The 66,364-nt window shown below is 38.3% G+C and overlaps 2 protein-coding genes and 1 non-coding gene across 3 annotated transcripts in view; 2 read left to right on the top strand and 1 right to left on the bottom strand.

Moving 5' to 3' along the window:
* The first annotated feature begins 18,454 nt into the window (after positions 1 to 18,454).
* On the top strand, positions 18,455 to 18,561 carry LOC117280085 (small nucleolar RNA R71). The gene has a single exon (XR_004510545.1). It is a non-coding gene; the product is annotated as a small nucleolar RNA R71 (small nucleolar RNA).
* Positions 18,562 to 41,962: 23,401 nt separating this feature from the next.
* LOC138891962 (esterase FUS5-like) lies at positions 41,963 to 60,744 on the top strand. Its single transcript, XM_070175651.1, has 3 exons — positions 41,963 to 42,270; positions 60,514 to 60,612; positions 60,688 to 60,744. The coding sequence occupies exons 1-3, from the start codon at positions 42,052 to 42,054 to the stop codon at positions 60,742 to 60,744; spliced, it is 375 nt and encodes a 124-aa protein (XP_070031752.1). The 5' UTR covers positions 41,963 to 42,051.
* A 5,276-nt stretch (positions 60,745 to 66,020) lies between these two features.
* Positions 66,021 to 66,364, bottom strand: part of LOC138891963 (uncharacterized) — a 7,758-nt gene continuing 7,414 nt past the window's right edge. The window contains exon 2 of the mRNA XM_070175652.1: positions 66,021 to 66,325. Coding sequence (XP_070031753.1) covers positions 66,021 to 66,325 — 305 coding nt within the window. The remainder of the gene's footprint in view (positions 66,326 to 66,364) is intronic.

Here is a 66,364-nt window from a genome sequence, read left to right on the forward strand (position 1 = left end):
TTGGCACGGGCTAAAAGTAAAAAAAAACCAAAAATATAATCTTAACATAGTATGATATTTTTTATTTTGGGCCTAGCCCGCAAGGTTTTACCCTAAAGGTCTTACATCGTTAAGAGTATCAATTTTTTATAAGCAACTTATTTTTCTTTTCACTTTTTATATTGAATTTGGTTCACACACATCCAACAATCTCAATCTCTCCCTTGAACCGAGCTACACAAGACATATCACTATTCATGGGCTAATTTGGAGTAACTATGTGCAACCCAAATGATTTGAGAATTTATGGTTACTGAAGCCTAGAAGAGAGGTTGTGTCTTTGAAGCTACAGGTAAAGATAGTAAACCGGCCAAGAGATGGGCAAAGGCACTAATTCGGGCCCTATGTCATCACTCCGCCATTCTTCATACTCGTCTCGCCAAACCATTGGCTTCTGATACTAGTTATTAGGCTAAGAACGACCGAAATATACTCTTAACATGGTGTGATATTATTCGCTTTGGGTCAAGCCCACACGATTTTCCCCAAAAGACCATTAAGAGTATCTAAATTCTTATAAGTAGCTTATTTTTCTTTTCTACTTTCCATTTGAGACTTTATTCAGACACACCCAACACTATGCACACATAATATTAATATCTACACAATCATATTACTTAAAATATAATTGCATTTTAACTCTAATTAATAGTATTGGTTAGTTACTTTTAATACACTACTAGAAATTCGGCAAAAATCGATCGCGGTCTACCGACCAATTTTGGTCGGTCAAAAAACCGACCAAAGTCGATCGATTTTTCAAAATATATATTTTTTAATTTATTTTTATGAAACCGACCAACTTTGGTCGGTTTTCTTTGGCGCAAAAATGCAGGAAACTATTTTTGAGTCCCGCGAAATTTATTTTTCAAGAAACCGACCAACTTTGGTCTGTTTTTCATTTAAAATAATTTAAAATTAATATTAAAAAATCGACTGCAATGGGTCGGTTAATTCGGCAGGTCATTTTAAAAAACCGACCGAATTCGATCAGTCATTTTATTTTTTAATAAAATCGACCGACATTGGTCGGTTATTTTCGTGCGAAAATACAATTAAAGAGTATAAATGAAATAAAAGGCAATCTTAAAATAAAATGCACCAATAGTCTAGTGGTAGAATAGTATCCTGCCACAGCACAGACCCCGGTTCAATTCCCAAATGATGCTTTTTTTAATTACATAATTAAAATACCGATCGACTTTGGTCGGAAAAAACCAACTAATTTCGGCAATTTATTTTTGAATTTAATTGACCGACCAAAGCTGGTTGGTAATTTTCGACCAACTTTGGTCGGTATGCCCTTCCGACCTTCAAAATACCGACCACACATTAATGGTCGCGTTTTGGACGGTTATTGGTCATTACCGATCTACTTTGGTGGATTTTTTTGGACGGTTTTTGCCGATTTTCTAGTAGTGATAAATGGTCAGTAATATCTTATAACAGATAAAATTACATCGGTAATATAAAAAGATCATCATATATTAATAATGTATATAACTTAAATTCAAGCAAGAAGTCACGAAACACTTGAAATAATGTTTTTCATGAAGAGAAATTTATAAAAAAACAAATTAAGAAATGTTGAGCAGGGACAATGGAATCTAAGGATTATAATGTGACCATTATTATTCTTACCTTTTTCCCTTTGGCTGAAGGAAAATACAGGTGATGAATTGCAACTGTTCTTGTCCTTTTCTGTCATCTTATGAAAACGTCCAAAACCAAATAACCTCCAAAAACCAAATAACCTCCAAAAACCAAATAATTTCCCAAGCATGTTTTGATCTCCTGTATTGAAGGTCTGTGGTGTTATATCCCCTCTGAAAATGATATTTGGACACATGAAAAAGGAGACGTCTTTTCTTGGCCACCTCAAGAAAATAAAGGAATTAATCTCTTTTTGGAAATTAATGTGGTGACTTATATTTCTAGTGACGTCTATATCACACTCTTGAGGGTGCGATTCTTCTCTGGATCGTGAATGCGAGATGTTTGTTCATATCTCTTTTTGGAAAGAAGAAATAACACTCTAGAAGCTTCAGTGAGCTAGCATTTCACCGCTCTAATTAAAGTAAAAGAAATTGTTTTCTCTTTACCATATGCTTGCTTGGCCTTATGTCTAATTAGAGTTGTATAATAACCCTTCAAAATCTAGGCGATTATGTAAAATTGGCTACCTGGATTAAACCTGTATATCGTGTTCAATAAAGTTTCGTACTGCAGCTAGCTCGGACTATACATATATTTGTGTGTACGAAAGTAGGAAAAGAATTGGTATATATTTAAATGGCTAATTCACCGTTTCACTTTCTAGAGGCATATGTAGTCACTACTAAATAAAATATCAAATTTGCTACCGTTAAATCAGTCGGAAATCGTATTTTTCTGACTCTAAAGAGTCAGTCGGAAAACACGTGGTCGCAATATATTTGTGACAGAATCAGTCGAAAATTTACGATGGATTCAGTCGCAAACTGAAAAATATGGGGACATTTGAATTTAAGCCATTTGCGACCGAATCAGTCGCTAAATTTGAGACTGATTCAGTCGCTGATCAGAATTTAAAAAATAAATACAAATTAAAAGTTTCGATTGATTCCGTCGGAAAATTAAAAAGTATAATTAATTTTTAATTAATTATTCCGATTGAAACAGTCGTAAATATTGAGTATTAATTAATTAAATTTTTCAGAAATTCTCCATTTGCGACTGAATCAGTCGCAAATCTTAATTAAAATTTTGTTTGAAATTCTCGATTTGCGACTGAATCGGTCGCAAATATGGGTAATTTCTTGTGAAATTTGCGATTGATTCAGTCACAAATCTGGGCATTTTTAGCATAATTCTGCTATATTTTAAATTATACCACCTGCCAAATAAAACAGCTAACCAAATACCTAACAACCAACCAAACACCTAACAACCAACCAAAAACCTAATATAACAATCCAAATCCAATATTTACTACAAAACGAACAGTAATATTTATAACAATTCAACCAACTAATCAAACAACCTAAATTACACATGTCTCTAACTTCAACTCTAAAACATCCAAATATCCTATTCAGAATCAGCCTCCTCCTTAGACTCAGACTCACACTCCATTGCAGCTCCTTTCTTGCTTTTCCTTTTTAACAATTTTTGGATCAAAGCCTGAGTTGCTTGAAATTATTGCGACATGTGATCCACTTTTTGACGCATAGCTTCCATGTCTTCTTGGAAAACTGATGCCCCAGTAAATAATGCTGCTGGTGGACAACTGGAGGATGGTTGTACTCCAATCCTGTAGACTCGACCTTTATTTATTATTTTTATAAAAAATAAAGAAAAGAAAATAAAACAAAACAAAAACGCAACTTTCAAACTAATATCAAAATAGATAATTACATAATATTTATACCTTTATTCATGCCACCAGCCGCCTGTGTCCAAATTGCAGTCATATCCTCCGAGGCCGGCTGCGTTCCTTCAGACTGAGTTTGTCGCCATGCATCAAGAACAATATGATACTTGTCCTGAAATAAAAATAATATACGTTTTATAAATAAAATAAACCAAGAGGGAAACAAATATGGACTTGTCATACATAACTCAGGTGAAAGATTATACGACGTAACAAACACCGGCCAACATGAATATGGTGCAACATAGGCTGCAAATGGAGTGAATCCATTAGCGCATAATCCCAACCTAATATTTATTGGTTCACTAGCAAAGTCTGGGAACACCCTATCAAAATGCTTCCATGCTTCTCTATCTGAAGGATGACATAGAACACCATCTGGCCTTCTATGCTCATATTGCCATCTCATATAAGGAGCAGAGCTTATTGATGCATACAACCTCTTTAACTTTTGTATAAGTGGTACGTAGTGCATCGCCTTCTTCAGGATCTTCTTCTTTTCATCATTTGTGGCATCCTTGTAACGAGGCTTGTTACAAAATTTGCAGTTCTCTAGAGATGCAACATCCTTATAGAACAATATGCAACCATTCTCACACCAATGGATCCTCTTTGATGAAAGACCAACTTGAAAACTTATTTTTTTGCCATGTAGAAATCTTTGGGTAAGTCAATGTTACTCTGATTAAGTTCATTCATAAGCCCAATGATAGAATTCATGCTCGATTTAGAAATAAAACTATCCGACTTAATCTGAAGTAATCAAACAGTAACAGACAACTTGGAATGCATTGAACCTTCATACAACGGACAACTAGCTTCCTCTAACTCTTTGAAGAACTTCTTAGCCTCACCATTTGGCTCAGATTGAGCCCCCGTGAACATCTCAAAAGCATCCCTCATCATGTTATTGAATGAAGAATTTTCAATATTATTCTCCACTACGGGACTACCCTCCTCACCACCAAAATAATTATGAAAATCAACATTATTTACGCTATAAAGATTCTCCCCATGAGCAGTCCATATATAATAATTTTCCATAAATCCCTTTTTACAAAGATGACAAGTAACAACATCTTCTCTCAATAACTTAACACACTTGCATTTCACATAAGGGCACCTAATCGTTCCTTCAATATAAAAATCATCAAGTGTCCTTGCCTTAGCAATAAATCCAGCAACCCCTTCTTTAAATTTATCCCTTAACCCCTCACGATTAGGATGATTCCTATTATACATATACCTATGATGCACAAATGTCATCTACACACAAAAAAAACTTGAAATTTATAAGATATTTAAATTATTTAGTTTATTTAAAGTAATTAATAGGTTACGCCAATTCAAAGGTTCAGTTTTTAAAGTATTATATTCTTTTAAATTAAAATTCATTAACACTGAAAATCTTACGTTTATCCCTATTCTATGTTATATAAATCTCTCAAAATATAAATTAAATTTAAATAGCTTCTTATATGTTCATAAAGTCCACACATGGCCAATAATTTGTCAAATCTACAAATGCCTTTTAATGTAGCAATTATTAAGTTTTAAATTTAATATTAGTCTATTTAATAAATTAGGAAGCGATAATAAGATTAACTTCTTAAACTTAAAACTAAGGCTTTAAATTATAACTACTTAATACAATTCCAAATAATTCTTCTCTAAAGTTAACAATTTCACATATACATAAACTTCGAAATTTTTAAATCCACATATAGATACTAACCTCAATTTCAAAAGTGAATTTAGTTTCAAGCTTAAATATTAATACATCTATGGCAATTCTAAATAAACATCTATGAAAATTATAAAATAGTTTCAAATTTAATTCAATTAGAGAACTAAAAAGTATCTAAAACCTAGAGGCAAGATTTTTAATGTAAATAGATTCCTAATGTAATTTTCAAATGTGGAGCAGAGATATAAAAATGAAAGAAATTTTGATTCCTTAGACTGCTATAATAAGAAGTGAATGGGGGAGTTGGGTATTGGGGGGGGGGGGGGGGGCGATCTGGGGGTCTCAATGGAGGAAGAAAAGATAAGAAAGAAAGAAAAGAGAAGAAGAAAGAAATGGGGGCGGGGCTGGGGTTTCAAAAGAGGTATGCGACTGATTCCATCGCAAAAATAGTGACTGTTTCAGTCGCAAATTTAAAAAAATAAGTTGACCAAAATTTAAATAAGTTTGTGTCCGTTTCCGTCGCAAATGGTCAAACAAAATAGTTTGACTTTTAGTTTCCGACCGAATTTGTCGTAATTGTTTATCCCGGATTTTTGCATCAAACATTGCGACCAATGTTGTCGGAAACATAGTCGAAAGAATTTAAAAAATATAACAAATATTACTTTTGAAATTTCCAATCGAATCAATTGGAAATTTTCGACTAATTTTTTCGGTCGAAAATTTTCAGTCGCAAATCTGCTATTTTTTAGTAGTGAGTGTAATTGTACGGGGTTCATCTAATGAATCCAGTACTTTCGTTGCGGGAGTATAAATTTAGTGTAAGCATTTATTAAAATTACAACATATAATGGATCTGAACCCATAAAAAATATAATAAGTTCAATATGAAACGTATAGAGTTTAAATCCTAAATCCGCCTCTATCCCTCTCCCTCTGGCCTCCGGTGAGCTCCTAGGAAAGAGATCCTACTCCCAAAGAAAGGAAGCTTAAGAATAGTCATTAAGAGAGGTGATAGTGACCCTCTTTTGCTTTTTCAAGCTACGAATATAGAGATCACGTTGGAGAGTGAAAGGGACGAAGTGGTATGAAGTTGTTTGAACCTAGCGCTCAGTCCCAAATTTGACGAGCGCAAAACACATACTTAAGATATATAAGATGTCTAACTAAAATTAACTAAGAATCTAAATCTATTGACTAATGACAATCAAAACAAGGAATAAGAAAAGAAGGTTATCAATGGGAGAAGATAGGGTTTTGATAGGATAATTGCAAGATAACTGTTTGGGATCTAACTCTAGACAATTCACTTCTAATGTTCAAGCGAGTCTCTCGAATTTACTCAATTATTAGTTCAAACATTCAATAAAAACTTCTCTCTCGATTAAATTTTAACCTCACAAGCTGAACCAATTTAAGCACGTGAAGATATGCAAGAATGTGTAGTGGATTGGTCTTTAGGAAAACCTCTTTCGATTATTCTCCTAACTAGGTTTAATCAATGATTCAACTAACCTCTTTCGATTACTTAGAAGAATCTATGAACTTAACCAATAATATAATGCAAAGATATCAGAAGTTATACCTCTCGCGATTACATGAACAATTGAATATAAATGCAACAATTAAATCATCCAAAAACGCTTCAATACATAAAACTAGAGTTATAATCCAAAAACAATCATCAATACATCAAATCCATCAAACTCTAAAGAGAAATACTCCATAGATATGGAGCAATTCATCACAAATAAAATTAAAGTATAGAAAAACATAAATTCGATCCAAAATCAGGTCTTGAGTGAGGAAGGAATGATGAAATCCTTGTGCTTGTATTCTTCCAACTCCTCCTTAGTCCACTTAGGTGTAAAGTATGTCAAAAAGTCCAGAAAATAACGTTTTTCCATGTATTTATACCAAGTAGGGTCGAGCCTAGACGAAACCACCTTCTCCTAGCCAAAATAGGATTTTCACTCAGTAAAAATTATACAGGCGCGCCGCATGGGGTGACGCGCCATGCAGGGCAATAGTGGGAAAATTCAGAGAGCTAATTTTTTCGCTTTGCATGAATTTTTCACTAGCGCCCCGCTACGCATGGGGCGGGGTTGTAGTGCAAATTTCTGAGAGTAATTTTGTTTTCTCATTTTCTGATATCTAGACTTGGTCCTCGACCCCCGAACACGATCCTGGCTTAATCCCTTGGGCTTTTACTCAGACTTCAAAGCTCCAATTAGCTCGAATTAGCCCCACAAAATCTACATAGCTCAAAATCACTCCTACAAGGCATAAAACACACAATAAGTGCAAAACACTACAAATTAAAGTTCAAACACGAATAAAGTGCAGTGGATTAGAGTGCAATAAGCGACTAAAATACACAATTCTAGCCTACCATCAATACCCCACACTTAAACTATTGCTCATCCTCACGCAATCAAACTACTTCACATAGAACACAGCCTTTTTTAAACAACTTTCATAACTCATCACACCAAGAATATTTAAAACAGAGTAAGCACACTACCGTAACATCCTAGCCTCAAGATTTGACTCAAAAGCACCACGCATTTTTTTATAACCTGCTCACTTACTCTAGCACAGAGGTCAACGACATTACCTTTCCTTCATGAATCAAGTGCCCTCACACAATAATAGAGAGTAGCTCCACATACAATGAAATTTAAGAAAAATTAGGAACTCAAGATAGAAAGAACTCACTCACTATAAGAAACAACATTCATATGCCACAAAAGACGTACCATAGGCTTGCCCGTAGTGTACTATTCTACTAATTGAGGTCATTCAGTAAAGGATCAAGTATGACTTTAACTAGTTATAATATAGGTTGCGGGATGGGTAGGATATATTTAGATATAAGAGTGACTACACCTCCCTAAGCACTTTTGTCACGACCCAAAATCAACCGTCATGATGGCGCCTATCATAGAACTAGGCCAGCCTCAACTCAACAGCCCAACACCAGCAACACTAAGTATGAAAACATTAACGGAAGCATTCAACATTTAAGAAAATTGTTTAAAACATATGAAAATCCCAAAACGATACAATCCAGCCCAAAACCAGGGTATCACTAAGTACATGAGTATCTAGATCAGAAATACATTCCAATACAGTGTCTAGAGATATAACTGAAAGTACAACAAAGATAAAGAAGGAGAGTCAAGGCCCGCGAATGCCATGAAACTACCTTGATAGTCCCCCAAAACTCTAGGATCCTCAATCAGTAACCGCCGCTACGACCGATATCATCTGGATTTGCACACGAGGTATAGAGGGTAATGTGAGTACACTGACACAGTAAGTAACAAGTCCAAACTTTGGACTGAAAGGTAGTGATGAACTCAACCGGTACAGATAAAATAGAAATAATTGAACAAAAATGTAGACATGCTTTCAATTAAATAGGCAACTCAAACAGTAAAATGAAGCATAACCGAACAATGTAAAGAATATAACTCTGTTATCCCTACATGCCAATGCACATACTATATGTGATGCACCATGCTGTCAGCCTCATATGCTCACACTCTCAAATGCTCAACCACTCGGTACTGTATATGGCCCATACGGCTTAGGGAAGATCCATCCAAGAACATATACATCACTGACTATAAGTCAAGCAGTACCGAGGAAGGCCAATCCAGCCTTGTGAAGAAGATCCATCTCCAGGTATCAAGTACTTTGGACAAGATCCATGTCCAGGGAAGATCCATCCCTCAATAATATCAATCGCGCTCACTGAGGGCGTGTTACAAACTCTAGAGGGGCTCCTACAGCCCAAGCACTATCATAATCATCAATATAACCACTACGGTGTGCAGCCCGATCCCATAACTGTCACTCATAACCAGGCACTCGGCCTCACTCAGTCATTAACCTCTCCAATCTCACCACAGACTCACAATGTCATGGAAACAACCCGGAACAATGATATGATGAATAAATAATTAACTGAGACCGAGGTATGAAATAAAAATGCATGATCATGACTGAGTATGAAATAGTAAAAGTAAACAAGTGAGATGACAGCATGAAACGACCGCTACGGGTCTAAACAATACCGGCACAAAGCCTAAACATGATATCTAGCATGATTTACAGTTCAACTACTTTATCACATGATGAAAACATGGATATCAACAGGATGGAGTCACTAAACAGTGCCATGGAATCACCCAGGTCACAATTCTCACGGTGCTCGCCCGCACGGCCCTCACTTGGCATATGCGTCACCTCAATACCAATCACATACCACATAGCTTGGGGTTTCGAACCCTCAGAAGCAAGTTTGAAAGCGTTACTTATCTCAACTCAAGCAAGTCCTACTCCGAAATGCCCTTGCCTCTCAAATCGGCCTCCAAACGTCCTGAATCTAGCCACAAGCAATACAATACGATCAATATATGCTAATGGCATGAATTCCACAAGAAAAACTACCAATTCGGACCAAAAACTCGAAATTGGCTCAACCTCCCCCTAACCCGGCCCTCGGGCCCACGACTCGGAATCGGGTAAAAATCATAAATTACGAACACCCATTCACTCACGAGTCCAACCATACTAGTTTCACTCAAATCCGGCTTCGAATCGACATTCAAATCCCAAAAAATCATTTTATGAAGTTTCTACAATTTTTCCCAAATTTTCACCTCAAAGTACTAATCAGATGATGAAATCATTGATATATTCATGTATATTAACCAAATTCTATATCTTGTGCCGAAACATATCAAATCAATCCGGAATGACTTCAAATTTTGCACACAAATCATAAATGACATAACGAAACTATTTTAATTTCCAGAATCAGATTCCGACCTCGATATCAAAAAAGTCAACTCCCCAGTCAAACTTCCAAACTTAACTTTCTATTTTAGTCATTTCAAGCCAAATTCTACTACGGACTTCCAAATAATTTTTCAGACATACTCCGAAGTCCAAAATCACCATACGGAGCTTTGGGAATCATCAAAATTCTATTCCGGGGTCTTTTGTACATAAGCCAATATCCGGTCAACTATTTCAACTTAAGCTTCCAACATGAAATTCATTCTTCTAAGTTAACTCTGAAATACCTTAAAACCAAAACCGATAATTCACACAAGTCATAATACCTCGTAGGAAGTTATTCAAGACTTAAAATAGTTTAAAGGAGCGTAGATGCTCAAAACGACCGGTCGAGTCGTTATAATCTCCCCCACTTAAACTTACGTTTGTCCTCGAACGTGCCAAGAGTTGTTTCCAAGCCATCACATCACTATTCCATCTACCACGCATATATCCGGGGGTGATCCCACGTCACCCTATTCTATATAGGCCTGACAACGTAACACAACTGAAAATCATTAATTTAACCTTAGCCCAAAACATGGAAACCAATTTCTAACACCCAGAATTCTTTCCAAGATCTAAATCTTACACACCATATAAGTCTGAACAAGCTCTATCAAGACATAGCCATAAACCCAAATATAATCACATTACATACTTCACAACTCACATGCTCGTAACACCATTCCCGATCACAATCACAGTAATTACTCCAAACCAACCAAGTACAAGTATTAAAACCCCGCATTCAACAGAACTTCATTCCAAAACCTTCGTACATTGCCAATGATGAAAGAAACAATCAAAAACTCATAACCACTCATCAGATTAACTAACCATGGAGCTCTCTCGCCCTAACCAGAACCATAATCACTTTCTAAGCCGTTTCAATATTATACTACTGAATGTGCTGTAATCAAACCTGATAGTACCCATTCTAGGTCCAATGACCTTATATTATTAAACACAACTATCCTATTGACATGCCACACCAATACAACTCAATCCACAACTGCGCAACCTCGTACCCAAAATGGAAGATGTCTCAAAGTAGAGAACCATATTGTAAGTCCAACAAGCATCGCCACAACTATAATGCTATAAGCTCATTATATATAGTAGAACCAAGACACACAAATTTAATAACAGTAACCAGCTCTTCTAGAGCTCACATTAACATTACTCGCATGGACAACTCACGTTCTATGGTATCAATATCTGAAATCGCACGGACAACTCACGTGCCAATAACATAATCCGCCTGGCATGGTCACAGGCCTTTAATTCAAGCATAACATACGGGAGAAATCAAATAAGTACACATGAACCATCGTAACTAATCACAACTCCAGTACTCGCATGGCTATCACATTCTTCATTCACGATCTCCCCATGAGGAATACTTTCATAATTCTTTCATGCCACATATAAATAATTTGAATATTAGCAGTCTATCAACCAGGTGGGTACTGCAATATCGATGAACATCCGTAAGTCAAAACACAATGCGCCTTCTGAAACGCGCACCCTTCTCAAGAATTACCGAGTAGTTATAACATTCATCGAATTATCGGAAACCGACCATGCTGTCCAATATTTGTTACCTTTTCTTCAAGACTGAACTGTCACCTTGTACATGTAAATTCTAATCCCGCACAACACAACACATCTATTATGCCATCTGACAAGCACAAGAATCCCATTATCAACTCTCAGTCACCAGCAATTACATACCCGGTTAGTTAGAAACCTTCATCTTGCTTCCTTCCATGAGGAAATCACGATACACAACACGTTTCCCACACCAGTAGAAAATATCTGGTTCAAACCATCAAGAATACTTTAAATTCCATCTGCACATAACCAAGCTATTAGAACTAAATTCCTCTAACTCGACCAAACCACGTAGATCACCAAAACCCAAGAATATTTCCACCAAAACATCTGTAGAGTCTCACCACATCATAATTACCCCTATAAATACCACAACCAAAACACACTCTGAAAATACCTTATTTGAGTCTAAGGTCGTTCAATTCACCTTCCTGATACCGAAATATAAAATCCATAATGATATACAAAAATGCCACAAGTCTCGACACCATCCAACTTAAATCTCAGATTTTAGCCATAAACAAATCCACCAAAAATTCTCAATTGTTACATGTTAATCTCGAATCCATTAGAACTTTCTCGAGAGTCACCCCCTTTGTTCAAATCCACATTATTGCACCGTCCAAACGGGCCAGAAGGTACGAGCCCTATTAGTACAACAACACTCAAAGAAGTAACTCTACTTTAATACCACCTATCAAATTCATACTCCGTGCGCGCTACATCATTCACAAATAACAACTCACTCATCCCACGATTTTCATATACTCATAAAGCGTAATATAACCGGTATCCAGAAATTTCCTTACTCGAGTCAATCTCGAACTCCACCTCTGCAAGTCATCATTGATTCCCAAGTATACTTCAGACCAAACAAATATTTGACACAAAACTATGAATTGAATTGTCAATAGCAGGCTCTCCCACTTGGCTCAAAGCCATAGATTAAAATACTTGATAACTCACAATACCCATACTTTATTACTGCCTTAATACCGCTATCAGTTCAACGAAATGTTTTCTCAAGCTCAGGACACACCAACCATAAAATACCTCAATCATCCGCTAATCTCGCATTAATTCTCTTAACACTCAAGTCAACTTTCTCAACTAGATTCAAATTCAAGTCTCAACACATACACTCCGCTGGCAGAAAAGAAACTCTATATTCGCATCATAAGGAACACACTTACATAAATTACTCCGCAGGAGATAATCCACCTACTTAGTCTCAAATTGGAATCTTGTTATACCCTTTCGCAGCCATAATTACTATGAAATCACTTAATCTTTCTGAGTCCAAACTCATTAACCAGACACGAGAATTAATTTGCCCCACAATTTAACAACATGAAGGATCTTTCAAAACATTCACACTCGAGATTGTATGTCACATCATACTCATCACAAAGCCATTCCACCGCTCATCGAGCCATAAATTCTACTCGTAGGGACATTATCGGATATAAGGATCCAAATGTACAGATTACAACTGAAGCTACAGAGCCTAAGCTGCAGTCTAAACCTGGCCTCAAGTCCTCCAGACTGGCCCATCACCAAAATACAGAATACACATCTTGAACCTCGTTCATAGAATCATAAGCTGGTGATGCACAACTGATACCGAGCGTTCATGTGCGCATACGAATACGTGGAAGGAATTCAAAGAGTTATATTTCATGCTGAATCAATTCCGCACAATAGAATACAAGAAAGTGAAATTTTCCTAAGGGTTCGGCAGCCTCTCGAAGATAAGTTTAGACGTCTCCGTACCGATCCGCAAGACTCTACTAAACCTGCTCATGACTCCTGAGACCTATGTCACCTAAAGCTCTGATACCAACTTGTCACAACCCAAAATCAACCGTCGTGATGGCGCCTATCGTAGAACTAGGTCAGCCTCAACTCAACAACCCAGCACCAACAGCACTAAGTATGAAAACGTTAACGAAAGCATTCAACATTTAAGAAACACTATTTAAAATATATGAAAATCTCAAAGCGATACAATCCAGCCCAAAACCAGGGTGTCACTAAGTACATGAGCATCTAGATAAAAAATACAGTCCACTATAGTGTCTAGAGATATAACTGAAAGTACGACAAAGATAAAGAAGGAGAGTCAAGGCTCGCGAACACCGTACAACTACCTTGATAGTCCCCCAAAACTCTAGGATCCTTAATCAGCAACCGCCTCTACGACCGGTATCATCTGGATCTGCACACGAGGTGTAGAGGGTAATGTGAGTACACCAACTCAGTAAGTAACAAGTTCAAACTTTGGACTGAAAGGTAGTGACGAACTCAACTGGTACAGATAAAATAGAAATAATTGAACAGAAACATAGGCATGCTTTCAATTAAATAGGCAACTCAAATAGTAAAGTGAAGTAGAACCGAACAGTGTAAAGAATATTAATCTGTTATCCCTACATGCCAATGCACATACTGTATGTCATGCACCATGCTGTCGGCCTCATATGATCACACTCTCAAATGCTCAACCACTTGGTACTGTATATGGCCCATACGGCCTATGGAAGATCCATCCCAGAACATATACATCACTGACTATAAGTCAGCCAATACCGAGGAAGGCCAATCCAGCCCTGTGGAGAAGATCCATCTCCAGGTATCAAGTACTTCGGACAAGATCCATGTCCAGGGAAGATCCATCCCTCAATAATATCAACTGTGCTCACTGGGGGTGTGTTACAGACTCCAGAGGGGCTCTTACAGTCCAAGCGCTATCATAATCATCAATATATCCACTGCGGCGTGCAGCCCGATCCCATAACTGTCACTCATAACCAGGCACTCGGCCTCACTCAGTCATCAACCTCTCTAGTCTCACCAAGGGCTCACAATGTCATGGAAAATACCTGGAACAGTGATATGATGAATCAATAATTAACTGAGACCGAGGTATGATATAAAAATGCATGATCATGACTGAGTATGAAATAGTAAATGGAAACTAGTGATATGACAGCAAGAAACAACCGCTATGGGTCTAAACAATACCGGCACAAAACCTAAACATGATATCTAGCATGATTTACAGTTAAACTACTTTATCACATGATGAAAACATGGATATCAACAGGATGGAGTCACTAAACGGTTCCACGGAATCACCCAAGTCACAATTCTCACGGTGCACGCCCGCACGCCCGTCACTTGGCATGTGCATCACCTCAATACCAATCACATAACACATAACTTGGGGTTTCAAACCCTCAGAACAAAGTTTGAAAGCGTTACTTGACTCAACTCAAGCCAACCGGAATGCCCTTGCCTCTCAAACAGCCGCCAAACATCCCAAATCTAGCTACAAGCAATACAATACGATCAATATACGCTAATGGAATGAATTCCACAAGAAAAACTACCAATTCGGACCAAAAACCCAAAATTGACTCAAATCCCCCCTCCCCCGGGCCCACGACTCGAAATTGGGTAAAAATCACAAATTACAAATACCCATTCACTCACGAGTCCAACCATACTAGTTTCACTCAAATCCGTCTTCGAATCGACATTCAAATCCCAAAATTTTATTTTATGAAGTTTCTACAAATTTTTCCAAATTTCCACCTCAAAGTACTAATTAGATGATGAAATCATTGATATATTCATGTATATTAGCCAAATTCTATATCTTGTGCCAAAATACATCAAATCAATTTGGAATGACTTTAAATTTTGCACACAAGTCCAAAATTACCATACGGAGCTATTGGAATCATCAAAACTCTATTCCGGGGTTGTTTACACATAAGACAGCATCCAGTCAACTATTTCAACTTGAGCTTCCAACATGAAATTCATTCTTCTAAGCTAACTCCGAAATACCTTAAAACCAAAACCGACAATTTACACAAGTCGTAATACCTCGTAGGAAGTTATTCAAGACTTCATATAGTTTAAAGGAGCGTAAATGCTCAAAACGACCGGTCGGGTCATTACAACTTTAATATATACATTTCATTGTTCAAAACCCCACACTTATGTCAAACCATAACTCCACCTTCACATAATTATACATCAACTCCCTACTTCTTTATGCACAATTACATCAAGAGTCACCACTATCAAAGAATATTTTGCACAACAATACAACTATTTTTATTCTTTTCTTACTCTTACGTTTTCAAAATAGTGCACCTTCTTTCTTATTTCAATAGTTTCACTCAAACGCCAAACCAACCACCCCACACTTCACTTTTATAAAGTTCATATCAAATTCAAGTGATCACGAGAGGTACAAGGTTCAAATAGATGGTCAATTCAAATAAATGGTTAGGTCTTGTAATGTGATTTCCAAAAAAACGGGATTATAGGTTCAAAAGGGTTAACTACGATATATAACAATTAGGTGGGTAAAAGCATATAGCTGGCTCAACAAAGAAATGCCTAAGTCACTTCCAAGACTGAATAAAACTACTATTACACTTCATAAACACACAGGGCAAGTTCTAGACATCAAATGCAATGCACAGAATAACACAAAACCTCACACACACATGGCACATAACTCACTCAGGATTGTACTATGAAGACACTCTAGTCAAATCAGTTAAGTAAAGTTAAGATCATACAGTTTAAGGTACTTATACAAGAGTCAAAAACTAAGCCTAAGCGTCACAACTAAAGTACTCACTATTCTCAAGGTATAATAGAGTCAAGAAATATTGACTTCAATTCATTTCATAGCACAAGGTTTCTTACTACTCTACAAAATAAAAACTAACTACACCCGGTTCAAGCAAGACCCTTAAAAAAGAACCGCAACACAAAGAAAAACCAAGGGGGAATTATTACACTACCTAACAAAAGAAAATTATTTTGTCTTTTTCCTTTTTTAATACCTCAAGAAACCTGCCGAATGATATCCATCGTCGAAAAAAATTGAATTTTTTTCAATTTTTATGGTTTTTTCAATTTTCCAACTACTACAACTAACAAAACTAACACATATACATACAATATACAATTATCACCCACCCCACACTTTAAGTTGTGGCATGTCTCCATGACACACAATTAAAAAGTATAAGGTAGAGGAAACTTTCCTGAATATCTAATCGGGGTCTAAGTCGAAGTCGGGCTCCATTCCTCGCGCCCGAACTAATGCGCACATACGTGCAGACAGTCTTTTCTCTATATTTTTGGGGTACACCCCACACTTATCTTTCTCGCTCACCGCAACCTTCTCTTTTAAGCCCTTCACTTTTCACTCAACACTCGCAGCTGGTTTTTCTTCTTGCACCCCCTTTTCTACATCCATCTTGAAAGTCACATTTTCCTCACCCACTCTAAGCATGAGTTTCCTCTCATGTATATCTAATATAGCTCTATTGATCTCTAAGAAATGGTCTTCCTAGGATGAGGGGGACCTCCTTGTTCTCCTCCATATTCACAGCTATAAAGTCTATAAGAAATACAAACTTATCTACCCGAATTAACACATCTTCCACTATCTCCTCGGGTGTTATAGTCGTTTGGTCTGCCAGCTGCAAAGATATTGGAACCGACCTCATCTCTCCAATCTCCTTCTCTAGTTTCCTGTAAATAGATAGAGGCATTAAGTTAATTAAGGAACTAGAATCACATAAAGACTTATCAAAAATTATAGTTCCTAATGAGCAAGGTATAGTAAAACTCCCTGGATCTTCACATTTTTGTGGGAGTTTATTTTGCAATATCACGTTGTATGCTTCGTGAGCTTCACCACTGCGGTCTCCTCTATTTTCCTCTTCTTCGTAAGGATCTCTTTCAAGAATTTGGCATAAGAAGCCATTTGTGAGAGCACTTCTGTGAATGGTAAGTTCACATGAACCTGTTTCACCACATCCAGAAATTTCTCAAACTGCTTATCCAGCTTTTATCTACATAGCTTTTGAGGGAAAGGTAAAGCAGACATATGTTTTCTCTCCTCATGTTCCTCCCTTCTTGATTTTTCTTACTTCTTCTTCTTCTTCTTCTTCTTCTTCTTCTCAGTTTTTATCGGGCCTTTCTTCTTCTTGTCATCATCAGTTTTTAGCTGCTCCCCACTTTATTTTGCAAGTATCACATCTTTTTGGATCGAGGTGGGATCTTTCAACACCTACTCCCTTCTCAAGGTCACAACATTCATTATTTCTTTGGAATTCTTTTCTGTATCAACGGGGAGAGTGACTGGAACCCTCTCAGATAATATTGTTGCAATCTGTCCCACTTGCTTCTCCAAATTTCTAATTGCTGCCCCTTGTACTTCAAATCTTTCATCCATTTTCACAATGAAGGCCTTCATAAGATCATCTAAACTAGGCCGATTTGGCTGTTGAGGCTGAAACTGCTGCCTCAGCTGATTCATAAAACCAGGATCTCCTTGTCCCTGAAATCTGGGGTTGTTTTGTTGCCACGCATTTGCAGCACCCCCAGATGAACTCCATGAAACACTAAGGTGCTTCTGACCTATTGCATTAAAATTATAGTTCCCTACAGCATTCACTTCCTGAGTTGAGTCTTGACACTCATGAGTAGGGTGTCCTCTTCCACACATATCACAAGCTGCGTGAGGCTTATTTTGTATCTAGGCTAAGGTCAACTTCCATATTTCTTTGGCCATAGCATCAAGTTGTACCTACATAGATGTATTAGCATCAACCTGGTGAACACCCATCGATTTTCTTCCTTCGGCCCTCTCAGAGGGCCACTGATTTGCATATTCAGATAACTCATCAAGGATTATGACTATCTCCTTTGGAGTCTTCTTCCCGAATTGGCCTTTAGCTGCATTGCTCAATGTTCTACGCGAGTCCGGTGTCAATCCATCCCAAAAGTCCTAGAGTTGCATCCAGAGTTCAATTCCGCTATGTTGACACTTTCGAACAATCTCCTTAAACCTCTCCCATGCTTCAAAATCAGTTTCAGTATCTTTCTGGCAAAAGTTATGGATTTCTCTTCTAAACTTGCCCGTCTTAGCTGAGGAGAAATATTTATCAAGGAATTTTCTGGTCATCTCCTTGCAAGTTCTAATTGATCCCGTAGGCAAGCTTCGGAGCCATTATTTTGCATCATCCTTAAGAGAAAAGGGGAATGCCCTTAAATACAATGCATCTTGTGACATACCATTGTATTGAAAGGTGTTCATAATCTCCTCGAAGTCCATTAGATGTGTGTTTGGATCTTCGTTTGTCTTCTCTCTGAAGACACAACAATTCTGAAGAGTTTGAAGAAACCCTTGCTTCAATTCAAAATTGTCTGATACAATTGAGGGTGGTCTAACACTTGATAAACCTTGATTGTAGACCGGCCTAGCATAATCACCAAGTGGTCTCCCAGGTCCAGAAGCTATATTTCTGAACTGGTCTGCAGCCAAGGGTTGATTTTGAGCAATTCTTCGACCCCTTTCTTCTTCGTACGTAATCTGTGCATCTCTAATAGTTACTTCCTCAACATCCCGTGCAACTTGTTTTCTTTGTTGGGTTGCTTCTCTCGCAATCAAATCTACATTATCTTCACCGTTTCCAGCCATGAGTTCTTTGGTTGAGGATTGCCCAACCTTTTCTACCGCCTCGGTGAGATTTCTTTCCTTCCTTAGTTGTCGCAATTATTTTTTAATTTCTGGCTCGTATGGTAACACTTCCTTTGCAAAAGTTCTAGTCATGCACCACTCTGAACCTGTAACCTGCGCACAGTCAAAGAACACCAAACATAAAAAGAGAAACTAAAAGTAAAAAAAAAAAATTCCCAAATTAGCACTACAAACTATTTCAAACACTTTTGATTGTCAATCCCCAGCAACGGAGCTAAAATTTGACGACTGCAAAATACACACTTAAATTCTGCTCGTTAATCAAATTAAGTATAGTATAATATCGTATCCATAGGGGTTGGATTTAAACAGTATTCTCGTAGTTTCTAGAGTAGTTGCTATCCAAGATGATCAACAGTTGAGATTTATATGATGTCTAACTAAAATTAACTAAGAATCTAAAGCTATTCACTAATGACAATCGAAACAAGAAATAGGCAAAGAAGGTTTTCAATAGGAGAGGATAGGGTTTTGATAGGATAGGTGCAAGATAATTGTTTGGGATATAATTCTAGATAATTCACTTCTAATGTTCAAGTGAGTCTCTCGAATTCACTTAATTATTAGTTCAAACGTTCAGCAAAAACTTCTCTCTCGATTAAATTTTAACCTCACAATCTGAACTAATTTAAGCACCTGAAGATATGCAAGAATGCGTAGTGGATTGATCTTTAGAAAAACCTCTTTCGATTATTCCCCTAACTAGGTATAATCAATGATTCAACTAGTCTCTTTCGATCACCTATAAGAATCTATGAACTCAACCAACAATATAATTCAAAGATATAACAAGTTATGCCTCTCTCGATTACATGAACAAGTGAATATAGATGCAACAATTAAATCATCCAAAAACGATTCAATACATAAAACTAGAGTTATAATCTACAAACAATCATCAATACACCAAATCCATCAAACTCCAAAGAGAAATACTCCATAGATATGGAGCAATTCATCACAAATAAAATTAAATTATAGAAAAACATAAATTCGATCCAAACTCGGGTCTTGAGTGGGGAAGGAATGATGAAATCATTGTGATTGTATTCTTCCAACTCCTCCTTAGTCCCTTAAGTCTAAAGTATGTCAAAAAGTCCAGAAAATAATGATTTTCATGTATTTATACTAAGTAGGGTCGGACCCTGATGAAAACACCTTCTCCTAGCCGAAATAGGATTTTCACTCTGTAAAAATTACACAGGCTCACCGCATAGGATGACGCGCCATGCGGGGCATTAGTGGGGAAATCCAGAGAGCTGATTTTTTCACTTTGCAGGAATTTTGCACTAGCGCCCCACACCCCGCTACGCATGGTGCGGGGCGCTAGTGCAATTTTCTCAGAGTAATTTTGTTTTATCATTTTTTAACATCCAGATTTGGTCCTCGACTCCCGAACACGATCTCAGCTTAATCCCTTTGGCTTTTACTCAGACTTCAAAACTTCAAATATCTCTTATTAGCTCCACAACATCTACGTAGATCGAAATCACTCCTACATGGCATAAAATACACAATAAATGCAAAACATTATCAATTAAAGTTCAAACATGAATAAAGTACAGTAAATTAGAGTGTAATAAGTGACTAAAATATGCAATTCTAGCCTACCATCACACATGCAAGTAATATTGTCCTAATACTTTCATATCAATTTTTGTTTTGTGGTTTGAAAATGATACGTGTAACCTCAATTTCACTAGAATGCCTATCCCTAGGAAGATCTCAAACCATGCCTGTAATATTTTGGCCAATCTGAAAACTTGTTCACACTTCACAGCGCTATTATGTGTAATGATTCTTTAAGTTTTTTTAAATATACTGCGTCTAGTTTGAATGTTTGACAAGAAAAGAAAAAGGTTTTAATCCAGGGGTGAATCTACAATATCAGGTACGGGTTCCCGGGAACCCAATAATTTTTGTCCGCATTCTGTATTTGTATTGAGAAATACACTAAATATATAAATACTTTTAGCTGGGAACCCAGTACTAGAAGTGGCTGTTGGTTCATCGGCAAAGGAGGACCCTGCTTAGACTATGTTTTTGTAAGTTGGTTGACGAGGATTCGAATCCAATATTTGACAAATGAAGTTAAATTAAAAGAGGCCAGCCAAATAAAAAAATTTGTTGAAATTTTTTGTCCCGATAAGTTATTATTGTATATTATTTGAGATCGCTGGGAAGTGGGAACCCATAAGTTTCAAATCCTAAATCCACATATGTTTTAACCCAGTATTTTGTTAAGTATTTGGTAGGAAAATTTTGGCTAGTTGTGATATTTTGGCCTTGGACTTCGAAAGGCAACTTTATAGGGTCCATAAAGACATGGGCGGATCTATGTAGGGACTTTGGGGTGGTACGGCACCCGGACGCTCGGGTAAAATTCTATTTATGTATTGGTATTTTACTGAAAACTATAATATAGGTTTTCAGTGGCACCTGAAGGTAACAAAATGACTATGGGTGCCACAGTTGAGTTGCCAAATTTTCACATGCCAAACTCGGGATCGAATCTCACTTTACTTTCTTTTTCTCATTCTAGATCTTTAAATTTTATTTGAATGTGATTTTAATCATTTTTTTAATCATCTAATGTTATATTTTTCTTGATTTTTTTTAATCATCTAATGTTATATTTTTCTTGATTTTTTAAAAAGTGATGACATCAATAAACGCAATACTATCTAGCTATATGTAGGTTGATTAGACATATTTGCTAACTTAAATTTTATTTATGTGTGTTAATCATAATAAATAGAATTTGTATTGAGAGAATTAGATCGAATTGGATAGTTGTTTTAGTGATCACATATTTATTTATGTACTAAAAATCTTGTAAACTGATTGAATTATTTTATAATGGATCGGATCGAACCGAACCGAATCAATTCAAAATGGGTTGAACCGGCAGAATGTACACCCTAATTCAATGTCCTTCGCTAGTGATAGGTTTGTATTAAAAATAATGGCACACATCGTCATCAAATCCTGGATCCGCCTCTGCATAAAGACAATGAATTTTGTTATGATGCATATTTATTATTAATGCAAATTCTATTTTTACCAAAAAAAAGAAATGTTTATTGACATGACTTGGCACCGATTTCACCTTTCATTAATTTTATACTGTGCTTTCATAAACACTAGCATCTAAATTAAAACGCGCGAGTTCTTTTTCATTTATTCAGAGCTCTTTTAATGGGGGCCGTTTGATTATTGATTTAAGAGGAACAAAAAAAAGAAATAGAGTGAAATCAGGAGAAACGTGTAGCCATAACATCCAAAATTGTTAAACTTTTTAATCATTGAGAGGCCATATATATATATATATATATATATATATATATATATATAGTCAATGAGTTCAATTGATCTCGATATTTTCTATATACAGAATATAAGTATATTTATAAAAAATAACTTAAAATTACAAACAAAAATTTAATTATAAACCTATAATTTAAAAACTGTAATGAACTCGTGATAAACCCTTAATGTTGAACTCATTAAATATATATCTTATAATTTATTGTAATAGTGCACTCATCGTCTGGAAACCCTAGACACGACGTCCGCATGTAACAACCCGACCGGTCGTTTTGAGCTTTTGCACTTCGCTCGGTAGTTTGAGGGTATGAGTAGCTCAGTACGATGTATTATGACTTGTGTGAATCGTCGGTTTGGTTTTCAGGTTATTCGGAATAGATTTGGAAGAATGAATTTCATCGTTGAAGCTTTAAGTTGAAAGAGTTGACCAAGTTGGACTTTTGTGAATTTGACCCCGGAGCGGAGTTTTGATGGTTTCGTTAGGCCCGGATGGTGATTTTGGACTCGGGCGTATGCCCAAATTTGCATTTGAATATTCCTAGAAGGATTCGACACTAATTGGCGAAAGTTGGAAATTTGAAGATTTGGAAAGTTCATAAGTTTAACCAGAAGTTGACTTTGTGGATATCAGATTCGGATCATGGTTCCGGAAATTGGAATAGCTTCGCTATGTTATTTGGGACTTGTGTGCAAAATTTGAGTTCATTCTGAGTTGATTTGTTATATTTCGACGCAAGTTTTGAAAGTTGAAAGTTCATTTAAGTTTGATTTGAGGTGCGGTTCGTTGTTTCGATGATGTTATGAGTGATTTGAGGCCTCGAGTAGGCCCGTATTATGTCATGAAACTTGTTGGTATATTCGGACGGGGTCTCGAGGGGCTCCGGTGAGTTTCAGACGTGGTTCAAATCATTTTTCATCTTGTTGCATTGTTGAAGATTTGCTAGTACTGGTATGCCGCATCTGCCGAGTCTTGGTCTCAGAAGCGACTTCGCAGATGCGGGCTGTCCATCGCAGAAGCGAGAAGAGGTTGGGTGAGGAAAATTGCATAAGCGGAGAATTTGGCGCAGATGCGAGTGCGTAGGTGCGCCGAATTGAAGCGCAGGAGCGAAGGAGTTCGCAGAAGCGGAGTCTTGCTACCGGAGGTCCGAGGGGTGCTGGGCCAATCTCCTTTCGTAAAAGCGAAGCATTTTACCGCAGAAACGGGGGACGCAGATGCGACAGTGTAACTGCATATGCGGAATTTCTGGGCAGAAGCTATAAAATCGAGGTTTTTGTTTTTTTTTTTTTTTATCATATTTTGAGATTTGGGGCTTGGGGTGAAGCGATTTTGGAGGCAAATTTCATCACAAGGATTGGGGTACGTGTTTTATACTCAGTTTTGATTATATCTCGTGATTCCATCTTCGATTTTGGTAATTGGATTATGAATTTTAAAGAGAAATTGGGGGTTTTAGCCTAAAGTTTCATAGAGAGAGTTTTTGAGTTTTGAACATCAATTCGGAGTCGAATTTGGGTAAAACTAGTAAGGTTGGACTCGTAATTGAATGAGTTGTCGGATTTTATAAGTTTTATCGAGTTCCGAGGTGCGGGTCCGGGTTGGACTTTTGTGTTGATTTTGGACTTTTGATTTTAAGATTCGACCTTTATCGATTGGGTTTGTTTCCTTGGTAGTATTTGATGTATTTGAGTTGCTTTGTGCTAGTTTTGAGCCGTTCGGAGGTCGGTACGGAGCATCGTTTGTCTTGAGATAGAATTTTGGAGCATCGTTTGTCTTGCTCGGTATTGGATTTGGCTTGTTCGGGGTAAGTAACACTTCTAAATTTGGTGCTGAGGGTATGATTCCCTGAATATACGTGATATATGTTTAGGTGTTGAGGTGACGCGCATGCTTGGTGACGGGCATGTTGGCGTGCACCGTGTGAATTATGACTCCGTTAGTTATGTGGTACTGTGTAGTTACCTAGTCTTATTTTTATCCATGAGATTTCTACGTGTTAAAGTAACTAAGGTGTGATTCATGTTAGAAACCATGGTTAGGCTATATGCTGATTATGTTGGGACCCACTGAGGTCATATTTGTTGTGGAGTTATTTGCTTAAATTGCAGTTACATACTCAAGAGGGGGTTGCTCTAGTGGTGAGCACCCTCCACTTCCAATCAATAGGTTGTGAGTTCGAGTCACCCCAAGAGCAAGGTAGGGAATTCTTGGAGGGAGAGAGCCGAAGGTCTATTGGAAACAGCCTATCAACCCAGGGTAGGGGTAAGGTCTACGTATACACTACCCTCCCCAGACCCCACTAGTGGGATTATACTGGGATGTTGTTGTTGTATACTCAGTCATACTCATTCATTTGTATGTCATATCTCAGTCTCTGTTGCTATTTATTGATACATCATATCATCATTTTTGGGCTGATTTTCATGATATTGTGAGCACGAGAGACTAGAGAGATTAATGCCTGAGTGAGGCCGAGGGCATGTTTGTGAGTGATATTTATGGAAGCGGGCTGCACGCCGCAGTATGTTATTTTGATTTATGCCATGATTGCCTTATTATAGCGTTTGGGCTGAAGGAGCCCCTCCGGAGTCTGCACACCCACAGTGAGCGCATATACCTATTGAGTGTGAGTGCCGAGCGACTGTGAGGACTAAGTGTTTGTGAGGACTGAGTGATTGGGAGGAATGAGTGAATTTATACTCTAAGAGTATGCATATGGTTGTTCACTATGTTGTATCGCATTGGACATGCGCACTTGACATGCAGGCATAGAGATGCATTTTTCTCATGCTATATGGTATCACGCCATTCATGACTTATCATATACATTGACATGTAGGCAAAGAGATGTACTTTCCTCATGCCATTTGATAATGAAACATTTATATGTGGAAAAGTTTTGGAAAGAAAATCATGGTTTTACAAACTTATTCATGTTTTAGAGCTTTCGGTAAAAGATTTGGGTTTTAGTGTTATACTTGAAAGCATGCCTATTTTTTCGGAATTTTGAACGAGTTGAGCACTATATCTCTGAGTTACTTCTTTTAGCATTTTCAGTATGATGTTATGAACTGTTGTTATAACCATTCAAAAAATCCCATCGGTTCGAAACTAAATCCTAAACTTCGGAGTGGCAAACATTATTGTTAACCCTAAAAATTGAGTAATAATTAAACTTATATTGTGATTTTAAGGATATATGATTTAAACCAGCACCAATTGATAAACAATGAATTAAATAGATAAATTGGGCAATAAAATAAAACAAACCAGTCTACAAACAATGCCTCGATCTCGATTCGAGATAGTCTCGAGGTTTAGTTAATAAGAACAGCAGAGGATGGAACAAGTAGTGATGAAGAGTAAGTAAGACAAAGAAAGCAATGTATATGTATATTATTATCAGTGAATCATGATGCCCTACAAATGATTGGAACTCCTCTTTATATAGTAGAGGAAACCTAATTATGGTATGCCTCTAATTACAGAAGGAAATCATATAAACAGCTAGTTAACCGCTCCTGATTTGGTCCGTTCCGAGATTCACTCCATGATCTTCGACCAATCACGGATATCCGTCCCGAGATTGACTTTTTCTTATCTTCGGTCGGCTTCGGTATCTCCTCTTCCCCGAGGGGAGGCAGCCTCATAACGACATTATCTCCAAGACTTGTATGAGAAGAAATCAAGTTTAAAGGAAGTATTTCACGGGAAAGCATCAAACACGGACAGGGGAACTTACCATGATTTTTGGCCTCCCATCGACCCTTGGCCAAATCATGCCAAGAGCGCTCAGCATACGAAGAGCTTGAAACCAGTTGTCGAACCCAACCTGCAAGGTCCGAGACTGCACCAGGAAATCTGGGGGGAAGCTGCACCATAAAGAAGAATACAGATGAGAAGAGGTAAAGGAAACATAACATGTAATCAAACGTTATCGGTGAAGTTCTACTTACGCTTAATGTTCTATTCTCTGGGGAATGGCATCTTCTCGGCGGGGATTAAATCGGAGGTCTTGACCCGGACAAACTGGCACATCCACCATCGGTCCTTGTCCTTGTCTATTCTTGAGAATAGCACCTTCTTGGCCCGGCGCTGAAGCCTTATCAGTCCGCCCCGATAAAGACGGGGGTTGTACAACCTAATGAGATGATCGAGGGTGAAAGACATCTCCTTGATCTTTCTCGAGAAGAATTTGAGCAAAATGATAATATGCCAAAAAAAGGGGTAGATCTGGACTAGGGTTCCCCTGTATTGGCGGCAGAAGTCGATTATGACGGGTCGACGGAACCCAGTGTGAAAAGGTAAGTATACACACTTAAGAACCCTTTCACATGAGTGGTGATGTCCTCTTCAGGGGTAGGAATCACCACCTCTTTATTCTCCCAGTTGCAGTCCTTTTTAACCTGCTCAAGATCGCCTTCGGATATCGAACAGATGTATCTAGACATGGGTTCGCATCGGCCAGGAACTGAAGAGGGTTTTTTGACTTTAAAGTTGTAAGTAAGTTCACATGGCCCGGGGATGCACTCTTCGATACATGGCTCCACCGGTGTTTTGCCACCGGCCGGCCGCGATGAGGAGGCTTTTTCTTCTTGAGGAACGATCTTTGATGTTTTTGCCATTGCTATATGAGGTTTAAGGAAGGAAAAGGCGGAATTTGCGTTTTAATAAAAGATTGGCAAACGGAAACCGACAAAGTTGATGGACTTGAAGAGAATAGAAGAGCTTTTGAAGATTAGAAAAAGTTTGAAAGTAAAGTTTGAAACGAATATGAAGGTGGTCTATTTATAATAGCCACTTTGACGGTTTGAAAGCGCTAGTGGCCGACCATCAACTGGCATCAATTAATGACCTTGGAAACTGTGCAGATGCGACGCTTCATATCGCTTATGTCGCTTACATCACGATGTTGACATCATAATTGATCGAGGTACTAAATCAAAGGCTCAGTTCGTTTCTTCTCGTTACACTCCAAGAAACGAGGGGACTATATGTATACGGTCAAAATCGGGCCTATCCGATTTTGCTGTTTGATCGAGACAAGGGAGTTGCATCGAGGGTAGCCTCGTAATAAATCAGATCCGAGCTCGAAGATGAGACATCGAGCCTAGAGATCGAAGTGTACGTTGAGACCGAGGCCAGCAACAATCGAGATCAAGTATGACCAACTCCGAGGGGAGCATATTAACGGAATGACGAGATATCAGTAATCGGTCGAAGATCACAGGGCCTCGCCCCCAGATACCCCAAGGCCCAAGAAAAGAAGGGCTCGAAAGTCGAAGACTGATCTCACCGTTCAGCCTACCGATGTAGTCAAAATGCTACGGGATGAAGACGAGGAGGGAGATGATACAGACTGTTTGCCGGTGGATTGAAAGAGGGAAAACTTTGAAGCTTCGAAAACTGCTGAGCCGGTGACCGTCGGGAGGGTTCGGTCGCAGCCCAAGGTGATCTCGGGGGAAGGTCCGAGCAGATTCCCCGAATCATCGGGTGTTGATGATGCCTCCTTCCATGATGAGAAACCGGCAAGTGTGCCCGAAGGGTCTAATTCTGAGGCCCTTCAAAGAGAAGAGAATGCCCCAAGTGACTCGCTTGGGGCAATTAATATTGACGATTCGCCGCCCGGCCCCACATTCTCTGAGGGGCAATTTTGGAATACCCGGTCTATAGGGAGCCCCGATGCAAGGACGTCCCCCGAAAAGGATGATATGTTTCGTGGTTTCTTTGCGGGGGTCGATGATGTTTCCGACCTTGACTCATCACTCATTTTTGATAAGGCTCAGCGGCTTCTGAACCAAGTGAGTTTTAGCCTATGCTACCATGCTTGCGTTTGTTCTTATTTCTCTAAGTCTGATTTCCTTTCTTTCTGTATAGGCTACAATGCTCCATTGAGAAGAGTCTTCCAAGTACTGAGCTGAGCTTGCCCGATGTGAGGCTGATCTCAAAAAGCTTACGGAGGAGGGAAATGCCCTCAAACTCCTCTATGTGCAAAAACAAGAGGAGATCATGAGCATTCGAGCCGAGCTAACAAGAACTCATTGAGATCAGACCGAGCTCACTGAATGGGTAACGTAAATTTTTGGGAGCTTGTTATGTATTAACTTAATATTGGCAACTAACACTTTGATCCTGCAGGTTCAATAGAAGGCCAAATTGGTTGAGCAGCTTCGTGAGGAGGCCAAGATGAAAGAGGCAGAGACTTTGGGGTGGAAGCAGAACATGGACGGTCTCGCCTCGGAGAAAGAAGCGGTTCGGGCCCAACTATCTTTGGTTGAGCGTCAACTCCAAAGTGTGAAGGAGGAGAACTTGGCCCGAGCCCATAATGTTGAAGAGCTCGAGACTCGGTTGGCCGTTGAGCTTGCAAGGGCCAAATCCGAGGCAGAGATGCTCGTGGCCTCCTACCGAGCTGACACCGAAGCTTCTAACACTCGGACAAAGGAAATTTCTGATGCTGCTGAGGTTAGATACTTAGATTGTCTCATGTTGCCGAGCATACTAGGCACCAGTATCGAAGAGAGACTCTTGAGGAGCTACATGCTCATGGCTTTGACCTAATGACTGATATAGATAATGTGAAGGTTTTGGAGGATGAGGCGGGAGCTTTTCTTTCCGATGAAGAAGACTCTACGAGTGGATCCGAGAGCAGAGATGAAGATGAATCTCCCGAAGATGCGGCTCCCGAGGCGGACTAGGCACTTAGGATTTTTTCTCCTTTTGTTTTTTGTGTAAGACCCTGAGTGGTCTTTGTAAATACTTTGCATATATGAAAGGTTTCTTTTCTTTCCGTTTTGTCTCCGATTTCCAATTTATGATAAATTCTGTTTTGCCTTTGTCTTGTGAAAACTTTGTTGCAATCGGGTTATTGTAGTCTTTATAATCGAGTGAGCAATAGCTCGAACTCAGAGTAGAACAAAACCTTAGGTTTTTTAGTTAAGCGAGGGCGAGTTCCCGAGCTTAACAATATGTTCGAGATTTTAATTTTGAATGGCTTGATCAAAGTCGTAAATGTACTTCTTTTATAGCCAAGTTCGAGTAAGTTTCGAACTCACAGTAACAGACCTCTTAAGGTTTTATATCAAATAATGATGAATCCTCGAGCTATATTTTATTTGAGCTCGGAATAGTGAAACCCTTAGGTCCGAATTGAGTGAGAATAAAATCTCGAACTCTAAATGTATTGGCCCTTAGACTCTTTAGATTGGGCCGATGTGGCCTCTAAAAGATGGCTATGTTTTCCCTTTTTTGGCTTAGAAGATTTAGTAAAAAAAAATTCTTTATGTATTAACACATATTGTTTACCCATTGGGTTTTTTGAGGGTTCGATGCCAATTGAAACCCCTTTGCTTTTTGTGCCTTAGCACGTTTGTGTTAATATAATTTGATACCTCTTAAAGTTTTTTGAAGGTTGATTTTATCGAAGTCCTTTTGATTACATGCCAAGGGTAGCCTTTTTTAACCGGTTTTTCAAAGAATTCGATGGCCTATTTTTCTTGCGGAATTCAGACGTCTCCGAGCCGCTTTGATTTGGCCGTAGCCTTTGGGTATGCCTCTTTGGCTTATTTCCCAATAATACTTCGAACTTGTTTGAAGTGTTAGTCCCTGAGAGTGATGCCTTTGGCCTATAGATCGACGAGTACCTCTTTGACGTCTTATGGATTTGAGTTTAGTTTACCCGAATATGTCGATCGTCGATGGTAGTCCCCGAGTGTACGAGGTATATTTGCACTTGTCCTTTGAGCCATTTCTCACAAAATCCTAAGCATAGATCTTGTATAGTAGAAAATTTTCTTTGAGACGCAAGATGTTTGATATAGAAAGAATGCTTCTTTGCATAATTTATACAAGCGTATATGTTTTGACATCCGGGTTCGACTAATATATACGGACACGGTTCATTTGACCGTTTGGCCCATTACAAAGTTTCTCTATCGAGACCCTTTGCCATAATGTATTTTCCTCGAAAATGTAACATTCGAAGGTGATGCCCCCAAGTATTCGAGGTTGATTGTAAAGAAGCCTTGGATACTGTTGAATCGTCCTCAGGTAGCACATAATTGTTGCCTTATTAAAAACCTCGCCGGAAAAACCCACTAGGAACAAAAACCGATCTAAGGGAAAAAGAGTGCAACGCGTGCTTTAAAACCTGAGGTCTCGATATCTTCGATCGATCATCTGCAGTGAGTTAGTGTCGAATATATAAATGAAAAAAGGGAATAAAGTCATACCTTAGCAATAATACCGTTTGAGAAGCGATATGTTCCAATTATTTGACAGTTGTTCGCTATCCATCGTATCGAGCTTATAAGATCCCTTTTCGACGATGTTGAGGACTTGGTAGGGTCCTTCCCAATTTGGGTCGAGCTTCCCTTCATTAGGATCTCGAGTGTTGATGGTGACTTTCCTCAGGACTAAGTCCCCGACTTTGAAGTGGCGAAGGTTGGTTCTCCTACTGTAGTATCTTTCGATTCGTTGCTTTTGTGCAGCCATTCGAACGAGTGCGGCTTCTCGTTTTTTATCCGATAATTCGAGGCTAGTATTCATAGCCTAGTGATTTGACTCTTCTGTTGTATGTTGAAACCTGGCACTGGGTTCCCCGACTTCAACTAGAATCAAGGTTTCGGATCCATATACTAAAGAGAACGGGGTTTCCCCCATACTGGATTTTGACGTTGTTCGATATTCCCAAAGGACTTCGGGTAAAATTTCTCTCCATTTTCCCTTATCGTCGTTCAACCTTTTCTTTAGGATTTGAATAATAGTCTTGTTCATCGACTCGGCCTGCCCGTTACCACTAGGGTAATATGGCGTTGATAATATCCTTTTTATTTTGTGGTCTTCGAGGAATTTCGTTACTTTGCTGCCGATAAATTATTTTCCATTGTCACACACTATTTTGGCAGGTATCCCAAATTGATATACGATGTGATCCCAGATGAAGTCTATAACCTCTTTCTCTCTCACTTTCTCGAACGCCTGTGCTTCAACCCATTTAGAGAAATAGTCAATCATAAATAAAATGAACTTGGATTTACCTGGGGCCGATGGCAGAGGGCCGACGATATTCATCCCCCATTTCATGAATGTCCATGGGGATAAGACTGAATGAAGTTGTTCTCCGGGATAATGGATCATCGATGCAAACCTTTGACATTTATCACATTTTCGAACAAACTGTTTAGTGTCTTTTTCCATGCTATCCCAGTAGTATCCTGCTCTAATGATTTTGTGAATCAGTAATTCGGCGCCGGAGTGGTTCCCACAAGTGCCTTCATGGACCTCTGGTAGAACATTATCGGTGTCTCTTGGTGCTAAGCATACTGCCAATGGTCCATCAAATGTCCTTATGTATAATGTTCCATCTTCAGCCAATGTGAATCGAGCAGCTTTGGTTCGTAGGGCCCTCGACTCTTTAGGGTCCAATGGGAGCTTTGCGTTCTTCAAGTATTCAATATATTTATTCCTCCAATCCCTGGTTAAGCTTGTAGAGTTTATCTTGGCGTGACCTTCCCCGATCACGGATCTCTAGAGTTGAACGACAGTCCCCAAGCTGATCTCATCTTCCTCAACCGATGACCCTAAACTTGCAAGTGCATCGGCCTCATTGTTTTGTTCTCGAGGTACATGTGTAAAGTCCATTCCTTGAAACGGTGCAAGGTTACCTGCAGCTTGTCCAAATACCTTTGTATTCTATCCTCTCGAACTTCGAAAGTTTTGTTTACTTGGTTCACCACCAGTAAAGAGTCACACTTGGCTTCAATGACTTCTGCTCCTAAGCTTTTAGCTAGCTCGAGACCTGCAATCATGGCCTCGTACTCGGCCTCATTGTTAGTCAACCTAGAAGTTTTGATAGATTGCCTAATAGTGCTACCCATGGACAGCTTCAAAATGATGCCTAGCCCGGACCCCTTCACATTCGAAGCACCGTCTGTGAAAAGGGTCCATACCCCCGACGATGTACCTGATTTTAACAAGAGTTCCTTTTTGACTTCGGGACAAGGGTTGGCGTGAAATCGGCCACGAAGTCCGCTAAAATTTGAGACTTGATGGCCGTCCTCGGTTGATATTCGATATCGTACCCACTGAGTTCGACGGCCCATTTGGCCAATCGGCCTGATAGTTCGAGTTTGTGCAAAATATTACAAAGTGGGTAAGTGGTTAATACGCATATGGGGTGACATTAAAAGTATGGTCTTAACTTTCTAGAGGCGCTTATCAGTGCAAGTGCCAATTTTTCCAAATGTGGATATCTAGTTTCTGCTTCTCCTAAGGTTCGACTTACATAATAAATGAGAAATTGCGTACCTTGCTCTTCCCAAACTAGGACACCACTTACCGCGATTTTCGATACTGCCAAGTACAAGTAAAGTTTTTTATCTGCCTTTGGAGTATGAAGCAGTGGTGGGCTCGATAGGTATCACTTCAATTCCTCGAATGCTCGTTGGCATTCCGGGGTCCTAGCGAAATCGTTCTTCTTTTTGAGCAGAGAGAAAAATCTGTGGCTTCGATCCGATGACCTCAAAATGAATTGGCCTAAGGAGGCTATCCGTCCAGTCAGCCTCTGCACGGCTTTTACACTGTCCACGACGGTGATATCTTCGATGGCCTTGATCTTTTTGAGGTTGATCTCGATTCCCCAATTCGATGCCATGAATCCAAGGAACTTGCCCGACCCGACCCCGAAAGCACATTTTTCGGGGTTAAGCTTCATGTTGTCTTTCCTTAAAATCTCGAACGTTTCCTGCAAATGAGCCAAATGGTCCTTTGCGTGCAAGGACTTAACTAGCATGTCATCGATATAAACTTCCATTGATTTACCTCTTTGTTATTCGAATATTTTATTTACTAGGCATTGGTAAGTAGCTCCTGCATTTTTTAGCCCGAAGGGCATTACATTATAACAATATGTTCCATACTTGGTGATAAATGAAGTCTTTTCTTGGTCCTCCGGGTTCATTTGGATTTGATTGTACCCGGAATAGGCATCGAGAAAAGTAAGTATCTCGTGGCCTGCCGTGGCATCGATCATGCGATAGATGTTAGGCAGTGGAAAAGAATCTTTGTGGAACGCCTTGTTTAAATCCTTATAATCTATACACATTCTAATTTTGTACCTTATTTTAGGGACTACAACTACATTGGCTAACCATTCAGGATATTTCACCTCTCGAATGGACCCTATTTTGAGAAGTTTAGTTACCTCGTCCTTTATGAATGCGTGCTTTACCTCGGACAGGGGTCTTCTCTTTTGCTTCACCGGTTTGAACCTAGGGTCTAGGCTTAGCCGATGCATTGTTATCTCCAGTGGGATCCCTTTCATGTCTAAATGGTACCAAGCAAAACAATCTATGTTATCAATAAGAAATTGAATAAGCTTTTTCCTGAGTTCGGGGGTTAATCCCGTTCCCAGGTATACCTTTCGCTCGGTTAGGTACTCGATCAATATAACCTGTTCTAGCTATTCGACCGTTGATTTGGTGGCGTCAGAATCTTCAGGAACAATAAAAGTTTGAGGGGTCAGAAAATCCTCCACTTCTTCTTATATCTCCTGCTTCCCTGATTCGGTCGAGGCTGGTGGCTGTGATTGCTAGTTGACTTCCTTTTTACTTTTGATGCTCGACCATTCTAAGGTTGATAGTGTCGATATCAGTGTTACCTCATCGACCGCGAATATTTCCTTTGCAACATGCTGCTCCCCGTATACTGTTTTTACTCTGGCCGACGTCGGGAATTTCATCATTTGGTGGAGAGTCGAAGGGACTGCCCTCATATTATGGATCCAAGGCCTTCCGAGTAGTGCATTGTACCTCATGTAGACCTAGATTATGTGGAACTTGGTATCTTGAATGGTTCCGGCCACATTCATCGGTAGAAAAATCTCCCCTTTAGTTGTTTCACTGGCGATATTGAAGCCGTTTAAGACCCGATCTGCGGGCACGATTTGATTTTGTAGGCCGAGATGCTCCACGACCCTCGATCGGATGATATTCGCTAAGCTACCTGGATCTTCTAAAACACGCTTAACTTGAACTTTATTTAATAATATAGAAATTACCAGAGCGTCACTGTGGGGCTAAGAAATGGCTTCTGCTTCTTCGTCATTGAATGATAAAGTGCCTACGGGCACATAATCTCGGGCTCATTTTTCCCTAGTGATTGATACCTTAGTGCATTTGAATATGGGTCCCTGTGGAATGTCGACCCCACCGACGATCATATGAATGACATGTTGGGCTTCCTCATGTTCGTTTTTCCTGTTGGCATCCCTTTCTCTGAAATGGTTCTTGGCTCGATCGCTGAGGAACTCTCGAAGGTGGCCCTCATTGAATAAATGGGCTATCTCCATAAATGCCTGCAATCCTCGGTCTTGTGACCATGCGTGCCATGATACTTGCACATCAAATTTGGGTTTCTTTGGAAAGGATCGGTTTGTATGGGTCTGGGCCATCTAGTATCTTTGATCCTTCCGATTGCCGATACAATATCCTATGCATCGATGATAAAGTTATATTCCGATAGACGAGGTGCCTCTGTGGGATCGACATACTTGTCAAAACCACTTTTGCTCATAAGTCCCCGAGAATTCTGTCCTCGGTCACTTCTTTGACCGCTCCGGGCGGCATTGCATCCTGAACCATTATTCCTTCGATCTGTGGTATATGGTTGATATCGATGTCTGTTCGATCTTGGCTCCCTGTCGACGTCTCTCATGTTTTTACCTGCCGATCTGTTTGGATGTACTGAATTGGAAGGGGCTCCTAATTGGTCATCCTCGACCCTGATCTTTGATTGATATCGATTGTGCACATCTTCCCAAGTTACAACTGGATGCTCAATCAAATTTTTTTTCAACTGACGTGATGTTATCGAACTCCGCTCGTTCAACCCTTCGGTGAAAGCTTGAACGGCCCAATCATCTGTGACCGGTGGCAACTCCATGCGTTCCATTTGAAATCAGGATACGAACTCCCTCAGCATTTCATTATCCCTTTGTCTTACCTTGAAAAGGTCCGATTTTCTCGTTGCGACCTTTATAGCCCCTACGTGTGCCTTTACGAAAGAATCTGCTAACATGGCAAATGAGTCGATGGAATTTGGTAGCAGGTTATGATACCAAATCATTGCTCCCTTCGAAAGGGTCTCTCCGAATTTTTTTAACAGCACAGATTCGATTTCATCATCTTCTAAATCGTTACCCTTGATGGTGCATGTATATGAAGTAACATGCTCGTTGAGATCGGTGGTCCCATTATATTTGGGTATGTTTGGCATACGAAACTTCTTTGGAACAGGCTTCGAAGCCGCACTTGGAGGTAATAGCTTTTGTACAAACTTCTTCGAATCCATCCCTTTCAAGATTGGTGGTGCCCTCGGTATCTGGTCAACTCGAGAGTTGTATATTTCCACTTTTTTATCGTTGGCTTCGATTCTATTCTCCCCCGATTCAATTCTTTTGGTGAGCTCCTCGAGCATTTTCGTTACCGCACGATCAGTCCCTGATTTGTTACCATTCGACCTTTCTGGTACTAGCTCGGCACGGCGAGTAATTTCCGGCTCGACCCTATTCGGAGCTCTATGTTGATTTTGTAACTGAGCAATGGCGGCTTGCTGAGCCTGAAGCATCTCGAATATCACTTGGAGACTGACTCATTCGTCTCATCTGACCTGTGTTCCTTGGTGACTAGATCAACCTTCTCTACGTACGCTCCCATCGAGACCTGCGCCTAGGTCCGCATTTAGAGCAACGTGCGAACTAACATCGACTGGGTTGGTAACCGGTGCTCCCCCGAAATTAGCCTGTGGCACCTCGACTCCTGGAGCAATTACATTTTCGTTTTCACCGTAGAATCCGAGGCCGTTATCACCGTTGCATTTTGTGAGTTTGACATGTTTTAACCTGAAAGCAAAGATACTTGACAAGAACAAGCGTAAAATAGTGCGTTTTACCAGAATTAGTACTGAACAATCACTATTACCTTAGCCCCCACGGTGGGCGCCAAACTATTTACCATAAAAATTGAGTAACAATTAAACTTATATTGTGGTTTTATGGATATGTGATTTAAACCAGCACCAATTGATAAACAATGAATTAAATAGATAAATTGGACAATAAAATAAATCAAACCAGTCTGCAAACAATGTCTCGACCTCGATTCGATATAGTCTCGAGGTTTAGTTAATAAGAACAACAGAGGATGGAACAAGCAGTGATGAACAGTAAGTAAGACAAAGAAAGCAGCATATATGTATATTCTTATCAGTGAATCATGATGCCCTACAAATGATTGGAACTCCTCTTTATATAGTAGAGGAAACCTTATTATGATATGCCTCTAATTACAGAAGAAAATCGTATAAACAACTAGTTAACCGCTCCTAATTTGGTCCGTTCCGAGATTCACGCCATGATCTTCAACCAATCACAGATATCCGTCCCGAGATTCACGCCGTGATCTTCGAGCGGTTACTGATATCTTGTCATTCCGTTATTATGCTCCACTCGAAGTCGGTCATACTTGATCTCGATTGTTGCTGGCCTCCGTCTCAACGTACACTTCGATCTCTAGGCTCGATGTCTCATCTTCGAGCTCGGGTCTGATTTATTACGAGGCTACCCCCGATGCAACTCTCTTGTCTCGATCAAACAGTAAAATCGGATAGACCCGATTTTGACCGTATACAGTAATGACAACAAAATAAAAATTTCGGGCAGACTTTTTTCACAGTCAGCAATCCTTTTATTTACAATTTTCTTTTTGTTCTAGTAAATCAGCAGTTCACAGCTACAAGTAAAATGATATTTTCTTTTTCTTTCTCTCTTCTTTTTAATTTAATTTGTCATTTGTCCCGACCTTTGAACAAGGAGGGATATTTTCCAGGAAAAGTAACAAATAAATGAAAACAAATTAAATCTACGACGTGTTGCTTTCTAGCCTGGCTTTTCCACTAATGTTCTTCGCATTTCTTATTTTACATCTACATTTTTCATTTTAAGAAAGTGACATGACAAGACGATTCAATCTATAAATGGAAAGGTGAATAATGATAGAAAGGGAAGGACAAAACTAAAATAGGAAATGCTGATATTTTTAATTCCCTTAAATTAATTTTACTTGTTGACGGCAATCAAATATAGTGGACTGATATTCTGTAGATAAGCTGCAGAACTCAAGCACTCGGCAATTTTCTTGCACATATATTTTTAGCACCCCAAATAATGTCTTATTCCTCGAGCTTGAAATCAAGATTATTTAATAAGCTAATGTAAAAACAAGTAAAACTGTCGAGGTAAAAATGTAATATTTTTATTCAAATTGTAAGTGATCATAACATGAAAGTGTGCTTTTGGTAGGTAGGAAAATATATTTAGAAAAACGTTTTCTCGTATTTTGCCTTTTTTTTTCTTTGTTAATCTTGTGAGTAAGGTGTCTTAGAAATATAATTTTCCCATTGGAAAGGGCCATATTTACTTCGTTATTATCGAAAATAAGCTATATCTTTCTTCCGTTTCAGTTTCTTATTAAAAATATCCCTACTACTACACTTTGAGATTAAAAATACCCCTTTCCCCTCCCCCCCCCCCCCGCGGCATTAAATCACTCTTCAAATAATTTTTTAAGTTTTGAAGAGTGATTTAACGCGTGAGGGGTATTTTTAATCTCGAAGTATAGCGATATGAATATTTTTAATAAAACGAATGGTAGATATAACTTATTTTCATGGTAAAGCAGTAAATATGACCCTTTTCCGTTTTTCAATTGTACGGCTATCACAAGAAAAAAAATAATCTTTGCTCTAGAAATGTGTAAAAACTAATAAAAATTGACAAGAGGTCAAAGTAGAAAAAACTCCCTTATAAATTGCCAAAGTTTAGGGTCGAAAGGACTTAGCAATAGTTAGATGGTATAAAAGGAGACAATAAGAGCAATACCAATATGGTACAGATGTGTGTGCTTTCATATTCAATGATCATGTTGGAAAGAAATTTAAATCATCGATATTTGCTAATATAGAGAGGTCGAGACGAAAGAACATGATGTGACATTTCAATATCTCAGGGTCCATTCTTTGTGCTCCCGTAATGATTTATTAGTGCGTTTATAAAAGTTAAAATAATCATGTATCGAGTTGGTTGGGTGATCGAGTGGTTCTATTGACGAAAGATCTTGAATCGATTCTCCTCACCCACAATCTTTTCGCCCAGAGCTAGTTGCACTGAACTTGTTTAGTACGATTTACGTCTTTCGTGTGATTTGTGAGCTATCACACAATTAGCAGATTACCCAGTGTACATCCAAAGAGTAGCTACTGCGCATTTCCCTAAAAGTTTGCCAAAAATAATGTTACAATAAACATTAAGTCAATTATTATTATTATCAGTAGAATATGTGATTTGGGAACTATACGCGGGGCAATTTAGCATAAATTGATACCGACTCAGAATTTGGTTATCTCTATTCTCAACTCTGTTCACAACAACTTATGAAGAACCCTCGAAATTCAAAATAATCGACCAGAACGTGAATGAAACATTAGAGCCGAGAGAGAGTTTCTCGGAGAGAGAAAACAACTAAACCAACTTTAGCAGCAAAAGGAAAAAGAGAAATATAACACACACACATATAGTTCAGAAATAAACACAGTAATAATCAATACTAGATGGTTTTTCAAATTTATTTTGTATTTGACTGTTCATTTACAATATCGTAACTCGACTAATAAGTAAACTTTTATATATGTTGGTTTTTTATTAAAGTAATAATCAATACTAGATGGTTTTGGTATTATTATTAGAGTGAATACCCTAAAACCCTCTTAAACTATCACGTTTTTGTCAGTTACCTCTTAAACTATTTGGTGTCCCCAAAATCCCCTTAACTATATAACCGAGTCCGTTACTTAAATGATCACTCAACCATTCGAAATAATCTAGTAAAGTCATCTTTCTTTCGTTTTGTAACAGAAAGTCACTTAATTATGTCTACAACACTCAACCAGATTACTCAAACTTTTGATTGTCATACCTATTTTACCCTCTAAATTACCAACTTTATATTTTTATTTTTTATTTTTAATATTATGATTTTCTCTCTCTCTTTTTAATCTTCATTATGGACTTACCTATAGAACAAATAAATTTTATTTATAAAATAAAAAATAAATTAGTTTTCTAGCATATATAATGTCAGAATAATATAGTTGGGCATAATATTCAATAATATATAATGTATATTAAAAATATCTTTTTAAAATTAATTATTTTTTATATTACGTGATTGGAATATATATTATAAGATTTTCATTTTCTTTTATTCTCAATTGTGTAAATAAATTTTTTAGTTTTTTTTGTTAATATCAAAATTATTATTACGAACAAATTGTTCTAATTGATTTTTTCAGTATGCTCAATATTTTATTATTCCAACATTATATATGCTTAAATAATTTTTTTATTTTTTTAATTTATAACTAGACTTTATTTATTCTATAGGTAAGTCCATAATATAAATTAAAAAAAGAAAAATCATAATATTAAAAAAGTTAAAAAAATAAAAAGAAGATAAAAGTTGATAATTTAGAGGGTAAAATAGGTATTTGGCAATCAAAAATTTGAGAAATCTTATTGCGTGATCTTTTGAGTGCTATAAACATTGTTAAGTGACTTTGTTGTTACACACGAAAGAAAGATGACTTTAGTAGGTACTTTCGAATAGTTGAGTGACCATTTGAGTAATAAACTCCCATATACCCCTTTATATTTTAAAAAAAAAAAAAACTCATCAAATTTTTAAGTAACCCACAAAAACGTAATAGTTTAGGGGATAAAGTCAAGGACGACTTTGGGACACTCTTATTATTATCAACATTATAGCATCTGTAAACTTAGAAAGTTTTAATTAAATGATAATGCCCATCCACGCATTATTCACGAAGCCCAAGTCAATTTCACATTTTCTTTGGGCTATATATTCGTCCATCAACCTAATCCAAATGGCCTAATGCGCAAGGTTGGACTTCACAGCCCAGCTATTCCCAACTCGCCCACGCATGCAACAATTCTGTAGAAATGACACCAGGTAGCCATTCTAAAGGATGCTATTTAAAAATTAGTATGTATGTCCTGAATTTTAATTTTTCGAGATAAAAAAATTCTGAATTGTTCTAAAATTAAGATTTTTAGTATAAATTTTTTTTCAAAAAAATAGTGACTAATCTCTAAATAGCATCTATAAGAATGGTTATCCATGCACTTGCCCCAACAATTCTCACTTCCAAAGTACTACTAATATATTTACCTACAAGAAAAGGAGCTCATTTTGACAAAGACCCCTTCTTTCCCTATTGATATAATAATGGTATGGACCAGGAAAGAGAGTTTTCAGATATTATGATCAAGACCTAACTCCATTAAACTCACTGTCAAAAGCATGCACGTGGATATTTGCAAGACACAAATTAATTCAAATAGATGACAAGACCACCTTTAATCTATGTTTCCTCCTTTTTAAATTGTGTGGCATAGTTTGAATGGGCCAAAATTTAAGATAGAACAGAAAAAAAAAAAAATTAACCCAAATAATCATTACCTAATCTATTAAATTAAAAATAATCTAGATATATTTATATATAGAGTACTCCAACGTGATATAATGTAAGTATTGATAGAATCTTCATTGTGACGCAGCCTCTTCATAATTTAATCAAACTTCATTTTTCTATCGAATATATCTCTCTCCTAGTTTTATTTTCTGCTCCGGGTTGTTGAAGGTAAAATTTTGCGAGTATGCTTTTTTTGTTTTCGCTTCTCTTTTTTCCCTTAGACCAATAATTTAGAATCAACCAATATAATGTTAGATTAGGTTTTGAAGAATATATCAGTTATTATTCCTTCAACCTCATGTATATGTACACACATACACATAACAATAGAGACAATATTGCGGTTCGTCCTATTAGCTTTTTAATGTTTAAGGGGTCGCAATTTGAGTACAAACCCATTCAAATTCCCAATCCGTCCAAGGTTTGGTCGCTTATTGACCCGCTGATTGTTGAACTTAGCACATCTTGACCCAACTCGTCTCAGCACATTTAAAATTGGGCTGATTTTTAGTCCAAATTGATTCGTAAATAACTTTGCTAAAATATCTTTAAAATAATATTTTTTTTGTTTGATATGTTATATAGGACCATAACATAATAATTTAATATGTTATATTAAAAAAGTAAACATTGAATTTGGCCAGCTATTAGAATCAGAGACGCACATATGTGTTATAGTGAGGGGCCACCGGACCTTGTAAGTTTCGGCAGAAATCTTGTATATGTATATACCTTAAAAATAGTTAATTTAAAACCTGAACATTAGAAATCTTTAGGGAACACTGATTAAGCAGAATATTGTGTCTAGTCGCGTTAAGATTCTGAGTCCGCCCAAAAAAGAAACGTTACTTCATAAATTGAAATGATGAGCAGCTGACCTTTAGTACACTAAGCTCCAGAAACAACTTTCTTACGAAAAAAATGAGAGGTAGAGCCATATGGAAAATAAATCAGAAAAGAAGCCTCGAGTTCTGTGCTTCCATGGCCATAGAGCCAGTGCTGAAATATTGAAGAAAGAAATGGAACTTGGTTGGCCACAAACTGTACTTGAGAAGCTCGATTTGGTTTTTGTGAACGGACCTTTTCTACTTCAAGACAAAGTCGACAGTCATGGCATTTTTCATCAACCCTACTTTGAATGGTTCCAAAATGATAAGGTTGTACCTCTTTCTTAACCTATAGTTTTTAATATAGAATAGTTCAATGCTAAAAATATGAGTCCGGAACCAAAGTGTGATTCTTTTGGACTCAAAAGATATAAATAGGTAAAAAAAGATAGTGTATCATTTTATATATAGCGCGGTTATTCATCGCGTTATACCTTAACAACACGTTTGTCCGTTAAGGTATAGCGCGGTAAATAATCGCGCTATATTTGAACTCAAATAGGGAGGGAGGTATATCACACATATAGGACGCGTTATAGTATAGTGCATCCTATATATGCGCTATACCTACTTAAAAAGGCGGGCCTCTATTTTTCCCGACCAGAAAACCAGAACCCCCCTTTCCACATTCCACCCCCCTCTCCCCCACCCCCCACCCCAAATTTTAAAGCAAAATAACCCCATTGGAACCCACCCATCCCACAAAAGGTGTACCTTCTCCGTATGGTAGCAAGCTAACACCGGATCTAAGTGGTTATCGCGTAATGGATTGTTCGTTTCGGCCCCCAAATCTTCACCTTTCAAAAAATTTTAAATCGAGCTATTCAGCCTTACTTTTTGGTAAAACTCATGTATAAAAAATACGTATTAGTTATTTTTTACTGTGGTCTATGTTTTTTCGTGATTGTTTTGTAATTTAATTAATTTTTTATTTTTTATCCGGATTAGTTTATTTATGTGCTAAAGAATTAGTAAAATAGATAAATTATTATTTTATGAATAATTAATGTTATTAGTTGTTATAAAAAATATTTATTAGTTTTTTTTTTACCGTGGTCTATATTTTTCGTGATTATTTTGTAATTTAATTAATTTATTTTTTATCCAAATTAGATTATTTATGTGCTTAAAAATTAGTCAAATAGATAAATTATTATTTTATGAATAATTAATGTTATATGGATTTTATTATTGTGCGTATATTAATATGTGACTTTATTATTGTTTAGTGCCCTTTTGTGTTATGTTATGCCCGTAATTGTAATGTAGTGGTCGTAATTATAATATAGTGCCATTTAGCGTAGTAAAACTGATAATAAATTTTAGCTAATGGTAGTTGACTTTGTTCATGGCCATTTTGAGTAGTGTTACTTTAGTGAAAAAATGTTGGAAACTAACATATGAAATATTAATATAGAAAATTTATCAACCTAATTATCTGTTATATGAATAATTACTAAATTATCTTTGTATTTATTAAAATTAATTATTTAATTATCAGTTAACCCCAAAAATGTCTGAAAAAATGATAGTTCAAACACAAACTCTCTCAAAATTTAGTCAACAAATGTAAGAAAATAACAATATTTGTCAAACTAAGTATTTTTATATGAATACTTATTAATTATATCATGTATAGTTATAAAACTTAATTATTTAATTCTATCACACCCAAAAATAGCTGAATAAGAAACAAACATATAAAATAATAAACTAACATTTAAAATAAGAAACAAACATGTAAAATAACAAACTAACATATAAAATAATAAACTAATATATAAAGTAATAAACAAACATATAAAATAATAAACTAACATATAAAATATGAAATAAATATATAAAATAATAAACTAACATATAAAATAATATAATAAACTAACATATAAAATAATAATATAGAAAATGTATCAACCTAAGTAATAATATATTAAAAATATCGATTAAATATTAATATAAAAGATATTGCAATATGTTTAAAGATGTTAAGCAATCAAAAAGAAAAATACTTTAATTAATATTGTTCAATTTACAGACATCGTCACGGAGGTTCCCTCTGTGCATCTCGGACCTGTTTCTCGAGAGCTACTGTTGCTACAGGGCAACCATAGGTCTTCATACATCTAGGACGGGCAGTGTCTGGCCCAGACATTCCGCCCTAGACATATAGACGATAAGTGGGAGTCCATTAGGGACCACCCACTCCAATACGCCTTCAGGATACGGGCTTCTACAAGATCATAGAGATCGGCTGGTTGCCGTTCGACTAGGCATTGATCATAGCTATGATAGAGCGGTGGCGACCGTAGGCACACACGTTTCATCTACCCATCGGCGAGGCTACCATCACGCTTAAGGACGTGGAGGTGCTTTTCAGGCTACCTGTCGATGGATTACCTGTAGCTTACCCGCTTGCTCTTAGAGAATATAGGGGAGTGCATTACCTGCATATGCTGCAGCGACTCACCGGTTTCCAGTCAGCATAGCCAACTGCATTGAGTGGGGCCAGTCGATTGTAGCTGATGCCCATCCGACAGCATCTGGTGGCGATGAATGCAGAGATTACGGATGATTCACTGACGGAGGATATCGACCGACACATGAGATTGTTGTTGCTGCCGATGTTTGGAGGTGTATTGTTCCCGAACACTTCAGGAAACCTAGTCAACTTGAGATTTTTGCATCATCTGGAGCGGCTAGATGATTTACCTAGTTACTGATGGGGTGCAGCTGTTCTAGGTTACATGTATATGCAGAAGTGTCGGGCGTGCATGGGCACTCAGAGAGACGTTGCGGGATTTTTACCGCTGCTACATGTGAAAACATAGTCAATTCTTTTCATGATTATAACATACATAGTAAGAAAAATACCTTAAATTTTACGTCCACAATCTATATTAGATTTGGGCCTGGGAGCGGCTCCTGCAGTTCCAGCCACCTCTACCCCCGATCGCTCCGGATGCACCACCTCTACTGTTTCTCCCTTTATCTTGGAGGTGGGTTGATAGACAAGGCTACGGACGCGAGGTCGAGGCTCGACATCATCTCCCCTATTACAGGTATTTATTGGATTTGCTTGAAGACGCGCAGGTACATATATACTTAAGATTACTTGGCTTGGCTTTGTATGTGTTACTTTTATTCACGATTTTTGTGTTTAATAAATAGTTCGTATGGAGGCCATACATCGACGCGCTCATAGCTGGTTTGCCCCATTATTGCTCTCGCGGCCGAGCTATGTGTAGCTCTTCCGTCCCACTGATATGTCTCGATATAGTCGAGCGTCACGCCACCGAGCGAGTCCCTCGCCAGTTTGGTCAACCGCAACTTGTACCTATTCCGCCCACTTGGGTTAGGACACATTACCGGCGGGATGATCGTTGCAGGGTTGACGAGACATACTTGGCCTAGCTAGAGGTCCAGATTGAGGTTTGGGACCAGAGGTATGACCTGATTCCACCACACCCTCCACCTGAGCGTACGGATGGCGAGAATGAGTATATGGGTTGGTATCACAACGTTACCCAACTTCTCGTCAGGAATCCCGTTCATCGCACTGGTGGTCGGTACATTCCATACGTCGGGAGGCATGAGGCATTGGTATATTATTTTTTATACTTACTTATAACGTTACATTATCCTTCCGTAATTAATATTTTACATGTTATGCAGGCTATTGGCTTACATCAGTTCCACCAGTTGGGACTGAAGATATTGCAGCACACCGGCGAGGGAGCGGCAGCTTTGCACGTGCATTGCCGTCGGGTTACTGATCTTGTTGTCGAGACATTGAGATGTGCCCGAGATGATGAGAGCTTAGGATACGAGACTGCTTATGTGCCGCTAGAGGAGTACCATCATGGGCCACCAGTGGAGCCTAAATGTGGTAGACGTGGTAGGCGTGGCCAGAGAGGAAGGGGTGTCCCACGAGGTTGTGGATGTCGGCAAGGAAGGGGTCCCTAGCAATGAGGCGTTGAGGCACCCATGGAGGATATTAGAGATGATCAGCCGGGTGACCACCCTGAGCCACACGATGCTCATCATGATATGCCGTCATTCAACCTTCAGTTGTCGCCAGATACTTCGCAGGTGACCCTGTTAGCTCCATTGGTGATCTCGGGCAAGGCCATAATGCTACAGGAGTGGGATCAGTATTTTCCTGATCCCCCAGAGCCATCGACGGTTGCTGATGATCATCCGACATGAGAGGTGCATAGTGGGTGACGAGTGAGTTATGGCTCATCACTGAGGGATGCTGAGGAGCTTTCACATACTTTATCTACTCTAGTACACCTTGATGTTCCGACAAAGCCTTGTGGCGCTACTAAGGCGTAGATTTGTTTATATTACTATTATTACTATTTGTTTATATCTCATTGATTAGTAAGTCATATCTAAAGCGTTTTTAATTTTTTTAAAGACATTGTCATTGCCCGTCACGGAGGCCACTTTGTGTGATACTGACATGCCGGAGACGAATGATCTTATTCAGGAGCCCGCTGAAACCATGGTATGACCATTAAAGCGTTTTTTGCTAACACGTACGTTATTAATTTATATTTTATATAGTAAAAATATCTTATTATTTTGTAGGTTACTTCTGGCCCGATGGCCGCTTCTACCGAGTTTGCCAGCCTTACCGACAATCACGCTGCATTGCATCCTCCGATAAAGAGGTAACGTGATGAGAATGATCCTGATAGCGTAGCCGGGCGGGATGGGATGCGCCTCAGGCTAGCCAATGTTTTAAAGCATACAGGTTGTGGGACACATTGACATTTATTATTATTTGTATATATGACATTAAATATATAATAACAACATTATTTATGTTTTACATAATTTGCGCATCTGTTTTTATTTCTCGGGTTAACACACAAAAAAACGACATCTTAACATAAAATTTAAATTCGTTACCAATTAAAGATAATACATGACACATATAACATACAAATAAAATATTACACCCAACGCATCAATGTGTTTGTTTAGTCACTATCGCCCATTATTCTGTGCTTCAACCACTAAAATTTCTCTTCCAACCTATTTTATTCTTTCTCTACCTCTTTTAGTTTCTCCTGCAATGCCGCAAGTTGTCCTTATAGTTTCACGATATGGAGTTACTATTCACCGGTCAAATTTCAAATGTCTAGCAAACATGATTTGTAGTATTCTTTCAATAGACCTCTCCGCCATCTGCTTGAATGACATCCGCACCATGGCAGTGACATGCAATCCACGTGCAGACTTCAATAACCCATTGTCATGACCTAAAATCCCACCACAGGCGTCGTGATGGCACTTAGTCTCTAAGACTAGGTAAGCTGATTACAATTATATTTCGAGCCATTTATTTTTGAAACATTTAATTTAATACAAGTGTCGAAACCAAAAGCGAAAATAAATATAACAACCTCTCAAGACTGGTAATACTGAATCACGAACTCTAACTGAATACATGCAATGATCTCAAGGATCGAATATACAATACTGTTCGAATAAGAGTTGATAGTACAATAAAATGGAAAGACTCCAAGGGACTGCGACGACCAAACAGCTCTACCTTGAATTCTTGCGATCAACACACTAACTCTGCCCGAGTCCGATATCTCCAATACCTGGCTCTGCACAAAAATGTGCAGAAGTATAGTATGAGTACCCCAGAGTGTGTACCTAGTAAGTATCAAGACTAACCTCGGTGGAGTAGTGACGAGGTACAGTCAAGACACTATTCAAATAACCTGTGCAATATAGCAGTATATAATAGTACTGAAAAACAATTAGCAATGATAGCAACAAAAATCAACCAGTGATATAAACAACAAAGCAACAAGAACACCATAATTATTGCTCAAACGAATAAGGAACACAAGTACAACTAATTAATCAAGTCCTTCAATTATAAATCATTCACATATAATTCTTTCGAATAAATACCTTCCGAAAATACTTCTTTCAAATAAATATCTTTCGATTATAAAATTATTTCAAATAAATATCTTTCAAATATACTTCTTGCAAATAAATATCTTTCGAATATAAAATTCTTTCAAATAAATATCTTTCGAATATACTTCTATTAAATAAATATCTTTCGAATATAAATTCTTTCAAATAAAAGTCACTCTGTGATACCTCATTTCATAATCATAAAACACGGGACTCGGCCCACTTTTATATTTTTATAACACGGGTCTCAACCTACTTTCATGTTTCCATGACGCCTCGTGCCCATATTTCTATCAAAACCGCACGGGTAACTCACGTGCCAATAATTAAAATCATCATATTTTTCCCGGCACCTCGTGCCCATATTTCATATTTGTTGCGACGTACAACCCGATCACATATAACACTAATCATACCTGTTGCGGCATGCAACCCGATCCCATATAACATAATCCACTCGGCACTAGTCATAGGCTCACAATTTCAACATAGATCAGACTATTATCAAGTTAATCGAAATAACAATAAACACAAGGAAAATCACAACATCACATGAAAATTACCAACGCAATAACCCCACATCATCACATAAGAATTACCAACACAATAACCCCACATCATCACATATCATCCCTGACAATAGCCACCCTTATCTCTCCTACAGCCACCCTTATCACTCCTATAATAGCCTCCCTTATCCCTTTGCCCTGACAATATCAATAGCCACCCTTATCGCTCTTATAATAGCCTCTCTTATCGCTCTGTTTAATAGCCTCCCTTATCACTCCGCCCGGACAATATCCCAACACACATAACAACAGTGAAATGCCACTCTTATGCTCGCATAATGTCAACAATGGAATGCCACTCTTATACGCCGCATAATAGTAACCCAAATCACACAACAATTCACACAGAATATTATCACAACATCACAACATCATCAACTCGTATTTACAAATTGCCCATAGGCCACAACCATTCCAAAGGTACAACAAAGTCAATTAATTTCACAACAGATAGTCCACGGCTCAACACAATGTATATATAATTTTAAAAACAACCACAGGGATGGGAAAATAACTCATCATAGGACAATACCTTCTTTAATCTAAATTTTTGATAAATATATAAATGCCTCAATTTAAACTTATTTAATTAATTATTTGCAGATGAAAAATTCATAATGTGATTATTTCTAAGAAATATCACATCAACAAACACACAGAATTCACATAAAAATCCAAGTGAAAATCACACCAAATTATCATATAAAATACAAACTCGACAAACAAGGAATGAGGCAATGCAAATGAAGGATTTATTAAATTCTAACAATTCTCCAATATAGTACATAAGGGCGTTTACGAATTTCAACTGATATAATTTGTACATATAAACCAAGTACGTACTCGTCACATCGTGTGCATGGTTTTCAATTACATAATTTCCACATAAGACTCAATTCCTAAGGGGTAATTTCCCCACTCAAGGTTAGGCAAGATACTAACCTCAAGCAACTCAATCCACTAATAAGCTCTTTTCCACGATTATCCAACTCTGAATGGCTCGAATCCAGATGAATATTTCCTTGAAAATCCTTCGGCAAAATCGTTACAAACCGAGCTTTCTTGATTCAGCTCTTTAGTGATATTAAAACCTCCAACTACTCTTAAAACTTCGATCTACATCAACATAATTCGATTGGACCAATATTAGTAAAATTTTCAGGTTTTAAGTCATTTAGACATTTTATCAAACACTTAGAGTGCATAAATCTCTACATCTCTTAACCATGGAATTCGTTCATCCAACTACCACCATTTACCAACAATTTATAACTTCCAATCATCACATGCGTGACCATTCATCTACATCCAACCAACAAAATTACATCAATTAATCACCTTTCAATCTCTACCATGGTTATGTATTTAAATTAGGAATTTATGGCTTCCAATCACCATACCATGAGTTCCAATACTTAATTCATACTCATATTCCCATAATAAATCCGTACATGTAAGTCTAAGGGTGTAGGATTACCTTTTTGGAAGAAATATTGCAAAATTCTCCTTTGAGTTCTTGAAGAATTTTCTTGAAGATCTAAGTATTTTATGTGTAGATTTCATCAATACTAGTGTAGTAATTATCACGAACCAAAACCTAACCCGTCGTGATGGCGCCTATCGTGATACTAGGCAAGCCGACATCTCCAAAACACTTTCAAGATTTAACAGAAATGAATTAAGACATTTAAAATGATCAGAGTTTTTCATAAAAAAGGGGTAAAACCCAATAGCATAAGTGCGGAAAAAAATAGACCGAAATCGGTGTGTCACTGAGTGCATGAGAATCTATACCAGGAGCAGTCTAATACAACATCTAAGGAATAAGAACTAAAATGAGAATAAGATAATGAAGGAGAGCCAAGGCCTGCGAACGTCATGCAGCTACCTCGATAGTCTCTGGAATCAGCTACTCAAATATCAACACCCGCTACGACCGGGAACACCTAGATCTGCACACGAAGTGCAGGATGTAGCGTGAGTACAATCAACTCAGTAAGTAACAAAAATAAATAAGGAGCTGAGAAAGTAGTGACGAGCTATACAATTACAGTTTATTTTTAATAATTCCAGCAAAGAATAGACATGCTTTCATCTCCGGTAGTTTAAGTCAAATCAATTTTATACAATTAAAGTTCAGGTATTCCGGATATAAAATCTTTCAAAAATTTCACAACAATGACAGATAGCAACTACGTGCATCAACAAATGAAAAACAAGTACAGCCTCTCAGGGCAATCGTCACTCAACTCGTCACAACGGCTCAATCACTCGGCTCTCAGCCCTCAGTACTCACACTCAATAGGTACCTGCGCTCACTGGGTGTGTGCAGACTCCGGAGGGGCTCCTTTCAGCCCAAGAACTATATCGCTACGGCGTGCAGCCCGACTCAATCATATAAGTAGCCATAAGGCTCGTTGCGGCGTACAACCCGATCCACAGTCCATAAATAGCCATAAGGCTCGTTGCGGGGCACCCTCACATAGCTCACAGCTCGGCACTCATGCCCTATCTCAGTCACTAACCTCTCCAGTCCTCTCGGGCTTTCAGAAATCATACAAATCAGCCAAAAGAGATAATAACAAGTGTCAACAAGAAAACAAAAGGAAACGGAGATATGACTCGCAAGTAGCACTGTGACTGAGTTCAAGACAGCAAATAATAGTTAATCAACAAGTACTAGACCGTTGCGGGTCCCAACAATGATAACATATGGCCTAAGCATGGTTACTAATATGAATGGCAGTCAAATTTCTAGAAGACAGAGGGAGCATGTAATTAACAATAAGCTATTCGACTTTACAGTCTCACGGGACGGACCAAGTCCCAATCTCCCACGGTGCACGCCCACACGCCCGTTACCTAGTATATGCGTCACCTCCAAAATAATAACATCATACCAAAATCCGGGGTTTCATACCCTCAGGACCAGATTTAAAACTGTTACTTACCTCAAACCGCGCAAAATCCTACTCCGTAATGCCTTTGCCCCTCGAATCAATCTCCAAATGCTCCGAATCTAGCCACAGACAGTACGAGATAATCAATATAGGCTAAATGGATCAATTCCACAAGAAAACTACTAAATTATAACCCAAATCCGAAATCGGCTCAAACCCGGCTCCCGAGCCCACATCTCGAAATCCGATAAAAGTCACAAAATCCGAAAGCCCATTCACTCAGGAGTCTAACCATATTAAATTCATCAAAATCTGACATCATTTGGTCCTCCAAATCCCCAAAATCCACTCTCCAATTCTCAAGCCCCAAACCCCCAAATTTCACTTCAAAATCTTGCTAATTAGGTGGGGAAATCAGTGGGGAATCAAGATTTATGATCAAAAACGAGTACAAAAAGCTTACCTCAATAATCTCCTCAAAACTCTTCTCCAAAATCGCCTAAGTCCGACTCTCAAATGGTGAAATAAGACTAAAATCGCGAACCCTTGCTTTGAAGCCTTCTGCCCAGACTTTTCGCATCTGCGGACCCACTGTCGCATATGCGACGCCGCACCTGTGAAAAATCCATCACAGGTGCGGATTCCACTCCTGCGGCTACAAGACCGCATCTGCGCCTATCGCCGGTGCAGAAACCCATCGCGCTTGTGGCTAAAACTCGCACATGCGCTCAACTGCCCGCTTTTCCGACCATCGCAGGTGCGGGAAAATTTTTGCACCTATGGCTTTTGCTCAACTCATCCATGCCCGCTTCGGCGTGGTCGCACCTGCGGTTCACACTCCGCAGGTGCGATTACACCAGCAACAACAGCACTTTAACTGCCCTTTCAAATCAAAAACCAAGTCTGAAACCTTCCGAATTCCACCCGAGGCCCCCGGGACCTCAATCAAACATGCCAACAAGTCATATAACCCAATACAAACTTAGTCGAACCTTCGAATCACTCAAAACAACATCAAAACACCGATTATACACGGATTCAAATCTAAAGAACTTCTAAACTTCTGAATTCCGCAAACGACACCGAAACCTACCAAACCACGTCCGATTGACCACAAATTTTGCACACAAGTCCTAAATTACACCATGAACCTACTCCGATTCCCGGAAATCAAATACGACCCTGATATCAAAATTTTCACTGCCGTCCAAAATTGCCAAAATTCCAACTTTTGCCAATTCAAGCCTAATTCTACTACAGACCTCCAAATCACAGTCCGGACACGCTCCTAAGTCCAATATCGCCAAACGGAGCTAACAGAACTAACGGAACTCCACTGCAGAGTCGTCTTCACACAATTCCGACTACGTTCAAACACCTAAGACTTAAGCTTCCGTTTTAGGGACTAAGTGTCCCAAAACACCCCGAAACCAAAAACAAGACCTCCCGACAAGTCACATAAGCAGGAACAGATACCGGAAAAACAGTAAATAGGGGATCGGGGCTAATACACTCAAAACTACCGCCCGGGTCATTACAGAACTGATGAAATTTCATACCAGTGCTAGCGCCAAATGCCTATACTTCACTGGTTTTCAAAGTTGCTGAGAGGGCTGGCGTGCCACAATTCGCGCGTTGCACTGTCCCTAGCACGCTCCCAGTTATTTTCTTTTCAATTTCTTGCTTCACCACTCACCCTCATTTGATATCTTCTATGATATAGACCCGAATTGACTTCAAATTTTTCACATAAGTTATAAATAACAGTACGGACCTATTTCAACTTTCGAAACTGGGATCCGACCCCGACATCAATAAAGTCAACTTCCGGTCAAACTTTCCAAAATCTTCCATTTTTCCAACTTTTTCCAATTCATGTCGAAACAACCTACGGACCTCCAAATCAACATCCGGACATGCTACTAAGACCCAAATCACCATCCGGAGGTATTGGAACCATCAAAACTCCATTCTGGAGTCGTTACATAAAAGTCAAACTCCGATCAACTCTTACCGCTTAAGCTTCTAAAATAAGAATCTTTCTTCCAAATTGATCCCGAATCATCCGAAGACCATATTCGACTGCACATGCAAGTCATAGTACCTAATGCGAAGCTTCTCGAGGCCTTAAACTAACGAACGAGATGCTAATTCTCAAAATAACAAGTCGGGTCGTTACACCCAATCGAAAGACTCTAACACATTTGTAGTCAGAATTTCCCATATTCTACCATCATCCGCATGGAAATTCCACTTGTCAAGCTCATGTCGTATCAACCAACGATAGGTTTATGGGTATTCCTGACTAATCAAATCCATTTGCCTCCTCAATTTACACTCTTGGTGATCTGTTGCAGCCATCCACATTAAATCATGCAAGTCCTTGTAGCCCTATAGAAGTTGGCCTTCAAGTGCCTAACATAGTAATGGTGGTAGGCATATGGTTCCTGCCATGCACGCAAATTCTGTACATAACTTAAAATACCACCATGCCGATCAGATATTATATAAATACCTGAATATTGTTTGACAATGTGGTCCTTCAAGTGGTTCAAAAACAATGTCCACGTCTCTTGGCTTTTATTGGCACAAATAGTAAATGCTAGGGGAAATATACTTCCATTAGCATCTACTGCAATGTCGATCAACAACTTAATATCATATTTTCCATAGACATGAGTGCCTCTATGGATATTACCAGCCAACAATGCACAAAACCACCAATGGCTGGTTGAAATGTCCATAACACATATCTGAATATGTATTTTGGTATTCATGGACTCCACTCAAGCTTTCATTTAAGAACAGTCCCGGGGTTAAAGTGTTGCAATGCAGCCATGTACCTGGGTAGAGCGGTAAATGACTTATCCCAGTTACCATAAACAATTTCAAAAGCACGTTTACGCCCGAGAAATGTCTTTTTTGGTAATGGTACATCCATATACCTGGTGGACAGATGTTATTTTTCGACTTTAAAAGTTTCAATCAAAACAAATGAAAACACACCCAAGAAATGAAAACAACAGTTAATTACATATTTACATCCCCACCCCACACTTTAAATTGTGGCATGTCCTTATGACACAAAAATAAAAAGCAAGAGGTAAAGAAAACTCCCCTGGACTTTTTTCGTTTCCGAGAACTTGTGAACTCCACCCCTAAATATGAATGTATTTTTCGATTTCGCTCCTCTGGATTATTTATGGAGCTCATCAGGCCAAAGTCCTTTAGGGATTTTGAAAGACCCGCTCTTTTCTTTCTTTCTTGGCCTCGTTTTGAGTGAAGGATTGTTCTTGTAGGATTATCCTTAACTTGTTTCTACATTCATTTACAAGATCAATCCCTGCATATTCCTGAAAATTCCTAAAAACAAAATCCACATGATCAAGGTTAAAATAAGATAATGAAGAAGAAGGGTCATGTGAGTGTTTCTCTGATATGTCCAATACCATTTGTTCTTCATTCTCTTCTAATAAAAATTGTGGTTGTCGATAGGTGGATAAGGATTTGAACTCTTCTTTTATTGATGCACAATCAACCCAAGCCTCATCTTCAATCATCTCAGTTGCACAAGAGTCCTCTTACAGAGTGGAAAACTCTCTCTGTAGATGTTCATCGTCTTGGGTAGGATAAATTTCACATGGTATATCTTTCATATATTTACCATCACAATGCAATGGGCTTTCTGAAAATATACTTATTATTTGACTCACTTGCATTGTTAGGTTGTTAATGGCTTCATCATCTTGTGTAAACCTCTCTTTCACCTTATTTATGAACTTGTACATAAGCTCTTCTAAACTACCAGTCTAATCTTGAGGTGGTTGTCTCACTTCGCTTTCATTCCAGTCATAATAAGGGTATTCATCCCAACCAGAGTCAGAATTATACCCATATGAATCCTCATACTTGTACGGACTAGAGACAAAGTGAGACAAAAGATGAACCATAAGAAGAATACCTACCTGCTTGACAATCAACCCATAGATGATTTCCACCGCATTTAAAACACAGAGCAGACTGCTGACAGTGTTCAGCTGCTAACTCTTCAACCATTTTCTTAGGCTGGTTGTATGAAGAATACCTACCTGCTTGACAATCAACCCATATATGATTTTCACCGCATTTAAAACATATAGCAGACCGCTGATAGTGTTCAGTTGCTAACTCTTCAACCATTTTCTTAAGCTGGTTGTACTCGATCTTTATAATATTTAGAGTTCAGTATCAAGAATATGCTCTTCAAGATTTCTTCAACAAAAAGAATCTTGAAGAGAAGTAAACCAAACAAACTAAAAATAAAAGAAAAAAAATAAAAAGCTAATTCCTGAATTAGCACTACAAACTACTTCAAACACCATGGATTGCCAATCCCCGGCAACGACATCAAAATTTGATGAGCGCAAAACACACACTTAAATTGTGCTCGCTAGTCAAAGATAGTATAGTATAATATCGTGTACACGTGGATTGAATTTAAACAATATTATTGTAATTTGTAGCTAGATTGATATTCAGGAGGATCAACAGTTAAGGTTTATATAATTAATAATCTAAAATCTACAGCTATTAACTAATGACAATCGCAACAAAGGTAAGCAAGGGATTTATCAATGGAAAAAAATATAGGTTGATTGGATAGGAGCAAGATAATTGTTCGGGATCTAGCTCTAGATAATTCACTTCTAATGTTCAAGTGAGTCTCTCGAATTCACTTAATTATCAATACAAATATTTAGTAGAAACTCCTCTCTCGATTAAGTCCTAACCTCACAATATGAACCAATTTAAGCTCGGTGAAGATATGCAAGAACTCGTAATGGATTGGTCTTTAGGAGAACCTCTTTTGATTATCCTCCTAACAAGATTTAATCAAGGATTCAACTAGACTCTTTCGATTACTTAGAAGAATCTATGAACTCAACCAACAATATAGTGTAAATATATCACAAGTTATGCCTCTTTCGATTACAAGAACAAGTGAACATAGATGCAATAATTAAATCTTCCAAAAATGATTCTAATACATAAAAAAAGAGTTATAATCCATAAACAACCATCAATACACCAAATCCATCAAAACCCAAAAGGTTCTACTCCATAGACATGGAGAAGTTCTTCACAAATGAAATAAAAGTAGAGAGAAACATAAATACAATCCTAACCCGGATCTTGAGTGAGGAAGGAATGATGAAATTCTTGTACTTGTGTTCTTCAAACTCCTCCTTAGCCTCATTGGCCTCCCTAAGTCGAAATCTGTCCAAAAGTGTGTCACAAATGGTGTTTTGGGGTATTTAATCCGCCCCCAAAAAAAATTCAGGACGAATCTACCCTTTCTTAGCGAAATGGCACTTTTCCCGGACAGGATATGCGCGATCGCGCACCTGCTCGCGCACTTGGTCGCGCATTTTGCATATTGTTCTGCCCAAGTGCGCGCCCAGGTGCGCGATCGCGCACTTGGTCGCGCACCTGGGTAGTAAGTTGGGAATTTGGAAAAATGTAAAACATGAAAGTTGTATTCCTTCTAAATATCTTTCTAATGATATATTGTGAAGCCCAAACGGAGTTCGGAGCGAAAGGTTATGTACATTTTACTTGACACTGCACAATATGCTTGCTCGATTCTTCATTTCGTTCCACTATCATCCGTTGATCCCAGAACTCGATCCCGACTTAATCCTTGGGCTTTTATTCAAACTTCAAAGCTCCAGAATAACTTGAATTCATTTTATAACATCTACATAGATCGGAATCACTCCTACAAGACATAGAACACACAATTAGTGTAAAACACTAGCGATTAAAGCTCCAACTAAATTAAAGTGCAGTAAATTTGAGTACGATAAGCGACTAAAACATAAGATTATAGCCTACCATCAAACTACACTTCATAATGACACAACCTTTTTAAACAATTCTCATAACTCATCATACCAAGAATATTTAAAATAGACTAAGCACAATAGTGTAGCATCTTCACCTCAAGAATTGACTCACAAGCACCACACATTATTTACAACTTACTCACTTACTCTGACATAGAGGTCAACGACAGTACCTTTCCTTCATGAATCAGGTGCCCTCACACAACAAAAAAGAGTAGTTCTACACACAATAAAAATTAAGAACAATTAGGAACTCAAGATAGAACGAATTCACTCACTCTCAGAGACAATATTCACATGCCACAAAAGATGAACCATAAGATTGCTTGTAGTGTACTACTCTACTAATTGAGCTCATTCAGTCAAGGATCGAGTAGGACTTTAATAAGTTATAATGTAGGATGCGGGACGAGTAGGATACATTTAGATATAAGAGTGACTATACCTCACTAAGCACTATTAATACATGCATTTCATTCAAAACCCCACACTTATGTCAAACCAATACTCTACCTTCACATCAATATACATTAACTTCCAACTTCTTTAAGCATAATTATATCAAGTAACCACTATCAAGGAATATTTTTCACAATCATACATTTATTTTTTTTCAATTCTAGTGGCTCTTTCTTTTTTAAAATAATGCACATTTCTCCTTAGTTCAATAGTTCCACTCAAAAGCCAAACCAACCACCCCCAGAATTCAGCTTTTACAAAGTTCATACAATTTCAAGTGTTCACGAGAGGTAAATGGTTCAAATAGATGGTCAATTCAAACAAAAGGGTAAGGCTTGTAATGTGGTTGCCAAAAAAACAAGATTATAGGCTCAAAGAGGGTTAACTATGATACATAATAATTTTGTGGGTAAACACATATATCTGGCTCAACAAAGAAATGCCTATATCACTTCCAAGACTGAATAAAACTACTATTTCACTTTGCAAATACACGGGGCAAGTTCTAGACATCAAATACAATGCACAGAATAATACAAAACCTTACACACACATGGCACATAACTCACTCAGAATCGGACTCATCAAGACACTCTAATTAAAGTAGTTAACCAAAGTTAAGATCGTACAATTTAAGGTGCTTATACAAGAGTCAAAAACTGAGCCTAAGCGTCACAACTAAAGCACTTGTTATTCTCAAGATATAATGAAGTCGAGAGATATTGCTTTCATTTAAAATCACAACACAAGGTTTTCTACTTCTAAAAAAAAATTAACTACACCTGGTTCAAATAAAACCCTTGAAAAAGAACCGCGGCACAAAGAAAACAAAGTGGAATTTATTATACTACCTAAAGAAAATTATAATTTTTTTTTCGACTTTAAAAATTTCAATCAAAAGAAACCGAAACACTCTAATTAAAGTGCAGTAAATTAGAGTGCAATAAGCGACTAAAATATTAGATTATAGCCTACCATCATGCACATTATCCTATTGATGATGACTCCCGAATGGACCACCATGATTCAACATATCAAAACTAGGCATATTTCGACTATCCATTGGTTCATAACTTGTAAAATTCATATCTGGTCGGTACCCCCTGTGAAATATATGAGTGTTAATACACATTCAATACATAAAAATAAACATCGTAAAACAAAGAAAAATTGAACGTTTGCTCACACTCATACGGTTACAGATATCTTCCGGTTACTTTAATATTCACTGAACGTTTGCTCACACTCATTATTTTACATAACAACGATACCAATCTATCGTACTCCTTTATAAGTGAAAACTTAACATGAAACTGTGGTGAACAACTATAGCGTACTGATTTATTCTCCACCACAACCTCAACTCCTCTCCCCCCTCCCCCCCCCCCCCCCCCAATATAATGAAACCCTAATTTTTTACTATTCAGACATTATGACAAAATATAAAATAACTTAACGAACAAATATTTTGGAAGACCTGAATGATACAGAATGAATTTTTACCTAATTCTGGAACTCCTTAAATAAGAAAAAAACCAGACGGGGGGTACAAAAATTGAAGTATAGTGCATGCATAGTAGGCGTTATATATTTAGCCCATACGTAATAAGCGCTATACCCATATGCATTATTGGTGGTCAGTTAAGTGCAGAAGAATTATTTGTGGGCAGGACATTTTATATATAGTGCGGTTATTTACCGCGCTATACCTTAACGGACAAACGTGTCGTTATGGTATAGTGCGGTGAATAATCGCGCTATATATAAAATGGTACATAGTTTTATTTTTACCCATTTATGTCTTTTGAGTCCAAAAGAACCACACTTTGGTTTCAGACTCCTAAAAATATAGCGTTTGTGTTTATACATGATAACTTTGAGCCGAATATCTATCAGAAACAACCTCTCTACTTGCATAAAGGTAGGGGTAAGACTGCATACTCACTACCGTCCTCATACCTCACTTGTGGGAATACACTGGGTATGTTATTATTATTGTTGAATCTAATACTAAAATCTTAAAGGTTGAACTCATAGAGCGTAAATTCAAAATTCGCCTCTATTCACAGGTTCAGTAGTATCAAGAGATTTGGGCTGGGTCGAACATTATATACAGTGGCGTACCCATCCTTTGCCAGGTATGGTCAAGCACACACCCTTCGCCGAACAATTATACAGCGTATAAAAGTTAAATGGATATATTTTATACTTTAAACATCCCTAACACAATCGAGTGAGGCAGCCGAGCGATTCAGGGTATTCAAAGGGACATGTTATTCCGGGTTCAAAGTTCTGCTCATTTTGTTTTTCAAAACTAAACGGAGACCACCATGTGTAGTCTATTTGATTCTTTTTCAATCCAAAAATATTTCCAATAAAATAACTCTTAAACTTAAAATATTGACTTTTTTAAAGTTTGAACACTTTTGATAAAATTCCTGGCTATGCCCCTGGTTATATCTACGCACATATATGTTCGCCTCTGTGTCAGAATTGAACTAAATTTATATTGAAGAATTCACTATTTTACTCAAAACATATAGCGTCTATATGTTGGATTCGCCATTGTTAAGAGACGACACTCTTGTTCCGAAAATAAAGCTAGAAGCTAATTTAATTGAACAAATGATAGGATACATTTGAATTTCTTGTATAAACATAGAAAATATTAATTTATTGAACTACTGATGGTGGATATTTTGATTTTAAATCTTTCACTAATTTGGTATAATACAATTTACTATCTTGTAGGACTACAAAGAATTTTACAATTTCGATGAACGTGTTGAATACGTAGAAGCTAACATGGAGAAGTATGGACCATTTGATGGTGTTCTAAGTTTCTCTCAGGTAAGTATTATTATTCCATTCTTGGATTCTTAGATAAATTAATGAAAATTTTCATTTCTATTACTTCTATTTTAGGGAGCAGTTTTAACTGCATCAATGCCTGGAATGCAAAGGGAAAGAGTGTGTCACTGACTCGAAATTCCCACATTCGGAACCGTGACGGCGCCTAACATTTCACTTGCTAGGCAAGCCAACGTTAGAATAATTTAAACTATTTTTAACAATCTATTTTAGTTAATAGTAAAGAAACCAACAAGCGGAATAATATCTGAATTTTTAAATGAACAAACTAAAATAATAACGATATCTAAATACCATTCCAAAACTGGAGTCACAAGTGCACGAGCTTCTAGAATAATACAAACAAGGATCTGAATAAAAATAAAGCTGTCTAAAAGAAAGCACACAACTAAAATAAAGTAGAAGGGGACTTCAGAGTTGAGAACGTCGTGCAACTATACCTCAAGTCTCCACTGATAGCTGAATCCGAGCAATGTGGGGCTCACTTTTTGGAACCCGACGAAAAATCACGGAATCCGGACAACCATTCCGATACGAGTTCAACCATATAAAAATAATCGAATTCCGACATGAGATTGCCCTTCAAATCCTAAAATTATAGTTTTATGAAGTTTTGATAATTTTTCCCAAATTTTCATCTCTAAATGCTAATTAAATAATTAAAACAATGATATATTTATGTATATTAACCAAATCCGAGTAAGAATCACTTACCCCGATGAATTTCTTGAAAAACCCACGAAACATCGCCACAAACCGTGCTCTCTAGGTCCAAAAATAAAAAAATGAGATGAAGCCCTCGTTTATATGGTACCACATATGATCTCCCAATGTGCTGACCGCACATTGTTTTTGTGCCGTCCGCAAATCCCACGTTCTGTGGCCGCAATCCAAATTGTGCGGTCGCACTTCAGCAGCTCTACACTACTAGGTTTCAGTAAATTAACCATAACTTTCTCTACAAATGTCGAGATGATTAATGGTATACCTTTCTAGAAACTAGACGCAAAGGGCTACAACTTTTATTTTTGAATCATCTCCTAATTCCTTGTAAAGTAAACGATATAAGCTTCCAAATTCGGACCATCGAACCTGTAGAATCTCCTTTTGGCGGCCGCGAGAGGAATTCTGCGGACCGCACAATTTCAACTGCGGTCCATATATTTTCAACTGCGGTCCATATATTTTTAACTGCGGTCCGCACAATTACTATTGTCTCCGCACTTTGGGAGTTTACGGCCGCACATTCGCACTTCAAAATGTGCCCTCTGTACTTCAACTGTTCCAGAACATCATCAGAGTGCCCGGAATTCCCAAACTCGTTCAAAATTCACCCTGAAACTCACGCAAGATACTCGGGACCCCGTTTAAATATACCAACCAATCCCGTAACATAACAAGGACCTACTCGAGGTCTCAAATCACGTCAAACAACGTCGAAACTATAATTCGCACCTCGATTCAGACTTATGAGTTTATGAAATTTTTAATTCTATAACTCACGCCGAAACATGTTAATTCAATCCGGAATAATCTCAAATTTTGCAGGTAAGTCCCAAATAACATAACGGAGCTATTCCAACTCTCAGAATCTCAATCCGATTCCGATATCGATAAAGTCAAATTCACGATCAAACTTTGAAAATCTTTAGCCTTTAGATTTCTAGTTTCCGCTAAATGGCGATAATTTGAGCTAGGGACCTCCGAATTCGATTCCGGACATTCACCCAAATCCAAAATTCCGATACGGACCTACCGTAACTGTCAAAATACTGATCTGGGTCCATTTACTCAAAACGTTGACCGAAGTCAACTCGATTGAGCTTTAAAGCTCTATTTTATATTTTAATTAAATTTTCACATAAAACCTTTCCGGAAAATTTACGGACTGCCCACGCAAGTCAAGGAATATTGAAAGGTGCTATTTGAGGTTTTAGAACAAATAATTAATTATTAAATTTAAAGATGACCTAACGAGTCATCAAAATCTCCACCTCTAAAACAAACGTTCGTGCTCGAACGGAATTAGAAAAGTACCTGCGCTGGTGAAAAGGTGTGGATATCTACTCCGAATGTCTGACTCAAACTTCTAGGTAGCTGCCTCAATCGACTGACCTCTCCATTGCTCCTGAACTGAAGGATAACTTTTAGACCTCAACTATTGGACCTGCCGGGCTAGAATAGCTACCGGCTCCTCCACATAAGTCAAATCTTTGTCCAGTTGGACTGAGCTGAAATCTAACACATGGGACGGATCACCATAATATTTACGAAGCATCGACACATCGAAAACTGGATGAACTACTGATAAACTAGGTGACAATGCAAGCATGTAGGCTACTTCACCCACCCTTTCAAGAATCTCAAAGGGTCCACTATACCTAGGGCTCAACTTGCCCTTCTTTTCGAATCTCATTACACCTTTCATAGGTGAAACCCGGAGCAATACTCTTTCTCCAACCATGAATGAAATATCACGAACTTTACGGTCGGCTTAACTCTTTTGCCTAGATTGAGCTGTGGGAAGTCGATCCTGAATAATCTTGACCTTATCCAAGGCATCCTGTACCAAATCGGTACCCAACAACTGAGCCTCTCCCGGTTCAAACCAGTCAAATGGCAAACGACATCGCCTCCTGTATAATATTTCATATGGAGCCATCTAAATGCTCGACTGGTAGCCTTTATTATAGGCAAACTCCGTAAGTGGCAAGAACTGATCCCAAGAATCTCCAAAGTCTATAACACAAGCGCGAAGCATATCTTCCAATATCTGAATAGTACGCTCTGACTGTCCGTCTGTCTATGGATGAAATCCTGTACTCAACTCAACCCCGTGCCTAAATCATGTTGTACAACCCTCCAGAAGTGCGAGATGAACTCTGTACCTCGATCAGAAATGATAGACACGGGCACACCATGAAGACAGACAATCTCGCAGATGTAAATCTCCGTTAACCGCTCTGAAAAATAGGTAACTGCTACTGGAATGAAATGTGCTGATGTGGTCAACATGTCCATAATGACCCATACTGCATCGAACTTTCTCTAAGTCTGTGGGAGCCCAACAACAAAATCCATAGTGATACGCTCCCACTTCCACTCAAGAATTTCTAACTTCTGAAGCAAACCCCCAGGTCTCTGATGCTCGTACTTGACTTGCTGACAATTTAGACACCGAGCTACATATGCAATTATATCATTTTTCATTCTCTTCCACCAATAATATTGCTGCAAATCTTGATACATTTTGGCGGCACCTAGATGAATAGAATACCGGGAACTGTAGGCTTCTTCAAGAATTAATTCACGAAGCTCATCCACATTAGGCACACAAATACGACCCTACATCCGCAGAACACCATCTTCCCCCACAACAACCTGCTTGGCACCACCGTGCCGAACCGTGTCTTTAAGGACAAGCAAATGAGGATCATCATACTATCTCTCTCTGATGCACTCATATAAAAAAGACTGAGCGACTGTGCAAGCTAGAACTCGACTGGGATCTGAAACATATAACCTCACAAACTGATTGGCCAAAGTCTGAACATCTGCAGCTAACAAGCTCTCACCAATCGGAATATATGCAAGGTTGCCCATACTCATAGCCTTTCTACTCAAAGCATCGACTACCACATTGGCCTTTCCGGGGGTGATACAAAATGGTGCTATCATAGTCTTTCAACAGCTCCAACCATCTCTTCTGCCTAAAATTGAGATCTTTTTGTTTGAACTGATACCGTAAGCTATGATGATCAGTAAATACCTCACACGAGACACTGTAAAGGTAATGCCTCCAAATCTTCAGCGCATGAATAATGGCTGCTAATTCTAAGTCATGAACAAGATAATTCTTCTCGTGAACTTTCAATTGTCGCGACGCGTATGCAATCACCCTGCCATCTTGCATTAATACTGCACCAAGCCCAATGCGATATACATCAAAATATACCGTATAAGATCCTGAACCTGTGGGCAATACCAACATTAGCACTGTCGTCAAAGCAATCTTGAGCTTCTGAAAGCTCAACTCACACTCGTCTGACCATCTGAATGGGGCACCCTTTTGGGTCAATTTGCTCAATGGAGATGCTATAGATGAAAACCCCTTCACAAACCGGCGATAATAACCTGCCAAACCTAGGAAACTCTGGATATCTCTAGTTGAAGTAGGTCTAGGCCAATTCTGAACTACCTCCATCTTCTTAGGATCCATTTTTATGCCTTCTGCCGATACAACATGCCCCAAAAAGGCAACCGAGTCTAACCAAAATTCGCATTTTGAAATTTGGCATATAGTTGATTATTCTTCAAAGTCTGAAGCACAATCCGAAGATGTTGTTCATGCTACTCTCAACTGCTGGAGTAGATCAAGATATCATCAATGAATACAACCATAAAAGAATCCAAATAGGGTTTGAATATCTGGTTCATCAAAACCATAAATGTTGCTGAGGTATTTGTTAGCCCAAATGACATCACTAGGAATTCGTAATGCCCATACCGAGTATGAAAGGCTGTCTTAGGGACATCGAATGCCCTAATCTTCAACTAATGGTAACCAGACCTCAAATCGATCTTTGAAAACAACTTGGCACCCTGAAGCTGATCGAATAAGTCATCAATTCTTGGCAACGGATACTTGTTCTTGATAGTAGCCTTGTTCAACTTCCGATAATCTATACATATTCGTATTATACCACCTTTCTTCTTTACAAATAACACGTGTGCACCTCAGGGCGATACGCTAGGTCTAACGAATCCCTGGTCCAGTAAGTCTTGTAACTGCTCCTTCATTTCCTTTAGCTTCAGTGGAGCCATACGGTATGGTGGAATAGAAATGGGTTGGGTGCTTGGAGCCAAATCGATACATAAGTCAATATCTCTACCGAATGACATTCCTAGAAAATCTGCAGGAAATACATCTGGAAACTCACGGACAACTGGAACTGAATCCATAGAAGGAACTTCGGTGATAGGATCGCGAATATAGGCAAAATAAAATGTCCTGGGAGGATGATCCCTACCATAAGTACACATACCTCTAGGTGAGGCGACTCTGAAATTACCGGAATGACGGGGCCTCTTATCTGACACTGGCCCTCTCTCCTGAGCACGAAATAACTCGATCCGCCTAGCAATATTCACAGCTGCCTGGAAGGAAATATCATTCCCTCTCTCCTTGGCCATCTGAAGCCTGTTAGTATAAGTGAGTCCATCAATGAATCTCCTCACTCTCTCCTTTTTAGTAGGAAGCAAGACGATGACATGAAGTGCTAAGTCCACAAATCGGGTCTCATACTGGGTAACAGTTATTCTACCCTACTGGAGATGCTCAAACTGCCTACGGTATTCCCCTCTTAGTGTAATAGGAACAAACTTCTCTAGAAATAGCTGTGAGAACTGCTCCCAGGTAAGTGCAAGCGAATTTGCTGGTCTAGCAAATACATAATCTCTCCACCAGTAGGTGTACCACTGAAGTGAACTAGAAAGAGTTTAGTAAACTTGTCCAATCTCAATAAGGCATCAAAAGACATGGAGGGCCTATCATCGGCCTGTGCCGCAACAACTGGCTGAACTATCCCAACCGGCGGGACTGCTGGAGCCTGACACTGGGGAGCTACCTTCTCCAGAGCGGGAGTAGTGGGAGTCTGTGCTCCTCCCCCAGCCTGTGAGACGGCTGGTGCCACTGGAAACGTACCATTCTAGGCCACGCCCTCCATAAGGC

Source organism: Nicotiana tomentosiformis, chromosome 5, assembly GCF_000390325.3.
Source record: "Nicotiana tomentosiformis chromosome 5, ASM39032v3, whole genome shotgun sequence".
Taxonomy (NCBI): Eukaryota; Viridiplantae; Streptophyta; class Magnoliopsida; order Solanales; family Solanaceae; genus Nicotiana; species Nicotiana tomentosiformis.

Coding starts and splice junctions, on each gene's coding strand:
- LOC138891962 (XM_070175651.1), top strand. CDS start 42,052: ATGGAAAATAAATCAGAAAAGAAGCCTCGAGTTCTGTGCTTCCATGGC. Junction 42,271..60,513: donor AATGGTTCCAAAATGATAAG/GTTGTACCTCTT, acceptor ACTATCTTGTAG/GACTACAAAGAATTTTACAA. Junction 60,613..60,687: donor GTGTTCTAAGTTTCTCTCAG/GTAAGTATTATT, acceptor CTTCTATTTTAG/GGAGCAGTTTTAACTGCATC.